The sequence below is a fragment of the Impatiens glandulifera genome, chromosome 2 (genome assembly GCF_907164915.1).
Source record: "Impatiens glandulifera chromosome 2, dImpGla2.1, whole genome shotgun sequence".
NCBI lineage: Eukaryota > Viridiplantae > Streptophyta > Magnoliopsida > Ericales > Balsaminaceae > Impatiens > Impatiens glandulifera.
Window position 1 is genome coordinate 46,931,940 of NC_061863.1, and position 72,089 is coordinate 47,004,028.

Genomic DNA, 72,089 nt, shown 5'->3' on the forward strand with positions numbered 1-72,089 from the left:
AAAGAAACTATCAATCTGAAAGATGTTTAGAACTACTGCATATGGACTTGTTCGGTCCGGTTAGAGTAACGAGCTTAGGAGGCATGCATTATACTATGGTAGTTATTGATGATTATTCTAAATTTACTTGGGTTACTTTTCTAGCTTCTAAAAATCAAGCTGCTTCAAACTTGATTAAACTGATTTTGAGAATACAAAATGAAAAGTCTATTCGAGTAAACAAAATTAGAAGTGATAGAGGAACTGAATTCATTAATAGCAATTTAACTACTTTTCTTGACGATTCCGGTATTAGGCACGAGTTGTCTAGTGCCAGAACTCCTCAACAAAACGGCCTGGCTGAGAGAAGAAACCGAACTCTCAAGGAAGCCGCAAGGTCAATGATAGCTGATTCGGGTATAGCTCAAAAGTTTTGGGCTGAAGCTATCAACACTGCTTGTTATACACAAAATCGATCTCTAGTAACTAAACGATTTTCGAAAACTCCTTTTGAAATTTATTTTGACAAAATTCCAAATGTACGGTATTTTCGAATTTTTGGTAGTAAATGCTTTGTTCATAATAACGGCAAGAAGTACTTGACCGCTTTTGATGCTAAATCCGATGAGGGAATAATGTTGGGATATTCAGCTGTGAGTAAAGCGTACCGAGTATATAATATTAGGACTTTAACAGTTGAAGAAACCGCACACGTTGTTTTCGATGAAACGGTTGAGCGAAACACTGCATTACCCTTCGACCTTCACAACAGAATGGAAAATTTCAATATCTATTCTGATGATGAAGACGAGGTTCCGGTTTTTAGACGCTTTGTCAAGGACCAAGCGGTTGATGTTGAAACTCAACCTGATCAAGCTGCTTTACCGCAGAAAGTTGACGCTTCAGCTTCTACTGAAGAAATCGGTCGGTCTGACTCTGTTCAACCTACCGATCAGTCTAACCTTGATCAGTCAGCCGAAAGCTTGGTAGACACGTCTCGGATTAACCTCAGAAGGAACAAAAATCATCCTCTTGAGCTAGTAATAGGTAACATATCCTCACCCGTCCGAACTAGGCAACAAAATTTGGATCACTATGGAAACTCTGCTTTCATATCACAAATTGAGCCGAAAAAGGTGGATGAAGCACTGTCAGATCCAGATTGGATCTTGGCAATGCAAGAGGAATTAAACGAGTTTGAGAGAAATAAAGTCTGGTACCTAGTTCCTAGACCGAAAAATAAACCGGTTATAGGCACACGATGGGTATTCAGAAATAAACTCGATGAAAACGGTTTAGTTACGAGGAACAAAGCCCGGCTAGTGGCTCAAGGCTATAAACAGGAAGAAGGAATTGATTTTGAAGAATCATTCGCACCTGTAGCTAGACTTGAGGCCATTAGAATATTTTTAGCATATGCAGCTTTCAAAAAGTTTAAAGTTTATCAAATGGATGTAAAAAGCGATTTTCTAAATGGTAAAGTAAATGAAGAGGTGTATGTTAATCAACCTCCAGGTTTCAAAAATTCAGAACATGAAAATCACGTTTACCGGCTGAATAAAGCTCTTTATGGTTTGAAACAAGCACCAAGAGCTTGGTACGATACTTTGACTCAATTTCTTTTTGATCACAAATTTACAATCGGTTCAGTAGACAAAACCTTATTTAAATTTGAAAGAAAGGAGCAAATTTTACTTGTTCAAATTTATGTTGATGACATCATATTCGGGTCAACCGATCCAAAGCTATGTGACAAATTTTCGAAAATGATGACTGATAGATTTCAAATGAGTATGATGGGGGAAATGAGTTTCTTTCTAGGACTTCAGGTTAAGCAGTTGGAAGCCGGAATTTTTATCAGCCAACCGAAGTATACATCCGAATTGCTGAAGAGATTTGGGATGGATACTTGTGCCGAAGCAGCTACACCAATGAGTCCTTCCGTGAAGCTGGACAAAGATGATGATGGTCAAGCCGTTGACATCACAGCATATCGAGGAATGATCGGTTCGCTGTTATATCTCACAGCTAGCCGACCTGATATTCTGTTTGCGGTTGGAGTATGCGGGAGGTTTCAAGCAAATCCAAAGCAATCTCATTATACGGCGGCTAAGAGAATCCTAAAATATCTGAAGGGAACTCAAGAAGTGGGACTCTGGTATCCAAAAGACTCGAGCTTCAATCTAATAAGCTATTCCGATGCCGATTACGCGGGATGCAAAATCGACAGAAAGAGTACAAGTGGAACCTGTCAGTTTCTGGGTGACCGGTTAGTTACCTGGAGCAGCAAGAAGCAAACGTCCGTTGCAACGTCAACCGCAGAGGCGGAGTACTTAGCGGCTGGAAGCTGCTGTGCACAACTCCTCTGGATTCAACAGCAACTCAGGGACTTCGGAATAGAAGCAAAGGAGTCTCCTATCTTCTGTGACAACACCAGCGCCATAGCGATCACATACAATCCAGTGTTGCACTCAAGAACGAAGCATATCGACATTCGACATCATTTCATCCGGGAGCATGTTCAGGAGAAACACATCCGGCTGGAATATGTGTCAACCGAGCAACAAGTAGCGGACATCTTCACGAAACCGCTACAGGAAGCTAAGTTTTCACATTTTCGAAATATTCTGGGTCTTACTAATTTAAATCAATTGATATAATCATGATGCATGTAAAACCGGGATATGTGTTCAGGGAGAAGCTAAAGCTTCTCAATTTAATAGGCCATTAATAAAATCAAACATGCTAACCGGGAGGAAAACTCTGGTTATGCCCGACTACTTCATTATTTCAAACCAAATGTATGTTTACTTAACGGTTGAAATAACCAGGTTGAAGTGGATAAGATAAATCCAAAGTTGAACAATTGTTGATATTAATCAACTATTTTTCATAAACGGAAATATCCTACTAAAACCGGTCATGGAAAACCGCTTAGTACGTATGCACTCTGATCTGATGAAATGAATTTTTCCGGTTAACCTGAGATGACTAACCGAGTTTTCGTGCATGCTTTGATAAATGAAGCCTGTGATTAATTAAAAACAAGTTTACCACAATCGAGATGACGACATGTGTCCATCATCAAGAGAGGGAAACTTACATCTTGTCAATAGATATTCTTCATCATTGCTATCTTAGTAATTATTAGATTTACCTTGGAAATAACCATTAGTTACTTCAACAAGTTAAGTCTATTTAATAGGCAATGACATCATCAGGCATGCTTAACTTCATTTAATACTAAGCCGAATCCACGGGCTATATAAACCATGCTTAATCCTTGTCAAAACATCACAAGTTTACTATTCACAAGAATCATTCTTGAGATAAAACCCTCTTGTCTCTCTCAAAACAAACATGAACTCCAACCCTCTAGCCAAGAAGATCCTACTGGCAGATTTTGAATCAATCTATCAGTATGAGGACCATGAAGTCAAGGAGATGTTCTTAGCCATTGAAAGGAGCGGGCTAAGAAGTTTCCTTGAGAACAGGTTCATCATCGACTACCTTGTAGTCGAAGAACTGTTCGAAACCGTGAAAGAAGTGCACCGAGAGATACTCGTCGCACAGATTTACGGGCAAAAATTCCTTTTCAGCGAGACGGATTTCGCTGTCTACTGCGGTTTACCCAATGAAGGGGTAACCGACCTAACCTATTCATCGGTGACAATGGAAGAAATGTGTCGCCGGTTCTCTGGATCTAACATCCCGGTTAAGCCCTGGGGTGCTAAAAGTAAACTTTCTCACAAGTACCAGATTCTCTGCGAGATTCTGGGAAAATCTGTGTTATGCAGAGAGAAAAGTTACTACTACACTCACAGGGTTTTCGAGATGATGATAGCTGTAACGGTTGGGACACCGGTCAACTGGTCCTGGATCATCTTCAGCAACCTGAAGAGGATGATTCTCTCCAACAAAACCGGATACGCTCCTCAGCTGAGCGGTTTCTGCGCAAGTCTGGAGATCCATTCTGGAGCGTTCGTCACTCTGCATCCAAGGCATGTGCTCACCAAAGAACGAGTACAGGAGATGATCGACCGGTGGGAAGCGGTTAAAGCGAGAAAGATTCAAGCGGCTGAGGCTTCAACCGCTCAAACAGCTGAATCATCGAACGTCTAAACCTGTCCTTTTTCTTGCTCTTTTTTTTCAAAACCGGTACTTTTGATGTACTACCGGTTTTAGACTTCAATTAATGAAATAGATTTCTTTCCCTCTCCAAGTCAAAAATCTACAACATTCAATGCGTCGTATCCAAAAATATATCATTACATTCTTGGAAATATAAACTTCAAAAGCATGCCTGCATTGATTTGACAAGACTTGCTTTTATTCTCTTGGAAAACTGCAAAATCATTAATACCTAAGCATAAACGGCTAGATTTTCAAATCCTAGCATTAAATGCTCTCATTCACTCCAGGCTATAAAAGGGGTTCAACCTCCATCTTTCAAATCACGCCTTCAAGCATTCCTCTCTCTAAGAATTCAAAACTTAAGAACTCTCCTAAGTCTTCTTCACTCCCTCTTCATCATGTCTACTGAAATCAGAAACACCTTGATCATCGACTTTGAAGACATCAAGCATAGCTACGACCATGAATGCATTTATCAACATGTCATAGCCTCTGGCCTGAAAGGCTTCCTCAAAGGTTCGGACCTTATTCTCGTGGATGAGGTGTACGATTTCTTCAACAACGGTCACGTTCTTGATGATGGCAGCATTCGCACTATCATCGATGGCCAATTCCTCCAGTTTTCTGAGGAGGAATTCGCCACATTCTTTCACCTTCCAACGGAAGGTTTCTCTGACTTTCCGACGCCGCATCTACCGGCTAAGGAAATCTTCTTCAAAATCTTCTCTTCTTCCTACGCTCCTGTTAAGGACTTCGGGAAGAAAGAAGACCTCGCTCCCCATTATCAAGTCTTTCACGACTTGGTTCAAAGGTCTATCATAGGCCGAATGCCAAACCAGAACTACAGCCGGGAGGCATTCGACATTATGATAGCAATCATTCGTGAAACCGACATCAACTGGTCATCATATCTGTTCAATAAGCTGAAGCTGCTTATGACCGGTAAGAGGGGAAAGATCAGCTACGCCCCTCAGATCACCCGGTTCCTCATGTCCAAACGTCGCAACCTTGGAAAAGGTGTTCCGGTTGGATCCTTCAACACCATTACTATAGAAATGGTTTATAAATGGGTGTCAAGGATTGAGGAACGGTTTCCTCAAAACACCATGGAAAAGTGGTATCAAAGGAGGCTGGAAGGAGGATGGTTCACGGAATAAATCTTTCATTTTTATTCTCTTTTCCGGTTTCTGGTCATTTTGTTGTACGACCAGAACCGCTCCTATGTCTTTCATCTCCGGCATTAATCAAATATTTTAGTTTTTCGGTTTTTCATCCTCATTATTTCATTCCGGTTTCTCAAACTCATACTCAAACTTAAAGTTAACTTAACAAATTCCGGTTAACAAGATGTAACAGAAACCGGAATTTCAAGCAAAAATGAAAATCTGAAAATCATAACCGCCCATGGTTTTACCTCTCAAAATTTACCGCCCATCAAATTCCGCCTTTACCGCCGAAAGTTACGGCAGTAACTTTTGGAGGGAAAATTGGCGCCAAAAACACCAAAATGACGGTTCATCTTCAAAACTGCCTGGAACCGCCATCTATATAAACTAAAATCAGCCCATTCAACACATGCGCTTTCTCTCTCTAAAGATTTCCAGAACTTCAAAGACTCTCTCTCTCCGATCATCATCAATCTTCAACTCTCTTTCTCAAAAATTATCAATGGATCTAGGCAAAGCCCCGTTTCAATGGATGTTGCAGGTTGATTTTGAAGACATCGATCAGCACGCTGAAGACAAGAACAAAGCTGTTCTTCAACTCCTTCGAGATTCTGGGTTGGAGAAGTTCCTCTCTGGTCCGTTCACTCTCTACCCGGCGGCGGTGACGGAATTCTTGGCGACGGCGACACTATTAAAAAGAAAAGTATCGGCTACCGTCAACGGGAAGACGGTTCTTATAACTGAAGAAATTTTTGCGGAGGCTCTCGGTCTGCCTAACACAGGTTCGGACCTAAAGTTCGACTTAACCGACGCAGAATCAAATGCTGCCCGGTTGGTTGTATCCCTTTCAGGTCAGGACCTGGTGCTCCACAATAGCCGGAAAATCAAGCTGAAACCGGAATACAAATGGCTAGTGACCATCATCTCCAAATCGCTCCAAGGAAAAGGAGGTAACTTTGATAATCTCACAAAGTTTAAGCTAAGAATGTTGTTAGCCATCGTCCGCAACGATAAGGTGGACTAGGGTTACGTATTATACGAAGAGTTCTGTCAAATGGTAATCAAGAAAGAAGGCCGGGTACAGGCCTATGCTATGCAAATCGTGAAGATTCTTGAGTTCCTGAATGTGGAACTAGGTGAAGGCGTACCGCTTCCGATATCCAACATCCTTGACTCTGAGTCAGTGGCAGAGAAACCGGAGAAGACGATCAAGCCAAAAATCTCAAAATCAAAGTCATCCAAGGGAGCCAGCTCATCGGTTCCGGTTGAAGAAGAAAAACGACAAAAGAAACCGTCCAGAAAAGCGGTTGAGGCAGAAGCTCAACCTGAACCGAAAAGGAGGAAGAAGGTATCAGCAAAGAAGAGCTCAAAGAAACCGGCGGACTCCGAGAGAACTCTTTCCTCAGACAATCCTCCTGAAAGAACCGCAGAGGTATTCCAGCCAATTCCCATTAACACCGTTGTTCCAACTCCTATTCCATCTGATTCTCCAAAGCAAACCGAATCTTCGGGGAGCGAGGAGAACAAGTCAAATTCAATGGAGGAAGCAGAGAGAAATGTTGACTCTGCAACCTCCAAGTCACCAAGCAAGCAAGCCGAAGAAGTATTAGCCGAAGTGGGCTTGAATACTTCAGAAGCCATCCAGAATGTGGTCCAAGAGATCACAAAAGAAACCGAAGAAGACGACGTTTCTAGTCGTCGGAAGCCAGAAAATCAGGTTGAAATGCCTGATCAACCAGAAGTCCAACCGGTCGATGTGACGACCAAGTCAACTGAAATTGTACCTCCGGCTCAGGAGGAAAACATTGAAGGACAGGAACCTTCCGGTCCCGCTCAAAACAGAACAGCTCCAGAAGGCTCCAATCCAAGAGACAAAGGCAAAGGCATTCTTATTGAAGAGTCAACTGAAACCGGAACGGGCACGCTGCAGATCGACCCTCAGACTGAAGCCACAACTGGAGACGAATATGAATACACCTTGGAGCAAGAGAATGAACTATATGATGAATTTATTCAAGATATGAATAAAGGTGCAAGTGAAGCGCTGGCTCCATATATCCGGTGGGTGAAGCTCCGAAGTGAGACCAAACTATCCGACATGCTTCCAGGTTTCATAGGAAACAAACAATGGGACGCACTCATCCAGCTAGAAGAACAGGCACTCGAGTTAGCCAACACCCAACTAATCCAACCGGCACTCAACAAAGCTCCGGTAATTCTTGAAAACGTGCGGCTACAGGCTGTTGAGAATGCCTTTCAAGAATGCCAAGGAAAAACTCTATAACCGATTGAAATGAAGATGGCGGAACGATTTATTGGAGTACGAGACCGGCTTGTGCAAAGCTTCGAACGCCTTGATAAGAAATGGTGGGAGTCCTGCCAACGCCAATTCAACAATCCCGAGCTATTTCAAAGTAAGCCTTTCTTTCTAAGTGGGGAAACATCCGGCACATCTGAAAATCCGGAACAAGAATCCGCTCAACCTATCAAAGCTCTAGACATCGATCAAATTAAGCAAGCAGTAGCGGAAACCGTTGATTCATGCCTAGGGAATTTCAAAGCGGTAACCGAAGAAAGAATCTCAGCCGCTGAAGATAAAATGGTAAACTCTCTACAAGCTATGATGGATAGATCAATGCAAACAACGGTCCAAGCCATGATCTCCGAGTCTGTCAAAGCCGCAACCGCTCCTCTTTTGGACATGTTGCAAGCAATGGCAATCCAGATCGGTGATATGTCCAAAGTTCAAGTCGGCTCAACCCAAACCCAAATCGAGAAGGACGCTGAAACCGCTCGGAAGCTGCAAGAAGAAGAGATTGAAAGAGAACGGGTTCAGAAGGAACTGGAGGATAAAGATCATGAACTGGCCCAAAAATGCAATGAAGAGGAGCAGGCAAACGCTCAGGAATCGGCACAGGGTCATTCATCTCATTCCATGAGTACACGGAACAAAAAGAAACGAAGCGCTGTTAAAGAAGTGATAAGAAGGGCAGAATTGAAGACAGCGGAACCGGTTGCGTTAAATGCGGAACCGCTTGATGAAGAAGAAGAAGAAGACTCGGAGGAACTCAACAGAAGAAAAAGAAGGTCAACCGGAGAATCCACCGCAACTCCAAGCTGCAGACCCTTAACTGTTCCACCTCGTCCACCGCCAAAACCAGCTTGTGCCAACTTCAACCTCAAGAAGAAGGTCCTCGGTCATTCAAGTGTATGGGCCGGTTTGGTAATCGATGCTGACAGACGTGCTAGAGAGCACAGAGCAAGAATAGAAGAAGCAAGGAAACGTCTGGACAAAGAACTGGAAAAGGAGCAAGACAAGGGGGGATCATCCAGGCCTTAAACTCTATTTCCATAATTACTTTAAACAATTATGTCTTTGATGTGTTTCAGAACTTGGTCACTCTTGCTATCTTTTGTGTTTTTCAAAACATATTGTCTACGTTTTTCAAAACATACAAGTTCACCTATCTCTCATATTTTTCAAAACATACACTTATCAAAAATCAAACACATGTTTTGTAAACACGTTTCTCTCAAACAAAATCTTTAAAACCGGCCACACATTACAATTTTTGAATATTTATTCTAAATAATCAAAAAGGGAGAAATTGATAGAAAAATTAAGTAAGTTAATTTTCTTAAAACCGGCCACACATTACAATTTTTGAATATTTATTCTAAATAATCAAAAAGGGAGAAATTGATAGAAAAAATTAAGTAGATTAATTTTGGAACCGGCCAGACAAACTAAACAGAAATTAAACTCCATGTGCAGGTACTGAACAAACCGGAACCGGAAATCGTGCATCAATAAACAGCTGCTATTACATCAAAGAAACCGGCTTCAAGTGATCCAGACAAATGATCACAGGAACCGGCTTCACTTTCTCAAGCAACCGGTTAGCAAAGAACAGAAGAATACACTTCAACCGGATCATAATGCACAAAGACACAGAAACCGGAAAGTACAGATCAAAAGTCAGAAGATTCAAATCTCAAGAGTGACGTACTATGACGGAAGAAACGTGTCTCGAAAGGATAAAAGAAGATCGGATCTGATCAGAAGCATGGGAGGAAAGCAATGATGCCTTGGTGATCCGATGCTGACGACCGGAAGCGGATGTTCAACACGTGTATCAATCTGAAAACCGGTTATGTCATCATCTGCTCAGAGTCACCTGCATGAATGCCAGGTGTTGAGGAAGTTGAAGCGTGCAAGAAATCCTCCTGCAGATAGGCGTGCTAATGATCAACCAATCCGCAAGAGAGAGAAGAAAGTAGCCGTTAGCTACTTTCAGCTATAAAAGGAAGATCAAACGTCTTCATTTAATGCAGTAGTGAATACGAGAAATTGAGTAGTTGAAATTGTGAAAGTCATAAAGCATTCAATTCTAGAGAGATAAAGTTCTATATTCTAAAGTCGGTTTGCCTAAAACCGGAAATCCTTGTGTGTGATTATTGTGTTGTGTTGTATTACATCAAAGTGTGAGTTTGGTGTAACCGGCGAGTAGCGAAGTTGGGCTCGACCGGAAGTGTAAATTGTAACTCTAAAGAGTTAGTGGAGATCCCTCTCATAACCTGAGAAGAAGGGGTGACGTAGGAGGGTTTGCTCCGAACATCCATAAACAAATTTCCTTGTCTTGTGTTCTTTCATTTCGGTTTTATTTCCCGCTGTCTTAACGTAAACCGCAAACCAACCATACTTCCAAAACCGGTCACTCACTCTAGTTAAATATCCTCCTTAAACATCATCTAAAGTCGCAAACGTTGCTTCAACCTGAAATAGACACTTCCGCCCTTGAACACCGGTTCAAGAGTCTGTGACAGGTTGTGCAGTGCTAAGAACGGTTTTAGTCTTTAACCGGACTATCACCAAGTAGTGTGTGTGTTGTAAGCGGTCACCCTTCCTAAACCGGAAAACAACCCCGGTCCTCCAAGGGCGTCCCCGATCCTAACACCTACTTTACTATTCAAACTCAGTTTTATTATTTATTTTTATTATTTTTAATTTATTTATATTTAAACTTATTATTATATATATTTAAATTATTATTTTTATTAAAATATTTAAATTAGTATTTTTATAAATTTTATTATTTATATTTAAATTATTATTTTTTATAAATTTGATTTTTTATATTTTAATATATATTTAATTTTAATTATTATTTTATATAACTTTTTATTTTTATTATAAAAATATATTATATAAACGAAAATGGTTTAAATATAATGACAAAAACATTATAAAAAAAACATTCGTTCAATGTGTCACCAAATAAATTGAAAAATAATAAAATTAAATATCTGAGAAATAATAATAAAAATATAAGTAAAAAATATTTATCAACGAACAAACATAACATAAAATATAGTGTTAACGATTTCAGATATGTTCAAGAAAATCAATATTGGACGTTCTCAATTGGGAGAAATATGATAATTTTATTCCCAGTGAAATTTTGAGAAAGAGGAAAACTAACGAAGTCAAAGGCAGTGTATTCGAATTGAGATGAATAACTTACGAAAGATTATAATTTGTGAGAGATGTGGTCAAGAAGGTTATACATGGATAATCACATTATGATTTGTGAGAGGTGTGGCCAAGAAGGTTATACGAAACGTAGTCAAAGATTATTTTGTGTAAAATTATCAATAATTTAGAGATGAATGATTGCAATTATTTTATAAATTATTAAATTATTATATATGATTCTGGTTAAAATATATTAGTATTTATTAATTATTTATTAGGATTGTACGTGAATATTTATTATAATATAATAAATAATAATTGAAATGTAAATGTATATATTAAAATTATAATTATAATATTTATAAAAAATAATAATTTAAAATATAAATAATAATGTAAATATATACATCAAAATATAAATAATATAATTTAAAAAAAAAACAATTTAAATATTTTAATAAAAAAAGATTAATTTATATATATATATATATATATATATATATATAATAATAATAATAATAATAAGTTTAAATATAAACAAATTAAAAAAAATAAAAATAAATAAGAAAACTGAGTTTGAATAGTAAAGTAAGTTAGTTTGGGAATGAATAAACAAAATAGGTTAGTTTGGAAAATTGAACGTAAAACAAGGTTAGTTTGGGAATTGATTCCGGGAAGACTATATTATTTGATACACAAATAATGAGATTATAATAAATCATTAGCCCAAAAATTTAGATAATGTAACATCTATTACATATATCAAAACCTATTAACCTAGGGGCTAGAAAATAATTATGTATATATGGCGCACAACCGTAGACCCTCAAGTTTCTGAATTCATATTTATTTATAAAAATGTTAGATCATTAATGGTTCTCAACAACATTTGAAAATTTATCACTTTCTAGAATGTTGAAAAGAAAATAATTCTCCTCTTCTGAATTTTTTTTCTTCTTAAAAAATGGAAACTATTTACCACACTATTGTGTTAATTAATCAAAGTACAATTGATCACACCCTGTGTCTGTAACAGAAGTAAAATAGAATGTGAAACATACATTAGATATAAAATATATTGGATATTTTGCCTGAATTCACTAGTCCATAAAGAATCTCCTCTTTAAAGTTGTGAGTTTTTTTTCTACCAATTGGGCCTATTCCAGTCTTCATAAACATTTAATAAATACAAAAAAAAATATTGTATCTTTCTACTTGGTTATGTTTATTTGTGGATATTGGCTGATATTTTGTAGCATCAATTTAATTTATTACATAATAAATTTTTAATACTTGGATACCATTTAGTGTCTGAGTTTATTATAACATATAGGTTATAAATTATAATAGGTTACAATAGTTCAATTATAAAAAAATAATTGTTAGTTTTAATGTCTGATTTTTATTAAAGACAAGAAAGACTTTGAATAAATAATAATTTCGTAAACCTGCCTAAAAAATCATTGAAAGGAGACTTTGCAAGAAAGACTCACAAGCAAAGCTGAAAGTCTATCGGGTGGGGTTGGGCGATACGTGTCTTAATGAATTTGATTTTAAGTTTTCAAGAAAAAAAATCTTTAAAACTACAAATATTGACAACCTCTTTTTCAAACAACTATGAATATTGACTTTGAATGCAAAAAATATGTGTATTAATGATCTAGTTGAACTACTTCTCTCAAATGAAATAAAAATGTCATGTGCACAATAATGTTCATTTATTTATGAGTACCACTTATAACTAAAAAAAAGTTCAAACTTTTCAAAAAATTGTAAAAAGACAAGAAGATAGAGAAATTGGGCAATGGATTAGCTATATATGAGAAGAATATTTGGTAGAATGGGACCAAAACAATAATAGAGTAGATAGAGATGACACACAACACAAGAGGCACCCACTTATTTGAAAAGGACCTCAAATTTATATTATATAAAATTAATCCCAAATTTGCACTCAAAGCATTATTACATGCTTTGTTCTTGACCCTAAATTTTGTTTTTGCAATGAATGCATGACACTGTTTGCCATTGTCCATTAACAAAGTCATTACATGCATATAGTATATTTATAGCTTAAAATCACTTATTGATTCTATTTAAATGAGAAATTGTGAATATTTATTTTAATTTTTATATAATTAAGTTATGAAGAATTAAATTGTGAAATTTGTTGAGCTCATAACTATGGTCAAGACTCAATACATAACTTAACTAAAATAAGTAATATGAAGCACATTTTGATAAATTTAATGTCAAATCCTCAAAAACAAAGTTTAAAACGAACAAAAATGCAAGTCACAACAATTTTTAAAAAAATAACACGATTACACCACCCCGACAAACACTTCTTAAAGATGGGATTAGTCCGAGGACCAAATGAAAGTGACACGGGAATGATGTCATCGTGACACTTGAGATTATATTATTGATAAGACATGGATTAATATAAGGAATTAAGAGTAGGAAATGAAGTGGGCACACTCTGACTCAATACACCATCATTCGAGTTGGTGAACGGTTGAGTAGTTATGGCTTGTTTTTGTCAATATAAATCATTTCCATCATCTATTTCAATATTATTACATATACCTACTACTCAATTATTGATTTCTTAGGATTCTGTATTAGTTTTCACCATTATGTTACATTTTTTTGTTTTGTAATTAAATGGATAATTGAAATTACTGACATGATCAATCAGACAAACAAAAATAGCAGAGTCCTGATTCCAATGATTTAAGGATAAACTCCTCAATTCTACACACTCAGATACTGATCTCAGAACAATTCTCATGACAAATGCATCTAAATAAAGACTGGAACTTTAATGATTTAAGGATCAAAATTCATAGTTTTCACCAAATAATTCTGATCATCGACCTCATTTATACACACCCAGAATTTGATCTGAGAACAATTCTCATACTATTGCATCTAAAGACTGAATATTTAATTTTGAAAACCAAAAAAATCCAGTCCATGTACACTTGCCCGGAAGTACAACAAATTAATGTTACATATACAATAATAAATATAATGGTCACCGACAGAAAACCTTAGAAACACAACACAAACATATAAGAGATAATTAAAATTACTTGAACTTACGTTTGGCTATTGCTGATGATCTGTTATGTTTCTGGTTGGGTTTTGTAAAGATAGAACAGAAACCGCAGGTAGAAACCTTAGGTGAAGGAGGATCAATTGTTGGGCTAACATCTTTAACGGTTCGATAGGTCTGTTGTTTTATATGTATGGGTTTAGGTTCTTCAGATTCTGGCCCCTGCTGCTGCAGCTTCTTGTCTTGATCAGGATTATCTGTTTCTTGTTTCAGTTCGCCTGACAAGAACCTGTCATCCCAGACCAAACCTGACGATCCTTGCCTCCTAAATGATATTTCAGATCTCTGTAATCCATCCATGTCTCTTTCTCTCTCTAGACTTAGCTAGGGTTTGTTGTGAAAAGAGATCCATTTGTAAACCCATGTATGTAAATATGAAGGGGGGAGTGGAAGACGACAAGATAAAAGAATGAGGATGAAATTATAGCACAAAATTAAGATTTGTGCGACTCTCCTTCTCTCTTATTTAAACCTCAGTAGAAAACAATCTTATCTTGAGGAAATTAAGGAAGTTATTTATTTTTTACTTATTAAAAATGGTCCCATTTAACCAATTGAATTTTTACTTTTTTTTTTTTTTTTTTTTTTTTTTTTTTTTTTTTTTTATTGACATCTATACTTCTAATTATGTTCTTTTTCTTAATTTCCTTCCTTTTATATATATACATTATATATATTTTCGTTTTTAATCATAGAGATAAATTTATCTTATAAAAAACATATATTATTAAGATAATTAGTATATATCTCGTGCAAATAATAATATAAAAAATCGTGAAAAAAATATTACGGTAAAATTTTTATGGGCGGGTCAACCCACAATCCGACCCAAGTATCCATTTACTCTCACATATATTCAAATTAACCACAGCTATCGACCCGACAATCCGGACACTTTAAAAATTAAGCATCATTATATATATATATATATATATATATATATATATATATATATATATATATATTAGTTAATTAAAAAGTTGAACTTATATTGTTAAAATGTCACGCGTTTATCAAATTTTGGGTTGAATTTAAAATATAAAGTGTTATTAGTCAATTTGGTTAAAATGTTGTATTTGTTTTTTTTAGGTTGCAAGTTCGAACCATACCTATAGCATTTTTAATTTTATTTTTAACCGTTTAAAATTTATGGGCAGGTCAACCCACAATCCGACCTAAGTATTCATTACTCTCACATATATCCAAATTAACCACAGCTCTCGACCCGGCAATCCGGACACTTTAAAAATTAAGTATCATAATTATATATATATATATATAGATAAGTATGTTGCGTTTTTTTGTTGGTATATTGTATAACTGTCTCAATTTTTATTAATTCAAATAATATTATCAACCGTTTATATGGATCGTTTGATACACATACCCTCTTAACAACAAATGAGGTAAAATAGTAGGATCTCAATTTTTAAGTTTTGGAACTTATTTGATGGAGTGGTTATTGAATTTTTTTTAAGTTTTTATTCTAAAACAAATTTATCACAAAGTAATCTTTTATCTATTAAAATTATTAAAAATAATTATTAAATACTATTTTCTTAGTTTGGATCAAACAAGAGTTTTTGAGAAAAAAATCCAAGTAAAATTCAAAAAGCCCATTTCTCAGAGGCCTTAGAAGAACTGATCTTTATTATTATTATTATTATTATTATTATTATTATTATTATGTAAAACAAAAACATATAATTTGAAATATTTTTTTAGTTACTTACCGGTGATAGAATAATTTTAACTACGATTTAAAATATTTTATAAAGATTTTTTCAATACCGTTATATATATATATATTTTTTAAGATGTAACTCTCAGTTTAATTATATATTAGATATGAATTCCTGGTATAAAAAAAGAAAGTCCAAACAAATGGGATTCAATTAGAAAAATGAAAAATTATGTTACAATACCTACTTTTGATTTTCTTTCTCATTGATTCTTCTTCCGTATGGGTCAAAAACATCTCCTCCTCCTTTGGTGCGTATTAATAGTTCTAAACAATAATCACCCTACAGAAGGTCTTCTTGATCGATTTATATATTTTATTCGATCGCCATGAGAGATCAGTAATGAATGACCTTAGATCTTCATAATAATTAACCCAAATTCTTCAGTTTGTTGGTCATGATGATTTTGCAATAACGAAATAAGACAAACAAATATACTAACTTTCGGTGGGTATTAACTGTATGTCACTAACACAAATAAAAAATAAAAAGAAAATGAGAGAGAAACAAGTTTGATAAGCCTTGACATAGTGGAATCATTTGGACTGATCAAGGATGCCATTCATAAGCAGCCAACTGAGATGATAATTGAAAAAACTTGGGAGAGTTTGTTACTATTTATTCTATTATAATATCTCCCCCAACTAAACCTAAAATAGAAAGAAAAGAGAGGTTAATTTAGCACCAAACTGATCAGGCATAAAGCAATAGTGCATTTTGAAAATTAGACCAAATCTAAGACTAATAATAATATATAATTGCCCATGTAATAATATGATAAGATTTTATCTTCTTATAAATTCTAGACATTTTCAATCAAATGTTTATTGTGTTGATGAGATCAAACATCATCAACAAGTTTGATGTTTTTAGGCATATTTACTTTTGGAGTTTTGGCCTTAATTAGTTCAATCTTGATGTCTCTATATATCTACTTATCAACCTATTTCTCTGGCTAAACAAAGCATTTTCTTCATGATTATCTTGCCCCTAGAAGCCTGTGTTTTATTCTGGTAAATCTCAATTTTTTTTATTCATACAAAATATGTAATTCTAATTAAAGAAAAAAAATTTGACAGGAATGGAACCTTCATCCTAACACTAACCTTTCAACTTAAAAAACGTACTAGACCAATTACAGAACTTTTATTAAACAAAAATAATTTTTTATATATATTTAAAATTTGATCTTAATTATTTAATAGGGAAATTTGATGTCATTCCCAAAATTAACCTCAAAAATTTCAATTTTTATATTTAACATTTTTTAAAAATTTTGGACACTTTTACCCTTACTAACCTTTTTTTTCTTTCTCTTCTTTTTCCTTTTCCCCCCATTTCACACTTTCATTTCTCTCTTCTCCTGCGACCCACTCCCTCGACGATCGTCGACTCCCCCGACTACCCGACGATCGCCAAGCCGGACGCTTCCCACTCGAGCCTGACTACCCGACGATCGCCAAGCCCCCGTGAGCCCGTCTCCCCGACGTTCGCCCATCGCATTTAGGTTAGTTCGACTGCTCCTCCCTCTCTTTGCATGTTGAGTATGAAAGGTTTTAGTGTTTAGGGTTTTAGGCTTTAGGCTTTAGTGAGTTCTATAATTTTGGTTTGAAATACTGTGAGATTTGAGAAATGTATAGTTTTTGCATATTCTGAATGATTTGTGAATATTTTCCGGTGATACGCAATTGAATTGCGTGGGTACACAATTGAGTGGGTCGTGGGAGTGGGGCGTGGGTCGTGGGCTTGGGCGTGGGTGGGGCGTGGGCTTAGGCATGGGTGGGGCGTGGAGCGTGGGCTTGGGCGTGGGTGGGGGCGTGGATTCAATTGCAATTCAATTGCGTACCACGCAATATGTAAAACTAATTTAACAAGTTTATTAATAAGCGGAGATAGCTCAGTTGGGAGAGCGTCAGACTGAAGATTTGAAGGTCATGTGTTTGATCTACCTTACGGCAAAAGTTTTTTTTCTATTGGAAATTTTAAATAGAGTGATGATATATATAAGCTTTGAAATGATTTTGATATGTATGAATTATTTTTTCAAAAGGGTTGTGTGTGCAATTTGATTTAAATTGGATTTTGTCATTTATTCGAGAATTGATATATTTGGAAGCTGTAACATATATGGGCATGTAAGACTGATGTTATGTTGTTTTCTATGCTCATTTCATATGTGTAGCTAATGCTACTTTATTTCCTCTGTATTATTAGTTATTTCGTATGCTTAAGGTACGACTTTTGTGGTATTAATTTTCCACTTATATTTTTTGTTGGTTAGGATCTTAGCAAACTATCGGCATATCGAGATAGGAAATTTTCAGGAACTCAAGAAGAATTTGATGAGGCACTACAAACGTCTACTACTCTTTATGTTGGGAACATGTCATTTTACACCACCGAAGAGCAAGTTTATGAGTTGTTCTCTCAAGCTGGAGAAATTAAGAGGCTAACTATGGGCCTTGATAAGAACACAAAAACTCTTTGCGGCTTTTGCTTTGTCCTGTAAGAATTGTTGACATTATATATGTTGGTATTAGATATAAACCCCTTAACCATCTGTTTTATTTATTCCCTATTTTCTTGACTAGATGTTTTACATATTTAAATAGCATGTTTGGTATGACCCAAAATTGAAAGCAATCACATACATCAACATTCATAAATATGTTATGCGTATGATGGCTGACAAGAACCCTTAATTACTCATATATTCTGTGATTTGTCAAATGGTATTGAAAGTTGGCATTTGTTGATCAATATGACCTACATTAGTCATAGATAAGTAAGAGAATAATATATGAGATGGTATCAAAACATAAATTGACAAAATCCAATTTAAATCAAATTGCACACACAACCCTTTTGAAAGAATAATTTATACATATCAAATCATTTCAATGCTTATATATATCATCACTCTGTTTAAATTTTCCAATAGAAAAAAAAACTTTTGCGGTGAAGGTGGATCAAACACCTGACCTTCAAATCTTCAATCTGACGATCTCCCAACCAAGCTATCTCCGCTTATTAATAATATTATTAAATTAGTTTTACATATTGCATGGTACTCAATTGAATTGCAATTGAATCTACGCCCCACCCACGCCCAAGCCCACGCTCCACGACCCACCCACGCCCCACACACGCCCAAGCCCACGCCCCACCCACGCCCCACCCACGCCCCACCCACGGCCCACTCTCACGCACCACCCCCATGCCCCACGCAATTGAATTGCGTACCACCGGAAAATATTCACAAATCATTCAGAATATGCAAAAACTATACATTTCTCAGATCTCACAGCATTTCAAACTAAAACTATAGAACTCACTAAAGCCTAAAGCCTAAAGCCTAAAACCCTAAAACCCTAAAACCTTTCATACTCAACATGCAAAGAGAGGGAGGAGCAGTCGAACTAACCTGAATGCGATGGGCGAACGTCGGGGAGACGGGTTCGCGGGGGCTTGGCGATCGTCGGATAGTTAGGCTCGAGTGGGAAGCATCCGGCTTGGCGATCGTCGGATAGTCGGGAGAGTCGGCGATCATCAAGGGTAGAGTGGGTCGCGGGGAAGAGAGAAAGGAAAGTGTGAAATAGGGGGAAAAGAAAAAGGAAGAGGAAGTAAAAAAAAAAAAAAAGGTTAGTAAAAGTGTCCAAATTTTAAAAAAAAGGTTAAATATAAAAATTGAAATTTTTGAAGTTATTTTTAAGAATGACCCTCTTTTGAGGGTCATTTGATCAAATTACCCAGTTAATATACTCTGCTTGATAAAACTTAAAGTTAAGATCTCAATATACTGAATTTTAAGTACTTGATGACTTAAATATTAAAAGATAAAAAATTAAATTAACAAACAGGAACATCTAAAATTTAAATATTCAATATTTCAATTGATTTGATAATATCTAAAACTAATATCTGAATAAATATATTTTTGGCTATTATATCCTTATATATTATTCATATTATATAATAAACTTAATATAATATATTGAAGTATATAATTTAATATATTAAATTAAGCATTATTATATATATAGATACCTTATATTTTAAATTATTATTTTCTATTTTATTTATATATATTAATACATTTTAAGTTTTTTATAAAAAATAAAAAATCTAATCTCCTAAAATCATTACATTTTTTTTCTATTCCGGAAGATTCCACATTTTCAAATAAATATAAAAAAAAAACAGTCCAAATTATAACTCACCTAAAAAAAACTCTTTCTCTTAACTCATCCGTTAAAGCAATTTCATTTCATTACAGATTTTATATATAATTTAAATAGTTGGAGAATTAAGACAAAGTAATTAATTTACAAGTTTATCGTGGAAGAACTTTTTAATTTTGGTTAAATTATATTGCAGATAATTAGTTATGTTTGTACTTAATTTTGGGAGACTAATTATTTTAATTAGAAGAGGATGTGACATAATACAATCTTTGACTACCAAATTGACTAAAGTGTCAAATATACTTTAGAGCATTAGGTGAATAGTAACTTTAAAATATAAAATCTTTTAAATAATATATTTAATATCATTAACTTAATTATTTTATTATATAATATAATATGATTCCCATTAATATATATATTATTATATATGGAGCTCAATAGCTAGAGACATAATTCATAACAAACAAGTCACCCATACCCCAAGAGCTCCCCCCCCCCCCCCCCTCCCCCCCTCCCCCCCTTTTTTTTTTCTAATACATTGAAACTAGACAAGAACAATAAACAACAGAGAAAATAGTTTCTTGAAGTGATAATAAATCCCATCCTATTATTTATTTATATATAGTATGGGATATTTCCGGTGCCGGCGCCGGCAAGCTAATTTTTCTTGAAGGAGTTCCTCCTAGCTGAAGCCAGAACCGTCTTATCAGCTACTATGAAATATGCAGCCCCAGCCACTGCATATATATATGTCAAATTAAAGACTTGATCATCAATATAATAATGTAATCAATCAATCAATGTTACCTGTGGAGATGATGAGAGCTTGAGCAGTTGGATTAAGATTAGCCCTTGCCCAAGGCAGCATCCTAACACTGGCCATCTGCATGCATATTTGTTATAATTAGTACAGATCGAGATGGATATCGATATGGATATGGAGATGGCTGACTCACAGTTGGAATGGCAGTAGCAACAGAGGCGACCATAGCTGCTTTAGCTCCAGCAAGAACACCCTCTGTAAGCATGCAAATGAATCATGACATGAATAATCAATATTGTGATGGGTTTCAAAATCCAATTATTGAAATGATTTATTAAAATAGATTATAATAATGACCATGAGAGCAACGTTTTGCCATTGCTAGCCTCTGGTCTAGAGAAGCCAAGTTGCTTCTTTCAAGTGGAGACTGAGCCTCATGATTCTCCTCCATCTCAAAGTCTCAAGTCTAGTTTTTGGATAATTTATAAGCTTAAACCAAGAAGAAAGAAAGAAAGAAAGAAAGTAAGAAAAGTGTGGGGAATTGTTTTTGATGAAGAAGTGGCTGGATTTACGTTGTATATATAAGGAAAGGGCTGTTGGTTTGGAGGACAATCAGACCATTTGATCTTAATTTAATTTATTTTTTAAAGGAAAAGAAAGAAGAGCTAGAAAATAATTAAACCATGGTACAAGATAATAAAAAAGTAATAAAAGAAAGTACTACATTTTGGCCAAAACCAGGTATCTAGCTCTTGGAAGGAAAAGTAAACCGGGAGCGGATTGTTTGGTTGATGATGATCACGTGGAGGACCGATCTAACGTTGGTTCTCGATCCGTCCTTGGTTTCTAATTTTCACCAATTAACCACAGGCTAAAGTTAAGAGTGAATATACAGTAGTATTATACTAATAGATATATATGAGAAAACAATGGGCCCTTCTTTTTATCCACTTCTTTTTTCTTTTAAAAAGAAATGCTGTAATTGAAAAAAGGTTTGTCGGTGTATGTGTGTCAGTAGTCAGTACTCAGTGGTCAGGCTGTGGGTGGTGGTGACTGGTGAGAGAGATGATGAAGCCAATGGTTTTTGGTTTAGGGTTTGGTTTGATAATAGAATGATATGTAAAACAAGGTGCATGGTGAAAAACCATGGGTAAATTAAATCATGTATCCCAAACCAGAGGAGGGAAAGGGAATTAATTAGGACTAACCACCCTCTTTTTAACTCAAAATCATATAATTAATTAATTAATATGCATGTAATTTTGGTTGCACACACCCTTAACATGTTCCATCTAACAACAAACGTAAGGGCTTTTTCATATTTTTCATATGGGTTATTCGAAGATTTTATTCAAAACTCAATTATAACGTTTTTTATATCAATCAAATTATTATATTTATTAAATAAAATATCAAATTTTCTTTTATTTAAATAGTTTTATAATTTTATTCTATTTGATCGGTTTTTTCAAAAAAAAAAAATTATCCTAATTGTTGGTGTTGATCTGTCAAAATCTTCATTAGTCGGTTGACGGGTAAACATCGGTTCAGTTTGATCGGTTTATCAGTTTAATCATTGAAAAAAAAAACAAATAAATTTAATATAATAAATTAAAAAATTAAAAATTAATTAAGTTTAATAAAACAAATAATTAATATATATAATATAATAAACTAAAAAATGAGAAAGTTAGTTGAGTTTTATAATAAATTTAAATAAAGTGGTAATAAAATAATGATTTAATTTAAAAGAAAATATATTATAATATTAATTAAATGAAAATAAGTTTAAGAAAGGAAAAAAACATAAAAATATATATAAAAAAATAATAATAAATATGTGTGCTAAGATTTTGAATCATAACCAAAAAGATATATAAATGCTCATTATTTACTCCTAGTATAGAAGGACATACATTTATAAATATATCAAAACACAAACACTTATATATTCGGTCAGTTGATTGTCGGTTTTTTATTATATAAATCGCTAATCGAATCGGCCATGATCGGTACAGGAAATTATAAATCGGTTAAAACTCGTTTCGATTTATAATTTTTTTTTGACGATTTTCATCGATTTGGTTGAGTATCTTCGGTTTTGCTTACACCACTGGGTAATGTATCCTTACCAAACTGATTTTTTCAAACTACATTTTTCTTTTCTTTCAGAAAACTAGTTCTTATCTCAAACAACCCACATGAAACAAACTCTATGTGTCATTAGTGCCACGTGACATGTCAACAACAACATACTTTTATTTTTTTTATTTGATCGGAAGATGCAGCAAAACTATGAAAATTGATTACAATTAAGTTCAAATACTAATCAAAGGTTAATTAAGTCATTAACTAATTAGTTCAAGGATTAATAGTTGGTGTTTAAGCTATTAAATGTCATTAATTTATGATGGTAAGTTGTGTTAACTTTTTAAATAAAAATATTTATTTAAATATTTATTATCTAAATACAAATTTAAATATCAATTAAAAAGATACAAAAATTTGTGGCAAAGAGAAACAACAAAAATAACTCACAACAAAAACAAAAATTAAAAAACCTTTAGTGGAAAATCAATAACTCATACAAGTTGAACCAAAATTAAATAAAAACTTGATAGACACTTTATTTTTGCCCTCTTAAGATTAAAATAAAATTGTTCATTATAATGTCCACACTTGATTGCTGGACTTGGGAGACCAAAAACAGAAACACCGTTTTAAAATTGGCCCATTTTACACTTTTGAACTTGTCCAAACACCAAATATTGAAAATACTTAAATTTGGATAAATTGATTCTTTTAGATTAATTGGTTCGGAAAATCATTAATTTTGAATATAATATTTTGTTTTGGCAAAATGTACCTAACAACTATTTTAACGCTTGTTTTTGTACCATAACACAACTTTTCATAAATAAACGGAATTCGGGAGACTCGATACATTCAAATTAATTGGTTCGAAAAATTATAAATTTTGAGTGTAATATTGATGTTGACAATTTTGTAGGGAAGGTGTTAAAAAAATCAAAAAGAAGAAAATTGAGTCAAACAGGACATTTTGAGACTTGATCAATGCAAGCCAACCGCGCCAAGACTAGTCAAATACATGGAGATGACATCACCATTACGTCAGTGCGGAAACCAAATTTGAAAAAAAATCCAAATGTATTCTTCAATTTGTTTAATTCGATTAAAGGAAGATAACAACACCATCAAACTTTTAAAAATCGCCTACATCTATTGAATTTGAATTTGCACACAATTTATTTATCATATTTTCTTTTATTTTTTATTTGTTAGTCAACATTAAGTTGTCTTCTGGTTGGATTAAATATTGTGGCACCTTTCGAACAAACCCTCAACTCTTGGCATGACCTGAGTCGCCTAGGGTGGCTCGATGAAGTTTTTGCTTTCGTAAAACGGCTAAAGACGAAACTCCAAAAATGGTTTTCCTCCTTGCACACAATTTACTCATCATATTTTCTTTTATTTTTTATTTGTTAATCAGCATTAGGATGTTTTCTGGCTAGATTAAATATTGTGGCCAATTGCTTCATAGGAATAACTACTTTAAGCTCTTTTTTATGTGTGCTTTTTTTCCTCCTTCCTAATCTAAGCTGTTTCACATGCATTCATTGTTGGTATTTCTTCCATTTCCTCGCAAAATATATTGAAAAACCTTAAAAAAAAATTGATTCACTAATTAGAAATATGTCGATACAAGAATAAATGTTACCCTAATTGTCATTACCTCTCCTAAAGGTGAATTGTCCGCCTTTCAAAGACAAATCGGTAGGTTCAAGATCTTCAATTGTCTTTGAGAACTCGCAAATAAGACTACGGGGCCTATTGACCCCTTTTCTTTTAGACTGAGATCTAACCTCATTCATGTTGTCCGCAAAAATAATTAGTAAGTCTCATAAACTAACAACGTTTTTCATCTCATTTAAGAACTTTGTTTTATGTTTTGTTTTTCATGTATTGTCTTAATACGTACATTATTTTCTCACCTTTAATTCACGATCAAATAAATATGCATTCTCTTAAATAATTTTGTATGTAATGTAATAAAAATATAGCTTTTATTTTATTATTATATATATATATTTATTGTTGACACTTTATGAAAAAAAAAACAAACATAAATTGTCATAAATTTGAATTTACATAGACTACTTACAAATTTATTTTTATTATATATACATATAATAATAAATAATGTTATTCATTTTTAACTAAAATTATGTTATAATATGAAAGAAAAAATTAATAAAATAACGATGTGCTGGTTAATAAATGGTTAATTAAAATTTTAAAACATAAGTCTTTGATTTGTAATGTAATAGTTTCTAACAGTTTTCTTTTCTCTCTCATTATCATTTACATCAAGAGCAACCTTTTCTCTCTATTGCGGGTCTCGGTTTGACGAAAGGAGAAAAGAAAGACAGGAAATTACGTAAGATCGGGTGAATCTGCATACTCCGACGTCTCCATCTGTGTCCGGGAGATTTGAAAGAGAAAAATCATCCTCGGAGAGGTGTTGGCTGAGAAATACAAGCAGAATCATTGAACATAAATGGGTGCAGAGGATACCTCGAATCCCAATCTCAAATCCGTTCATGATGGTGACGCGGGTACCAGTCAGGAATACCCAGTCATATTGAATGTCTATGATTTAACTCCGATGAATCATTACGCCGTTTGGTTCGGCTTTGGAATCTTCCATTCGGGCTTAGAAGGTATACCAATTTTTCCAAGCTTCTCAACCCTCATCGTTGCTTCATCAATGAAATTAATTTCATATTGTGTGATATGTTGTTGTTGGAAGGGGGTTATGTTCTGAGATTTCAACTTCATTTTGTTTTGCCGCTCAAGGGCATCTGAAATCTGGTCATATTATTCAAATTTCTTTGTTATTCTTTATTGGGTTTTGCGATTGTTCTTGTATCTTCATGGATCTGCTGTACTTTCTTTGATTTTCAGTTCATGGAAAGGAATATGGATTTGGAGCACATGATTTTCCAATCAGTGGGGTGTTCGAAGTGGAACCTAGGACATGCCCTGGCTTCATTTATAGGTGTTCCATCCCTCTTGGTCATATTAATATGCCTTCTTCAGAATTTCGAGATTACATTGAGAGAGTGGCTTCAGAGTATCATGGAGATACTTACCATCTTATCTACAAGAACTGCAATCATTTTACAGATGACATGGCAATGAGACTGACAGCAAAAGGGATCCCCGGATGGGTTAATCGACTTGCTAGGCTAGGTATTTGATTGATCCTTTTTTCATTATGTTTATTGATATCCAACAGGCTCTGGATGAGTAGTAACTCAAGAAAAAAAACAATAAACTTTACTTATATAACTGAAGAAGATCCAATTCAATCAACACCAAAGTTTTTCTTTCATAATTTTTTTAAAAAACACATTGGAGTTGAGATTATGTAGGACGATGAGTTACGAGTTAGTATCCATACCCTATTCTTTGGGCAGAAGCAAATTAGTTTTGATTATTCATGCATTTTCTCCAAGACTTCTATTTTGTGAATCGCAGTGTTACAATCTATTTTCATATTTGCTCTTCCATGTTTGCTGGCCTTCCAAACACCCTTGAATCGTTCTATAGATCTCATAGACAATTGTAACGAAAGAGCATTTTAGGATGCTTGAGTGCAAACTCGTACCTTTGGCTTCCACTTTGGTCCATTATTTGACTATCCTCCATACTCTAAGCCATCTTATGATCATGGTACATTTCATAACTCTCCACCATAAAGACAAAGATAATGGACAATCAAATAGGAAATGATCAATTTTGTCCTTTGTTCCTGTATTAGGGGCGCAAAATGTCTTATATAGGAAAATAAGCATATGATTTTGTCCTTAGTAATCAGTTAGTCATGAAAGACAATCTAAATGATAAACTAATGTATATGAATAACTTTAAAAGAATAAACAATCTTCCCCTTGTTTGCATTTGCTCCCATGAAGAGGTTGAGAATCTTACTGTATAATCTCCTTAATGTTCTGTTTATGTGTTTACAGTCTTCATGGACATAGGAAGGATGTTTTACTTGTAGAAATAAAACGCCCTTGGGAACATTCTAAAATGAAAAGAAGCTTTATTATTATTCATGATTGCAGATCTATGAAGCTGACGTACATTTTTCTCCACATATCAGGTTCTGTCTGCAGTTGCTTACTTCCTGAAAGCCTTCAAGTAACAACTGTGAAGCAGCTGCATGAATATCATGCATGTACAGGTTGTTGTCTAGTCTTTTCTTTTTATGACTCAAAATTAAAAGACATGATCTGATTTGTGTCATTGTTGGGAATGGTCAGAGGAAGATGGATTGGATTCGATGTCAAGTTTAAGCAACCTGTCAGAAAGCGACGATGGAAATCACGAGAAACAGCTGCTCTCCCCCACAATGGGAAGCTCGGATGTGAATTTTATCAAGGAGGTCCACAGTTGAAACAAACATCCAAAGATGAAATGAAAATCAATGGTGGTCGGTGGTTATTGTTTTTGTCCATATTCTTCTTCCATCCTATTTTGATTGGTTTGTCTCCATTTTTTGGTTCATTTTCCTCAGTCTCTTATGTTTAGTAGTGGGATGATGTAATAGCCAAAATTTCAAGGTAGGAAAATGTTGGGCTCGATTGACTTGACCTCCTATATGTTATGTATTCATTCGAATGCTTGCAATTTCCACATCTCTAATACTAATTTCGATTCTTTCTTCTGTTGTCTCCTCCTTAGTTAACTCGAGCTTGTATGAACTTAATGTTCTTTGGAGTATAATCTTTCCAGAACTGCTTTGGAAGTCTTAAGAACTAGTTTCCTTCGAAAATAATCTGGATGATTGTTCTCCAAAAACAATCTTGAAAAACAAAATTCAATTTTCAATTTTAGTTTAACTAATCATTACTAGAATATTGGTGGAATTGGCTGAGAAACTGATGGCTTTGCTGAAGGATCTTAGAGCTATTTTTAAGCTTTAAAGCTTAATTATCTGCAATCCAAAGCTTCCAATTTGACTCATATCTTTATCATCTATCTTATCTTCCTCTTTTTCAACCCTCACAAAGTCAATGATCCATTTTTCTAGCTAAAGACACATGCTCTCTGGCATGGGAAGCAAAGTGTTGCTTGTTAAGTTCTTCACATTGTTACCCTTTTTTTTTTTCTCTTACACTCAAATAAAAATCTCCACATATAAAAATCTTTTCATTGCCTTTTTATCTTCTTGGGTTGGGGGTCTCTATATAAATATATATATATATAGGAAGAAAGAAAGAAAGAAAGAAGAAGACAGAATGTATAGATCAGCTAGCACAAGTCAAGTCCAAGATGAGTTACAGATGAACATGTTACCGGCAACAAGGTCATCTTCATTGCTGCCGGTTTTCAGTAGAACAATCAGCTCTGATGACATGAAGAAGGAATCTGGAGGTTTTCTTCTTCAGCAACACAACTCATTGAGGGAGAATGCAGTTCATCTTATTCCGGTTATTATCATTCTCAGTGGACTCATTTTGTGGTTCTTTTCTTCTTGAATTCTTTATTATGTATGTGACTTCTTTTATCATTGTCCTTCTCTTTTCAGTGTAAGTACTGGGTTCTGTCTCTTGTAGCTAGGAGGATTATCAACAATAGTAAATATGTAATTCTGTTTTTAGATTATTGGATTCTTTGATGCTTAACCGAACTGTTCTTCTGAAATCTGAATAGAAGTTTTGATAATTTAATGCTCCTATTGGTAAGTCATTCTTGGACTTCTTTTAACTTCACTTTTTAAAATCATTTTATCCTTTTTAATATAATTTAGAATGTTCTTGGGCATGAAAGAATTGAATAGGAAATCAAGAAAACTTTGTGAAGCCTTGACCCACAAATAAAACCTAGAGATTGTTCTTGCAATGAAGAATGTTAATATTATGATTGTGATTTTGCCCTACACACTCCTTTTGGTTCAAAGACATCATAGAGGAAAAGGTGGGGCATTAATTAGCTGGGAAATGAATCAGATTCTTAGTCATCTTGATTGATCCTCTTCAACCAAATGTTCATACTTTTCCGTTTATTTCTCCAACTTTTTTTCTTACTTTGTTACTGGAAAAATTAAGTTCTAACTAGGCTCTTTAGGGTTTTTTATCCTACTATGTTTTCCCTTCAATAATGTACCAATACTTAAACACAGATATTTCATGTTTAGGAAAAAAAATGAATTATATACATATAGAAGAGATAGATGATATATATAAATGATTGTTTTTTTGGCCCAATTGATTTTTTTTTTTATGTTTGAACTTGGGTCGTTTTCATCAAATAAGGCTCGAATTTTTAATTGATATGTGGTTCAAACTATCAAACTTTTAGTCATTCGAGGATTTTTCTAAATAAACAAAACGTGTTATCTTATTTTAATATATAATTTTTTTTTTAATTAATTTATCATGTTTTTAAATAAAATAATATTTTGAGACGTTTTTGAATTTTTTTTTAAAATAAAGTATTGTTTTTTAGATTTACATATTCTAATTTATTAAAATTGGTTTGGATAATTACAAAAATGTGTAATCTAATAAAGAAATTTTGAATAGAGATAGAATTTATATTTATTTTTTAAATAACATTATAACCATATAACATTGTGTATAGTCTACCAATTTGGACGTATTTATATTTTAAATTGAGTATTTTTTTTTTGAGATATACACGTTTAAAACTGTGAATACGGTTTTAATGTCTTACAAAATGTGTAATGTGTAAAAGTATATTAAAAAATCGAAAAAATAAAGAATTGTTATTTTGTTTGTACAAATATGATAAATTAATTAAGAAAATAAAACAAAAAGGCTAAAATAAGAAAACATTAGTTTATTCATATGCCTTAAATAGCTAAAATTATGATAGTTAGATCTTATATATCAAAATTCAAAATTCAAACTCAATTTAATAAAAAATGACCAAGTTCGAACCTCAAATATAAATTCGGCCTTATTTTTATTATTATTATATTAAAATGCAGTTAAGTAAATAGTGAAATTAATTAGAAAAATATTTCATTCCAAGTTTTGAACATAAATTGTTACAAATTACACATTCAATAATGAATATCCATTGTTCAGACCTCAAAAGAATCCGGTATAATTTGGGGAACCAGAAGACATGAAGATAGTGATTCTACATCTTGTTGATAAAATCTTTAGCGAAGAAAATACAAATCGATACATAACTCATTATTAGAAATATAACTCATTATTAGAAATTCATTTTTAATAAAGGGTTGAGTTAAAAATGGACAGATGCCATTGATTTAGGAGAGTTGGACATTTCAAGACTTGGACCATATTCTATTCACTATTTATTTATATAAAAAAGGGACTTGCAATGCGTGAATTTGATAATTGTGTCTTTTTTCTGTTTTGGATATGCATGGTCAATCTATTATTTCAACCTTGAATTTACCAGGATAGCTAGTAGTTGAATTTGTTGTTTGATTGGATAAAACCAACTTGACTAAAAAGAAATTGTAGGAGAAAATTCAGTTAATTTTAGACTGTCCCGGAACTTAATTGATTTATTTTACTAAGAGACCGCGACCCATTAGGAGCATTTTTTTACTAATTTATTTATCAAAGTTTTCAATTTTCCTCTAAAAGACTCCTTCTGTTATTTTTTCGGTTCATAGAAGTTTAGAGAGATTGTAGATGTGATTATGTCACTCATAGAACAAGTTTTCCGATTTTAGATATATAACTAGAAATAAGTTCAGAAATTTGAGTTAAGTTGGGTTTGAAAAAAAAATTAAGTTAGACTAAAAAAAATAACTGAAAAATTATAAATTAAATAAGTTTTAACACGTTTTTTTGTGAATTAGAAAACAAATAATAAATTAAATTAAAAAAAATAGGAGTGGAGTAACTATTTTCTGTCTTTGTTCTTCAAAGATATAGATGAAGATGTATTTGTTACACTAACATTTGGAAATTTAAGTTAATTTGCTAAATTTCTATACCAATAAATAAGATGAAACTATTCAATCATTTTTATAGTAACATAAAATATCTAAATAGAAAATTTGCTCCTTTTGCCCCCCCCCCCCCCCCTTCAAGTTTGGGGATAATATATGGGTTATCTAAAAAAATAAAAATAAAATGAGGGGAATATTCTCAGGATCTCAGATCCTATACTACTTTGCGGTAAGTAGATTTCCATTTTGATATATATTTGTTAATTTTATTAATACTATTATCAAAAGTATATATATATATATATATAGATACATTAATTTCCATTAATGTTAAACAATTGTTCTTTTATTTTCACATCTACTTCATTCACGTCATTCTAAATCAAACATCTCAATTTTTGGGAATTAATCGAGAATTCCATATCTTCTCAAGTTTTCGATTACCATTCATTCCTACTTGAAATTGAAATCGAAATTTTCTGCATCAAGATTGATCATACAATAAATCAAGATTAGAGAAGAGATCTATATATATAAAATATTATCAACATATATTAGTAACCATTACAACCACGATCAACATCATATATACATACATACATCTCATGCGTCTTTTTCACTAGATCATCATCATCATCAAACAATCAGACCCAACTGAATACAAATATAAATAGATCAAGAGATGTTTCGTAACTTCAAACACTCACATATTCGATCGATTCGGAAAGTCAGAAGCGAGACGGGAGGCGATGGCGGAGTGATACATAGCATCGTGAAACGACGATGTACTGGTCGTTAAGAGCCGCAGATGACGAGCCTTCTCATCCGTAAATCGAGACTTAGACGGATTCGGCGCGGTAACGGATCCTGATTTTGCTTGATCTTCTTTGTGAGAGTCGTTGATAGTGGAATCGATGTAATATGTATCGGTTGAATAGTTGAAGATCGGTGACCACCATTTAGGGGAAGAGATTTGTCGGCGAGGATAGGGATCACGGTGGGAAGGAGTAGCGCAAGATCGAATTGTCGGCGATCCGATCGGAATGAGAGTGGAGGCCATTCTTGATCGGAAGCGAGTTCAGACGGAGAGATTGAAAAGCGTTTTGGAAAGGGTGGAAGGGGAAATTGGTCGGTCTTGAGTAATGGAGGCAGTTAATGCGTTTTCACGGGGAAATTATGAGTATCATATACACGTGTCGGTTATAATAGAATCAATTATTTTTTGAAAGGTTGAATTATGAGGAAGGAACAAGGATTGGACAAGCTCATAAATGAAAAAACTTATTAGATGTGAAATTATTTGTTTGATTTTAAAAAATTGATAAAAAAATAAATATTTTAAAATAAAATTAGCCTATATCCTTTGCATTTGTACTCAATATTATTGATATAATCCGAAAAAATTTATGTTAAAATTAACTTTTTTAGATAAATATTAGGTAGTTAAAAAGTTGAACTTATATTGTTAAAATATCTCACGTTTATCAAATTTGATGTTGAATTTAAAATATAATGTCTTATTTGGTTAAAGAGTTGTATTTGTTTTTGTTAGATGGTAAGTTCGAAAAATACATATAGCGATTTTTAATTTTATTTTTAACCGTTTTAAGTTTATGAGCGGTCAACCCACAATCCGACTCAAATATCCATTTACTCTCACATATATATAAAAATTAACCACATCTCTCCACCGGCAATCCGGACACTTTAAAAATTAAACATATATATATATATATATTAGTTAGTTAAAAAGTTCAACTTATATTGTTAAAACGTTCTGCATTTATCAAATTTGGTGTGTTGAATTTAAAATATAAAGTTGTATTAACCTAGTTGGTTAAAGGGTTGTACTTGTTTTTGTTAAGTTGTAAGTTCGAAACATACTTATAATATTTTTAATTTTATTTTACTGTTTTAAGTTTATGGCCGGGTCAACCAAAATATCAATTTACTCTCACATATATATCTAAATTAATCACAATTCTCGACCGGATCCAGAAACTTTAAAAACTAAGCATCATTTTATATATATATATATATATATATATATATATATATATATATATATATATATATATATATATATATATATATATATATATATATATTTAACTGCACCATTATGCTATAACATCTTTTTGTTTAAATATAGGCTACAACATCTTTTGTTTAAAATATGGGATGTCGAAGGACTGGTTAAGCTTACTTCAAGATTGGCCGTGAAACCAACTATATACAATTTAAATTAATAAAATTTATATAGGCTAGGTTTGATATATGCAATTATAAGTATTATTATTTTTTTATAACCAAATTATTATTTGGTTTTAACCACTCCTGTTGAGATTTGGATGAGCAGCATTTGACATAATTCAGGTTTATTGTGAGTCTTCAAGATGAAATTAGGAAGAGATGTCACCGATAGGAGAAGTTCAAAATATGTACAACCATCAAATGAAGATGAGTGCGTTGACTGATCGATTAAACTAAACGACACAATGCAAAGCATAGTGAACCATTATATTCTCAAGAACATCTGGAATATAAAAACATGACATTCAAGTAAAAATTAAGAAAACAAAATTATAAGCATCAAAATTAATTAACAAATATTGAAACTATAAATGACAAGATTATCTAACATGAAGCTTCTCATTGTAATCCAAATTTCATAAGCTGATTAGTCAAAACTCCACTTAAGTTTAACTTGACACATAAAATTTAAAATAAATATTTTTTATTCATTCATTCTCTTTAAATTCTACATGGCCGTCCATATTCCTTAATGTATTATCATTAGGAAATATAAAAAATCAGAACTCTAATAGTCTAAATTCTTAATTTTCACCATTTTTCTCATTTATTCAGAAACAGTTTGTCACGAGATGAAATTCGACCTGTGTGGCACTTGGTTAGATCGACGCAGATTTTAGTTAGTCAGCCATGTTATACAATGCAAGAAGAACTTGAGAATAAGAATTATATATTGAATACTTGATAATTAAAATGTAATACCTCTAAAATATTTATCGAACTTACAACGTATTAAATTAGGAATTGTCTTCCAATTATACTTTAATTACACTAATTTATGATATTTCTTCCTTAATTAGAATATCCCTACCTAATTTAGAATAACTTTTAATCTCTTTCTTAATTAGAAAATTCATTGGGCCTACTTAGGCAATTGGACCTCCCCTTGGGCTAAAAAGATTAGCGCACTGTGAGACTAAGACTTTAATGATACTCGACATCCCTTAGATTGGGTCGTGACACTAATGGGCCGTGACAGGTTGCTTCATTTATTCATACTATTTATTTCTATTTCGAGAATCAATAAACTGAAGTTACTCAATCATCTCTTTTATCCCGGAATTAAAGTATTCTTTTTGAGTGGTTTTATATAGCATGAAAGTAAAATTTTATAGGTTGTGGTTTCGTTTCACTAAGGGAATATCAGATGTTTAGAATCAATGTCTCCACATCATGGTTCATGATCTATTTGACTACGTTTATTATTTGATAACTATTATATATGAAATTCAGCAACAAACGATGAAATGAACTCTTTTGATTTTTTTTTAAAACGCTCATGAGTTCCGCTTCTCATTTGAAGTGTACTTAATCCTCACGGTTAAATAAATAGTCCACATACACATTTAATGATTTACTTAGGCGCATAATTTTTTGCATAACAAACTCGATCCTAAGATCTCAAATAGGCTGAAAATATAAATGAACTCTTTGTTAGTTAAGTCTAATCTTGTAAATTTCAGAAAAATTATTAATATTCTCAAGTCTCAACCCTCAATAAATAATTAAATATTTATATTTGTACATTAACTTAAATTAATATAAGTGATAGCTAGGAAAACATGGATTCTCCTTAAAGTTGATCAATCAAACTAAGAGCATCAGCAGTGAACAAGACTACCTCTGCCCTCTTATTTTGTCAAATCTATATTCCACCTCAGCAGAAAGCGGGCACACATTGTACTTGGGCAAAACACTTCAATGCTTCCGTCCGCCCTCTTATCTAAATAATTTAAAAATAAATTTTATTTATACTATTTTAAATAAATAACTAATTTATACTATTATAACTAATATTCCTATATATTATAGAAAAATTTGAGAATTTAAACCTTTAAAATGTTAATATAATTAATAAAAAAATATATTAATTTATTTAAAATATATATTTATTAATTAAATATATAAATAATATTCCTATATTATATATATTATAGGAAAATTTGAAAATTTCACCCTTAAAACATAAACATGTTAATATAATTAATAAAAAAAATATATTAATTTATTTGAAATATATATTTATTAATTAAATATATATATAACTAATATTAAATAAATTGAAATATAAAATATTTTTATAATTTAAAATATATTATAATATTAGAAACATTACAGAATAAATTTGAAAATATATAACTAATATTACTATATTATAGAAAAATTTATAACTAATATTTCTATATTATAATAAAATATAAAATATTTTTATAATTTAAAATATGTTATAATATTATTATAATTTAATATATAATTAATAATCCTATATATTATAGTAAAATTTTAGAATATATATTTATTTAATGTTATTATAATGTTACTTAAAATAAGAAAAAATATTATAATTAAATATATAACTAATATTCCTATATTATAGAGGATATTATATTATATAATTATGAAAATGTCAGTGGAGGGCATGACCGGCATAGAGAGCACTGCCCTCTTTTTGCTTTTATCTCTAATGCAAAAAATGAAAAAAAGCAATGACATGCCTTTTTCCACATTATCCGATGCGGGCACAAGTCATACGTTGGAGATGCTCTAAGTCCTTGTTCGGTTTATAATTTTTCAACAAATTTAGTTATTTACAAAGTAATGATTGATGATATCAATTTAATATTTAATGTCTGCTTTACATTCAGAAATATAAGACATACCAAAAGTTTTTTTTGGTTGGTCGGTATCTATCTATTACAGAAAGTTAAATTTTAATGAATTGTGTTTAACATGTATTTTTGATATAATTATTTTTAAACTTAAGCACTTCATAGTGTTGAATGCAGATAGTTGTAACTTATTCTATTGAAAAATGAATTAAAAGAGACAAATATATTGAATGTTCAAACACTTTATGTAGTTTGAAACTTCGGTTTTGGAATGTAATTAGTTTTAGAATTTTAATTAGTAACCATGAAATGTAATTAGTTTTAGAATTTTAATTAGTAACCATGATTTGATGTTTTGATTTTTGAACTATAACACGATAATAGTTACGATGGTTTTATATTTTCATTTTAAAATATCATGTTTTATTTTTGAATAAACTGAAAGTTTGATATTTTAATTAATTTTAAAAATAAATTTTGATTTAATTTAAATATTAATTTCAAAATTTAAAATTTTATTTTATTTTAAAATTTTCGAGTCGAACCAAACTTATAGGTAAATAACCATTTATAAACTCGATTCGAGATTCGAGCTTGAACTGAGTTAATAAATATTGAATTGAGCTAACTTGACCTACTTATTTGAATGAGCAGTAATAATCATTAACTTGACCTACTTATTTGAATGAGCAGTAATAATCATAATCATGTTACTAATAAAAATAATTAAACCTATGATATTCTTAAATATTTATTATATATTATTTTGTGTGAGCATCATGATACATACAACTTTAATTTATAAGTTATAAAAAATAACCCAAAACACTCTATTATTAAAAATAAATTTATAATTTATATTTACTATTTTAATTTAATGATTTATTTTAAAATAATAAAAATAATTTAATTTTTACTTTTTTAATAAAATTAATTAATATATATATATATATATATATATATATATAATCTGTTAATATATTTTTGTAATTTAAATAAGAGTTTTATTTTAATTTTTTAATAAGTTTTAATTTATGTAATTTTTTTATACTATATTTAATCTAAAATGACTATTTAAATATTTATCCTTTATTTTTTATATTTTAAGTTATTTTTTATATTTTAAGGTCTAAAAAAAGTGAGATATCATATATGTTTTATTGATTGTATTATTTATCTACACACTGAACATTTTTCAATTATTAACAAAAATAAAATATTGATTTTTTGGAAATATATATTCTACATTAATCTTTTTTTTTTACATCCCACAATCGACCGGACTTTAACTAATACTGTAAGTGAATTGAATTATTGACCTTTGCTCTTCTTGTAAGTCTTTCCACCTATTTATTTAAATAACTAATTTATCTGAAAAATAATAATTAGTTATGATTTTAATATTATGTAATATTTTTATTTAGTAAAACGATTTAAAAAATATTAATATATAAAGATAAAATATAAAATATAAAATATTTTAATAATTTTATTAATAAATTAAATGATTTAATAAAAATAAATAATATTTTTTGATTATATTATTAAAATAATTCAAACCAGCATTTTACTGTTTTCTAAATAAAATATTCCAGAATGAATCTCTCTTGTTTTTTTTATTATAAAATAATATTATTTTATTTTTTAATTATTTAATTATTTAATTAATCAACTAAAAAAGTAATAAAATATTTTTATTTTTATAAAATTAAATTTTAAATATAAAAAACATTATAAAAATTCAACAAATTAAAATTTTAAATAATCTATTTTTTTCATTAAATAGTTTTTTTCTTCTTACAAAAATCCTTGATAACTCAACATTCAAACAAACTTTTAGGCTGAACAAACCTCTTCATATATCTCTTATCAATCTCTATTCTCTAATTAAGAGCTGAAAACTAACCAAGCAAAACCCACATTTAAGAAATAATTAACATTTATAAAGCGCATTAAACTTTTTAAGGTTGAAATTCAAGCATCTTCCGCGTACATACAATTATTTTCTTCACAATTGACCACTTTAGCATATAAAAGTCATACAAAATTTTCAGTTAAATAATAATAAATAAAAAAAGAAGAATTTGCTGAGATGTCATATAATAATCCTCGGTGGCATCGCCACGTATTACTAACCCGGGTTAATTCAAGGCTTAAAGCATCGGTCCACACTTGTAACGTGTCTGGCTTGTGTTGACATCAGCCTGCCACCTTCCTCTGCTTCATATGTCCTCTTTATAATGAACCATCATCGCCTTCTCCTCTCTCTCTATACTATCTCTCTTCAGTCGCCTCGCCGTCCTTCTCTTTACCGGAAAATGACGTCACTACTGCCGTCGTTCTGCAACCAGCTACTACAGCCATGGGCGGACCGCGACCACTGTTATGCCCACGGCGATGGCGACGACGACGACGGTGATTACGATTGTGCTCCTGCTGCGTCCATGGAAGAAGACGACGATGATGATGATGGTAGCTACGATTATGCACCGGCGGCCTAGCTAGTTTAGTTAGTTCATGGTTAATTATTAATGTGGTTACTTAGTAATTTACGGCTGTTGCGTCCTTTTAGATTTGTAGCCACGTTGATATTAATAATTTATTACAGACCCTATGACGTGGCATATATATATTGATTTTAGTTAAATTTATAATTATATTAAAATTATAGTGACACGTGAGTTTTTTCAATTTAATTAGTGTTAAACCTTAACCGATATCTTAAACATGTAAATTGTCTATAAAATAAATAGAAAACATAACACTATAGGTAAGATATAATTAAGAACCACAAAAATTTATGAAAAACATAAAAGATTTTTGAACAATTTTTTTTATAAATAAAGCAAAATTATATCTGACGCTTCTAATAATAACATTGCACTATAAAAGAAATAAAAATATCACAAAGAACAAAACCTTGCAAGTTTGAATATCATGTAAATAGTTATTTACATGAGAATTTTCTGTATTTGTCATGGCTTTATAAATCACTATTAAAAGGAAAAAAATTGTTAGTTTATAAAATAAAAGATTCACAATTATAATATATATCATTAAAATTATAATTATAAAAAAATATTATAACTTTAAACATTATTTTTTTTTGTGGTTGTTGAGGAGATAATATTTGTAACTTTAAAGTTATGTGAATTGTGTTTTAAATTTTAGTTAGTAAATTTTATTTGAAAAATATATTTTATGTGACCATTGATGATAGTTGAACAGGGTTAAAACAACAAATATGACTGATATGTCTAGAAGTTGTTCCATGCTTCGATCGAATAAGACAAATATAACAATTTTAGTTCAGTCATCCACTTTAAAGTTGTTAGAATTTGTATCTCCCAAATTCAACCTGCTTGAAATAATCTGTAAAAACGCAAAAAAGAAGAACACAGGAAGACACAAATTTATAGTGGTTCATTCAAATTAAGCTACGACCACTTCAGCCATCACAAGAGTTTACTATGAAGAAGAAGAAATACAGAGTTTTTGTCTCACACTTTATCACTCTAGAATTATGTTTAATTTTTGTAAACCCTTAATAATTACATATTTATAGGGTAAACATTCATGTAATAAACCTAAATAACTCTTGGTCAGGTCCAAGCCCAAAATCAAATACAAACTCAATAAACTATAATTAACAATGTAGAGTTTATTATAAGTGTATGCTTCATAACTCAACAATCTCCCACTTGGAGACTAACTTCATCATCTCTCGATCTCTAGCGATTTTTCATCCGTTGTCTCACAATAACATACTCTGTCTCACAACTAGAAAGAGCAACAATCTTTTGCAATTTTGAAACACAACTGATTGCAGTACCTCCTAGAGTACAAATGTACCATGTTGTGCTCTTCCTACTATCAACATCACCACCATTGTCAGCATCAACATATTTTTCTAAACCCATATTAGACTTTCGAGAACACAAAGCGAGACATGTACTTCCTCTTAAATATCGTTGTATCCACTTTACTACTTCCCAATATTGTCTACCCGGGTTGCTCATGAACCTACTAACAACTCTCACTACATGTGCTATGTCTAGTCTTGTGCAAACCATCACATACATAATACAACCAATGGCAGAGGCATACAGAACAGTGACCATGTAATTTTTCTCCTCCTCTATTGAAGGCGACGGATATTTAAATAGTCTGAAGTGACTAGCTAAGGGAGTAGTAACTGGTTTTGCATCATACAAGTTAAACCTGTTAAGAACTTTCTTCACATATTCTTCTTGTGAAAGCTTGAGAACTTCTTCATCCCTGAAAATTCTCATCCCAATGATTTGTTTTGCAGCACACAAATCCTTCATTGCAAACTTTTCAGACAACTCTTTCTTGAGTTTTTTAATCTCATACAAGCTTGTTCTAGCAATCAACATGTCATCAACGTAGATGAGTAAAATAATGTACGATTTATCAAACCTCTTGATATAGCAGCAATGATCAACTTCACACCTTAGAAAATTGTTACTTTTCATGAAGCTATCGAATTTCTTGTACCATTGTCTTGGAACTTGTTTCAAACCATACAGACTCTTCTGAAGCTTACACACAAGCTCATCTTTTCCTTTGATTTTAAATCCTTCTAGTTGTTGCATATAAATCTCTTCATATAAATCACCATGAAGAAAAACAGTTTTGACATCCATTTGTTGAAGATGAATGTCTTTTTTCACAACCAAACAAAAAATAGTTCTGATTGTCAATCAATTTAACTATTGGAGAGAAGATCTCGTTGTAGTCAATACATTCTTTCTGTTGAAATCCTTTCACAACCAACCTTGCCTTGTACCTCATGGTTTTATCATGTTCTTCTTTAATCCTGAAGATCCATTTATTGTTAAGTGCTTTCTTTCCCTTTTGTAGCTTAGTGAGCTCCCAAGTCTAATTCAATGTCAAAGAGTCCATCTCATCTTTCATCGCAGACTTCCACTTAACCGATTCATCAGATTGTATTGCTTCCTCATAGAATTTATGTTCACCTCTATTTGTCAACAAGATATAGTTTAGAGATGGAGACCACCTCTCAAATGGTTTTCGATTCTTTGATAATCTTCTCAACTATATAACCGGTGTTTGCTGATTTACCTATAGGGCCACGTTCTTAATGATTTCATCTTCAACAACACATTGTTCTTCTTCGATAGTCGGTATATATTTAACTGAAAATTCTCTCAAATCGACTGTACTAGTTTCTTCCAACTTGGAATCACCAACTGATGCTTTCCCAACACAATCTTTGTAGAGAACCAGTTCATTGAAGATAACATTTCTGCTATGAATGATCTTCCGATTTTGATTATCCCAAAAACGATAAACCAAACTCGATATCACCATAACCAATTAAAAAACATTTATTATACTTTTGATCAAGCTTGCTCCTATCACATTCATTAATATGAACATATGATAAACAACTAAACACTTTTAAATAAGAAAGATTTACCTTTTTATTGCTCCAAACTTCTTCAGGAATTATGAATTTAAGAGGAACATAGGGTCCCCTGTTTATCAAGTAGACAATAGTATTGATAGCTTCTGCCCAGAAGGTTTTAGGTATCCATGTATGTAATCTCATGCTTCTAGCACATTCGTTCAATGTTCGATTCATCCATTCAGCTACTCCATTCTCTTGAGACGTTCGGGGAACGGTCTTCACCATATTGATCCCATTTACTTCACAATATTCTTTAAAATCTGAATTGATGTACTCGCCTTCGTTGTCGGATCTCAAGCATTTAGCCTTCTGATTTTCTGTTTGAAAACATCATTCGTCTTTCTTAAAATCTTGTCCTCTTCGACTTCACTATCGCCTAAATCGATCTAGACCTTTCATCGCGAGGCTCTCTGTATGATTTGTTGTGCGAGGAGTGATCGATGGCCAATAGGTAAAAGAAGAAATTATATTTGCAGATCCATAAATATCGCTTCCAAGTTTTAAATCAATTTATCTATCTCGCTTCATTCTCCTTCTCATCCAGTCGGAATATGCAAATCACATCCTCCAAATCGAACACTATCACGGACATGGAGAACAACAATCAGATCAAACTCTTGGAAATCTCTCCGACCGAAATGCATTGTTCATTGTGGTATTAAATGGCAGGTTATTAAAGAGTATATAATGTAGAGAAATAAAAAAATTTATATTTTTTGGTTGCCATGTCAGCAAGTTTTTAAAAGGCTCGCGTGGAGTACTTTAAGAAAATTTTGTTATTATATATATATTTTATTTAAATGTTAGGATCAATTAACTATAAAATCTATACAAACAAATGATAATTTAGATATTAATTGGAAGAACAATATATAAAATTAAAAATTTCAATAAAAAAATCAACAAATGAATTTAATTTTGTTAAGATTCTAATAATTATTTATTGAAAAATATATATTTTTTAATTCCGATGCCGGGAATCGAACCCGGGTCCCCTGGGTGAAAGCCAGATATCCTAACCGCTGGACGACATCGGATATATATGTATAAGAAAAACATAATGAATTCTTACACAAAGTAAAACAGAAACTTGGTTATTTAAAAAATGTGGTCACAAGAGTTAAACACAAAACTCATAAACACACTTAACCAGACACATAATTTTTTGTCTAACGAGCTTGAACCCAAGACCTCTCAAGAAGGCTAAGGTTATCTACCTCCTCTTGTAGCCGCTAGGCTAGAAGAGGGGATGCAACTTGGTTATTTACAATAAAAAAAATAATGTCTTGCTCATTTAATTGTGAGCTTATGGGCAGAATTGCCTTGCTTTAATTAATTTGTGCACCCTCTATTAGATGTCTTATTCTTTAGTGAAATAGAGGATTCTTCCTAAGTTGTATTTTGATTCTAAACCAAAGTTAAGATATTCGATATTTACCTTGTCGTGTATTTATTTATTTTTGAAAAGATCAATGTAATAAATTGTTAGCAATCAAAATCATTCTATTGATTGAATATTCAATAAGGATGTTATGATTGAAATGAATCAGGCTATTAGTGATATCTATTGGGAAGAATATGAATTTTATATACAAAATTGGACGGAAGTGTCAAATTTGTTATCTAAGTTGTAAAATTTTATTTATGTATACAAACTTAAAAAAAATGTGTCAAATTTATTAACTTAACAACACTTAGAATTGATGACTAGGATTTTTATATTACCAAATCAGCATTCACTTTATATAAAATTAAAAGAAAAGAAAATTAGGTGATTTTCAAAAATTGATCTCTTATCCTTCGGCCTGGAGTAGTGATTACTATCAAGATCTTGTGGCAAATTCTACTAGCAGTAGTTGTAGTCGGAATATGAATCAGGCAAAACATTTGTTCAATATTAACACCGATCCGAGCGCTCTATTTGGGCATCCCAAAGCCAAATGTATTAGTTTTGAAGATGATAGAGAAGATATCTCTGTGATCGTTTCTACATAGCCACAATTCTCTCTCTCTCACACAATATTAAGTTAAGCAGCGATGAAGTCGTCTAGGCAATGAAGCACGAACCTTCATTCTGCCTAAACCTTCAGGGATGGGGCTGGAGATCTGTTTGAAAGAGAGAGACCCAAATCTTTCAGACCTTTCAGACGATAGATGTAAGATAGGGTTAATAGAATCAGACCAGTTAATCAATTCCGACTGATTAAAGCTTGACTCAGCATCCTTAGTTTGCCGAAATTCTGTGGAATCGTTCAATTAATGTGATTGTTACGGATATTAAGATGCATTAAGGACATGAGATTAGTGAGAGAACGAGGAATGTGTTACAATCCCTGAATAGAGCCAACACCCTCTAATGCTCAATTGAGCACTTGGGCTAAATATTGTTGTGGAGTTTCTATTTTTGTTCTATAATTTTTGTTTTGATTGTGTTTTCTATTATTCAAAAAACTGAGTTTTGTTAGTTCTCTAGAAGATGTTGTAACAATTGTAAATGAATATTCTATGGGAATTCAACTCTTATATATGCTGAATTCACTTCCCTAACGGGGCATATATGAAAAACTTTGTAAAAATTCTTAATCTCGATTGTATTTTTTGATTTGGCTTTTTGTCTTGGACTATTAGGTATATACTACTAGTACTCTTTTCTCATTTCTGTTTCTTCTTCTCCTATAATCGTGAAATCTCCTTCTCATAATTTTTCCGCTGCACTTTGATCACAAATTTCTCACTCGGTCCTTGAGATCAAGAACTCTTAACCCCGATTATAGATTTAAGTCGTAAAAACTTGGTATCAGAGCTAGGAGGTTCAGAGATGATAGAAATCCTACATCAAGTTGAGATGGATGCTCTTAAATCCCTAATTGAAGGCATGGCCCAACAATCAACTTCTATGCAAACTTTTCTGCAATAAAACATGGCTAAATTGAATAAAAATATGGACAAAAGGTTCAATGACACAGAAGAAAGATTGACATGCATTGGTGGGTCTTTTCTTGGCCAAGATCCCCACACCAGAGTTTATGATGATGTTTCTTACCATGGCCCTCCCCCGAATAAGCCCTTCCATCATGTCAACAATATGTTTCTCTAACCCGGCTCACCAAGGTTGATTTCCCTCGAATCGATGGGACCTATGTAGAGGACTGACTTATATCTGTCGAGCAGTTCTTTAGGGTGGACATGACTAATGATGCAACTAAACTTGATATTGCTCACATTCACTTTACTAGTAAAGCATAAATGTGGTATGAGCCATATCTTCATCAATGCAACCATAGAGAAGCCATAACATTGGAGGTGTTCAAGAGAAACCTCTTGTTGCAGTTCGGGCCTTCCATACATGAGAACCCCATGAGACAATAGATGAACCTGAAATATGTTAGTTATGTTCAAGAATACAATATTTGATACATGTCAATTTCCCAAAAACTGTATAATATGTTTAGGGAGTATGTTATAGACTGATACATATCTGGGTTGAGGGAGGAAATCACAAATTGTATCAGGTTTCTGTTTACTAGATCCTTGAATGAAGCCATGTCGATGGCCAATGTCCAAGAAGCAACATACATGTCCCTGATGAGCATAGGGCACTTGTATAGCACTGAACCACCACTACTACCCAAGTCAACCAAGGTTAAACTAGGCTGGCAAAGCCCAAACAGAATCCCATACTTCAAGACAAGTTCATCATATGTGTCTTCTTCCAGCGTGAATTAGGGTCACATTAAGTAATTAGACCCAATTTCAATGGATGAAAAGAGAAAGAAGGGTCTATATTACACTTGCGACTAGAAGTTGGAGCCTAACCACATGTGTAAATCAAAGTTATTCATGGTCTCGGCTAATGATCAAGAAGACTTACCATATTTCCAAAACCCACTCTAAAGCCGATTTTTTATGACCCACCTTTACAGCCTAAGGCAGTGAAAGAGTCTTCCATTTCTTTGCACGCATTGACTGGTTCTGAAAAAATTTCAAACACTCCAGATTCTCAACAATATCGGAAACCTGTCAGTGGTGATTCTACTTGATACAGGCATTAGTCATAACTTTATAAATAGCAGAATAATTAAGAACATAAGGCATGATACCCTGCCCACCCAAGTACTGTCAGTTCGAGTGGTAGACGACTCCAACATATTCTGCTCCAGCTTCTACCAAGATCTGAAATGGTCTATGGAGGGTAAAGATTACCAAATATACATGAAGGTTCTTACCATAACAGGGTACGGTATTGTGTTGGGCATCGAGTGGTTGATTACTTTGGGTCCTTCGTCATAAGATTTTGAAAAACTGACGGTCTTGCAAGGCATACCCTATGCATAGATCAACCTAATTAAAGATGGCAATGGGTACCCATGTACCCGATACCCGTGGATACGATAGTCAGGTTTAGGTATTTTAAATTGGGTTCGGGGTTGGAGTCGGGATCGGGCATAGGAAGGGAAAAAAGTACCCGATCGGGTTTGAGAATGGGGAGCGTGCGAAACCAAAATCCGACACCCGTTTATATTAAATAAATGGGACAAGACCCGTTTATATTAATAATAAAAATAAAATGTTTTTTTTATTAAGAATTAATGTGACATTTCAAATACCTCATCATAATAAACATTATCTTAAATACATAATTTATTTTGTTCTTATCCATACTTTATTTCAACTTTATTTTTTAATATCCCCAAAACAAAGTTATTACTGTCTTCATTACTCTTCATTTCTTACTCTTCAAGTTTTCTTTAAATAACAAAATGTTATTTCTCTCATTCTTTTTCCTCTTTAATTTTTTAACTTTTTTTCAAACTTCATTCTAATATGTTTCTTCAACTCTTCAATAAAGTTATTATATTCATCAATATCTACAACATAAATATGTAGGTAAGGTAAATAGTGTTTAAATTTATTGTTTTAACATTTCAATTTACTAATGGGAAGAATGTCAATTTTATTTATAAAGTTGGATGAAAGTGTCAAATTTGTTTATTAAGTTGTAAAGTTCTATCTATGTATACAAACTTGTCAAAAAGTGTCAAATTTATTGAACTTGATAGATTTCTCTAACGACGTTAACATTTAGTCTTGTTGTCATTGACATGTCATATCCACGTATTATTTATATATATATAATTTTTGTAATCAAAATTTTCAATTCAAACTAATCTTATCATTAAAAAATAAAATTAAAAATAACTTCAATCTCTCTTCAACCTGTTATGTTACAATTTGCATCTAACATTGCTAATACAACTCCGACAACAACTCCGACAACCTACATCTTTAAAATAATGTATCTGCACATCATCAAGAATGACGATAAAAATTGCAGGAAGGAAGATTATTATTGAAGTTGTCTCCTTTCTATAAATAAATGCATAAACCCTAATTAATCTCTTTCGTTCTATGCTATGGCGGATTATTCATCATTATGAGACTGTGATGAGAAGAGATCAGTAGAAGAGATCCTCGGCCAAGAAATGGACAACTGTGTCCTTGAACATGTGGCTGCCGTCAACTGTGTCGGCTTCGATCCCGACTCTGTTCTCCCAACTCACACGAGACTCGCTTCCGCAAACTCAAATCGTTTCCGGCCACTTCTTCTGGTTCAAATCTAGGGGAAGATCCACTCATCAGTCAAATGATGATGAAGAAGAAAACAAGAAGCCAGAGCTGGAAAATTGGTATGTTTCTTCGCCATCTAATTCATTGAATTCGTTGGCTGTAAAATGAAAATATCTCGCTAATGAAGGAAATCTGAGCGGCGCAAAATATAGATCAATAATTTTACTTCGGATTCGTTAAATCTGTATTAGTCTTCCCCGTCTCCTTCACCGCCTAAGAAAATGAGTTTCTTATGGTTCTCCCCTAAGAAGGATTCGTCGTCGAAGAAGAGCAAGCATAGGAGAAAGATAATTCCGGTGGCATTTGTGTCGGAATGGGGGAAGTGACAGCAAAAAGGAGTTGTTCTCAGACTTGAATATGTTTTCGAAGAATGAGCGAAATAAAGTGTTGAAGAATGCTACGAAGTAGAAAGATAAAATTAATCAATCTATTGCAAATGGGGTTGCTCGTGTTGATTGTCGGAGTTGTTGCCGGAATTGTATTAACGGTGATAGATGAAATGTAGTGAGAGAGATAAAGTTATTTTTAATTTTATTTAGTTTTATTTTTTTAGTGATAAGATTCGTTTGAATGAGAAGATTTGACTATAAAAATAATATATAAAAATAAAATACGTGGATATGACATGTCATTGACAGCAGGACCATATTTTAACGTCGTTAGAGAAATCAGTTAAGTTAAATAAATTTGACACTTTTTGACAAGTTTATATACATAAATAAAATTTTACAACTTAATAAACAAATTTGACACTTCCATCCAACTTTATAAATAAAATTGATATTATTCCCATTTACTAATTTTAAAATTATTATTTAATAAAGTTTATGTTTCTTATTTTTCAACTTGTATAATCTTATAGAAATTGAATCGGGTAATGGGGTACCTATTAGGGATCGATTACCTAGTGAATCGGGGATGGAGATATAAACAGAGATACCCATCGGGGTCAGGTTCGAGGTCAGGTAATAAAATGATAATCGGGTGCGGGGATGTGTACTTCACCACTAGACGGCTACGGGTGGGGGAACTGGTAACATCCCCTAAAACTAATATAAGAGACCATTTAGAGAAGCTACTAAAGAAAGTCAATGTTGTGCCATGGTTCAAATAAGAAGTGAACATGAAGGTCAATTTTTTTCACTTACCACAATGGCACCAGAAGAGATTCCTAAAGACCTTCAACGGATGCTAGAAAACTTCAACCCACTATTCAGCAACTAGAAGAGTTACCACCATCCAGGAAACAATATCATTGAATCCCACTAAAGGAAGGCACAAAAGTTGTGTGTCTATGTTCATATCGGTATTATGCCCTACAAAAGAAAAAAATTGAACATTTAGTTAATGATATACTGGACAAGGGATTCATTAGAAGAAGTCACAACTCTTTTTCTACCCCTGTGGTGCTAGTTCAAAAGAAAGACTTATCTTAAAGATTGTGTATCGATTACATACGATTGAACTAAGCAACCATCATGGACAAGTTTCATGTCCCTATCATTGAAGAGTTTATGGAAGAATTGCATGGGTGCAAGGTCTTCTCCAAGTTGGATTTTTGTTTTGGGTTCTATCAGATAAGGATGCACCCAAAGTGACTGCCACAAAACATCATTCCAAACTCACAAAGGCCTATACAAGTTTATGGTGATTCCCTTTAGCCTAACCAATGTCTCATCTTCTTTCCAAATCTTAATGAATGCAGCCTTGAAGCCATTCTTGAGAAGGTTCGTGCTGATATTTTTTGATGACATCCTGGTGTAAAGTCTGAGCTGGAGTGAGCATATCTTCCATCTACATCAAGTTCTTTCAATACTGCAACAAAACAAGTTATTCCTTAACAAAGGAAATTGTAGTTTTAAATGCAAGAAAATTTCCTACATATTCTATATATTGGATAAAAATGGAGTGACTATTGATCCTGATAAATTGGAAGCAATGAGTACATGTCCGATTCCAAAATCAACTAAGCAATTAAAAGGTTTTTGGGACTAACCGGATACTATCGAAGATTTATCAAAGACTATGGTTTCATAGCCCGACTCCTTATTTCCCTTCTGAAAAAAAGACAATTTGCATGGAATGAAGAAGTTAAGGCGACATTTTTATTGTTGAAGCAACGTATGTTGTCCCCTCCAGTTTTAGCGCTGCCCAACTTCACAATTCCCTTTGTGGTGGAAACTGATGCAACTGGAGCTGGAATTGGTGCGGTATTGATGCAAAAAGGACGACCCATCTCATTTATCAACAATGTAATTGAACTAGGGAAGCTACCATCATCCACATACGAGAAGGAGTTAATGTCCTTGACTTTTATTGTAGAGAAATGGAATTCTTATCTCAGGTACAAGCAATTCATTATAAAGACAGACCATGAAGCCCTCAAATACCTGTTAAAATAGAGAGTACAGACCCCGACCCAAGAGAATGACTTTATAAATTAGTGGGATACAATTTTGTGGTGCAATATAAAAAGGAGAAAGAGAACCTAGTAGCAGATGCATTGTTTAGACGGGTAACAAGAGTCCAATTTGTAGGGGTCTCCATATATCACACTACTATTCCAAAACAGATTCATGAAGCCTATGAAGGTGATTCCAATTTAGCCAAAATCATTTGAGAAATTCGTGTTAATGTTGACACTCACCCGTAATATTTGTATATGATGATGAGATGATGAGATGATGAGAAAAAAGGATCGGCTAGTAGTGAAATAAACAATAAACTCAGAACCACTCTAATTGCAGCAATGCATTTGGGAGAAGAGGGGGGCCATTCGGGAACATTGGTAACCTAAAAGAAGATGCATATGGTCTACTCCTAACCTAGGATGTTGAAGGATATTAAAGAATTCATTTGGACCTGCGAAGTGTGCTAGAAAAATAAAATAAGACAATTCAGCATATAAATGTATGATATAACACTTAGCAATCCCCAATTGGTTTTGAGAACCGGTCTCAATGGATTTCATATAAAGGTATGATATAGCACTTAGCTGACCAAAGTCAATAGGAAAAAGTGTTATATTTGTGATAATACATAAACTATAAAAATGTCCCATTTTATGAGTGTACAACATCCTTCACCGCCCGGACAGTTGCTAAAACCTTCATGGCAAACATTTCAAAGCTCCATGAAATGCCAACAAACATCATCAGCGATTAAGACAAGGTGTTCTTGAGCACCTTCTAGCGGAAATTCTTGAGGATGCAAGAAGTTCAGCAAGCCCTGTCCACATCTTATCACCCCCATACGGATGACCAGACCAAGATTGTCAGCAAGTGCCTGGTGAGTTATCTATGATGCATGGCCGACCAAACTCCAAAAGATTTGGTGCACTGGTTGCCTTTGGCTAAATGGTGGTACAACACCGATTTCCATAAAACCATACAAACAACCCCTTTTGAAGTAATATACAGATACTCTCCCTTGTCCACACACCATATGTTACATGAGACTTTAGAGTGGAAGAGGTGGATATGTCATTGGCAGCAAGGGAAGCCTCACTTCAACTCCTAAAATTCCATTTGCAAAAAGTCTACCATATGAAGCAGTTGTAGGACAAAAAGGGAAAAAAGTTCACTTTGGAAGTAGGAAGCTGGACATTGGTGAAACTACAACCATATAGACAACGCTCAGTCCAAAAGCTATTCCACAAGCTCTCACCCCAAGTATTTTGAGCCCTTCCAAGTACTGGAAAGAATTGGGGAAGTAGCCTACAAGCTGGAACTCGTAGCCAACACCAAGATACACAATGTCTTCCATGTTTCGCAATTGAAGACTTCCAAGGGATCCCTTCTTCCATGGAAGAGATTCCCAACTTAGTGCACAACCTAATAGGACATACAATATTGTGGGTGAACAAGACATCATGGTGCATGGAAAAAAGAAAAGTCAACTACTAATCAATTGAGATGGGGCACAAATAGAAGACCAGACATGGGAGGATGCTCAAGTAACAATCATTTAATGCCCGGAGAAGCTGGCAACAAGGAGGCAAACCAGGCCAAAGTCTCTTTGTCGAGGACGACAAACTTTTGATGGGGTAGATAATCTTACAATCCCCGAATAGAGCCAACACCTTCTAATGTCTAATTGAGTACTTGGACTAGATATTGTTATGGTGTTTCTATTTTCTCTTTTATAACTTTGTTTTGATTCTATTTTATGTTATTCACAAAATTAATTTTTATTAATTCTCTAGAAGCTGTTGTAAAAATTGTAACTGGATATTCTAGGGGAATTCATGTGTTATATATGCCGAACTCACTTCTCCAATTGGGCATATATGAAAAGTTTTATTAAAGTTCATAATCTCAATTGTATTTTCTGATTCGTCTCTTTGTCTTGGACTATTAGGTATATATTAAAAGTATTTTTTTCTCATTTTTGTTTATTCTTCTCATATAATCTCGAAATCTTCTTCTCATAACTCTTCCGCTACACTTTGATCATAGATTTCTCACTCAGTCCTTGAGATCAAGAACTCTTAACCCTACTTATAAATTTAAGTCGTAACAGAATGATGCCGATTAAATTGTTATCAACCACGTTAAATATAGTGAGGCGGCTGAGACACCCAATATCAGAGGAAATTTGACCGGTGAGGCGGTTACCAATTAGGTCGAGTATACGATTGGACTAGAGTTGCTTCTCCAGTCCATCATTCTCTGAGTTTAATAAAGTATGGAGGATGAGGGATTCGTATGGATATGTTCCTCTCATCGAAGCTAATACAATTTCAGTTGATAATAATAAAATATTTTATATTAACATAATTTCAGTTGAGTTAGTCTATCGTTTTTAATATCAATAGACATCTAGTTTTTGAATGCCAACTAGATAATAATAATATAAAATCCTAGTAATCAATTCCACGTGTCAAAAATTAAGTCTATTAATTAATTTATTTTCGTTGACATGATAAATTTAATACATTTTTTCAAGTTTTTATATATAAAAATAAAATTTACACCTTAAATAACAAATTTGACATCTATTCAACTTTGTGTATAAAATTGACATTAATTTCAATATTTATTTTTCACATTTTATCCGTACTTAAAGTGTAATATAATCGTTATTCGCCATTAAATGCATTACTCTTCTTATTGTTATTTGTTATTTATTTTCGAAAACTAACTTCATATGGACAAAAATGTTACTGACATTCTTATAATCAGTTCCACCCTTGGCTATTTGATTTTTTATTTTGTATAGAACTAAACTCTAGTGATCCCAATAAAAATATGCTTTAATTTTTCTATTTTAAGAGTATGAAAAACAAAATCATATATATTTGTGCAAAATATTAACAAGTTATAAGACTTATATAGAGTTTTCTTTGTCTCATTATAATCAACAATTTAATTATAATCCAATTAAGAGAGTCTAGAGTTACTTTATAGTATAACGTCTATGGCTCTAAATGCTTACGTAAGTTATAAGTTTTTTTTTTTTAAATGTGAAACCTGATAAATAAAGCTGCAAGTGCAATAGACAAAAATATTATCCAAATATGTTAGATGAGAAATCGATGAGGCCAAATGTCCAAATATCCAATAAATGCCCAACAAATGGGAAGAATCAAATAAACCAATGTTGCAAATATCATTTTATACATCCTAATACTTTAAAGAAGATCTATCAATTTGCTCAATTTTGAGATCATTTACTAATCCGACTCAAGTAAAAGAGATACACTTAAAATGAGATATAACATTTGTTGTCTAACTAAATGATGTGCCTAAATAGCACAATAATGTGAAAACAACATTTTTTTAAAGCAATACATTTATTCAATATTATATAAGATTATCTCAAACCCAAAAACTCGTTCTTAAACCCAAAATGCCGTCACATATGTGACAAACAGTAATTCATCTTCAACCCAAAAACTCATTTCCAAACTCAAAATATATTATTTAATATTCATTTCTTACACTAATTTTTTATCTTATTAATATTATCTATATATTTATTAACTTTACATATTTAATCTCAATATTTTCTCATTCATTTAATAAAACTAAGATAAAATCAATTATATATCAATAATTCATAAACAACAAAATAATTGAATAATAGATTTAAATAAATAAACATTATTAATAAAATGAAATACTTAATCCGTTTTAAAAAACATTATTAAAACAAATATTATTAATAAATTATAGAATATAAAATAAATTAGATAAAAAATTTAATATAATATTATAATTTTTTTATCTTAAAAGTAAAAAAAAAACAAGTTGAAGTCTAAGGTCCATTTTTGATAAATGGTCAAAATGTTATTTGAAAATTTAGAAAAAAATTTAGCTCTAAGTCTTGTAATTTATAGGCTAAAGCGAATGGCAATATTATTTTAATTTACCGGTTTAGATTGAAGTTTATTCTATCGAGGAGGTATGTTTAATTTCAATTTTATAGTTATTTGGTTTTGTAAGAATCTATTTTATTCAACCATTTCTTTAATTTCAAATTCGGAGAGGAATACAAAAAATAAAATTTCATTTTTTTTTTTTAACAAAGAATTTATAATTCTTATCCGATTGAAATAAATGTTATATTAATTTTTATTGAAAGATTAGTCAGCTAGATTTTAAATCTAGCTCCGATGATTCTACCTACCAGACCAGGCATAAAAAAAGGAATCAATTACATAATTTATCATAAAGGAATCAATTACATAATTTATCATAAAAAAAACTTCAAATATATAATCTTATTGTTCAAATATACACGAGTCAAAATAGGTTTATTAATTCAAATAACCCAAAATGAAACAAAAACATAACTTGATGGTACCAACATTTACAAATTACATTACTTTTGGAAACAGAAGATTTGGAGAGAAGGAAACTGCACACACTGAGACCTCAGAGACAGTAGACATGAAACAAAGAGAGAGACATGAATCAATTCATGAGACAACTAATTATGGTGTAAAATCAGGAGGAGGAGGTGTGCCCGGATGAAGCAAACTATCCTCACAAACCTCATGACTCATCTCTTCAACCGGTCCAGCTAGCCCATTTCCAATCTCATCCTCCCTGTTCATGTTGTTCATATCATGAATATTCTCAATCATGCGAGCCACCTTCTCCATCTTCGGCCTCTCATCTGCTACTTCGTGCGTACACTGCTTTGCTATCTGCAGCAGACAAACCATGCTCATCTTCTTCTTCTCATCATATTGAATCATCACTCTTGAATCCAAAATCTCATCATCATTCGCCCCTCCTTCTGCAGTGACAGATGATTGCATTTCCTGCACAAGATTCCTATCATCCGCGGACTTTCCAGTCAAGAGTTCCAGTAGGAGAACGCCGAATGCATAAACATCGCTTTTAATATTGGTGGCCACAGTTGTTGTTGTTTCAGGGCCATAATAGCTTGTTGGCGGAGTGGCGGTTAGGCCGAAGTCCGCCACATAGGCGTCAAGGGCAACAGGGTATTCCCCATGGAGAAGAATGTTTGAGGATTTGATGTTCCCGTGAACCAGTTTCTTCTCCTTGTGCAGGTGGGCTAATCCTCTCGCTGCGCCCAATGCTATTCTCTTACGGCTCTCCCAATCCAAATCAAACCCATTACCGTGAAGACAATCATACAAACTACCGCCAGGAATGAAATCGTAGATCATCAAATATTCTTCTTTGTAAATACAATATCCTCTCAGAGGCATCACGTTGTCATGCCTAATCTTTCCCAGGAATTCCATTTTATCGGCAAAATCTAGCTCGCCGGAGACTACCGCCTCCGGATCCATGAGGTTCTTGACCACCAACACTCTGTCTGTCACTAACAACTCCACCTTGTACGACGTCCCAATCTTACCCTTTGCCAACCGCGGATCCATCACCGACGCCGACATAACGTCTGCCGCTGTAAGTCCCTTAGCCCATGACGAACCACTCCGGTGATTATTCTCTACAAAACAAAATTACGAAAATATGTAATCCGGCCAGCCTCTAGTTGCGCAGAGAGTGCCATATATATGTTATGTAGGCCATCCTACCTGGAAAGATAACCAGTTTGTTCTTTCCTTCAAAGCCCATTGATCCCTGCAGGTCCCTGGTCGACGGAGGAGGAAGCTGTTTCCTTCGAACTGGGCATAAGAGGATTATAATAAAAAGTAAAAGGTATAGAGCACCTCCTCCGGGCATTGCAATTTTGGCGAGTGTCGGAATCGGTTGAGGGGTTAAAGGAGAGCAGTATTCACTGATAGAGAAATAAGACTGATTTATCTTGTAAATGCACGGCGAAGATAGAGGCTCGCCACACAGAAGAGGGTTTCCGGCGAACGCCTCCAAGGGTAACTTGGAAAGGGTTGTGGGAACGGACCCAGTGATGTTGTTGTTTGCCACGCTGAAATTAACCGATCTAAGGAAGTGAAGTCCTGGAAGATTACCTGTAAACCTATTGTTTTCAAGACGTAATCGTTTGAGAAGGGGCATATCTTGGATGGCGCAAGGAATATTGCCGGAAAATCTGTTTGCTGAGATATCTAACGTTTGTAAGTTCGTTAACTTAGTGATGACAAGAGGGAAATGACCAGAAAAGGTGTTGTTATGAAGGTTTAGGGACCGGAGCAGGGTTAGGTTTGAAAAGTCCGATGGAAGTTGGCCTGAGAACTTATTAAACCGGAGACTGAGTTCTCGAAGTTTAGTCAATAAACCTGTTGGAATAATTATATATGAAGTAGTGTTTTTCTATTAGCAGCTAACACCCATAAACAAAAACAAAATATACCTACCGATTGTATTTTCTGGGATCTGACCAATGAAAGCTTTTCCGGGGAGGCGGAGATATTTGACGCGATTATTGTTGTCGCAGGTGACTCCAGGCCAAGAACATGCGGTAGATGTGTTAGGATTCCAATTAAGTTCTTCCATTTTCATCGACTTTTGGAAGAGAATGTTAAGGGCGATCTTTTCCTTGTCCGGCGACGTATCGGCGGAGTGAACTACGTGGTGATTTTGTAGCAGAGACATCCATGTTATTGTGAATAACACAGCTCGATGATAATAAACAACTCTCCGCTTTGCTGCCATTGAATTCGATCAGCTAGACGTGGACGTCGAGGATGACTCTCTCTCTCTTACTCATATATATATATATATATATATATATATATATATATATATATATATATATATATATATGAAAATAGCTAAATTTATTTAGGAGAAAGTAATAATTATGATTAAAGAAGATGATCATCATGAGCAGCTGGAAGTGAGTGAACGAAAAAGCTATAAATACTTAAATGTCCTATGATACAAGATTATAATCCTTATTTAACAAATAATGATGAGTTATAATTTTGAATAGATAAATATTTTTTTATAAAATATTTTAAAATATAATAATAAAATATTTTAGTATTTTAGTTAAGAAATTAAGAAATTTAATGAATATAATAAGATTCAGGTAATATTTTTTTTAAGTTATAATTAGAAATAATTAAAAGAAAATTAGGTCTAACTATGATTAAGTATGGATATCATTTTGATGATGATGACAAATACAAAGTCAAGTTTGAATTTTATTTTATTTTTTTATTTTTTTTAAGAATAATGTCAATTTTATCATGATAAAGGAATATTAATGTATACTAGCATTTAGCCCGTGCATTTGCACGAGTAATAATATAAAAAATCGTGAAAAAAAATTACGAATAACATTTTTAATTTTATTTTTAGCCGTTTTAAGTTTATAGGTGGTTCAATTCAGTATCCATTTACTCAACATCATTATATATTAGTTAGTTTTAAAAAATGAATTTATATTAATGTTAAAACGTCCCGGGTTTTTCAAATTTGGTGTTGAATTTAAAATATAAAGTCTTAGTAGCTTAGTTGGTAAAGGTTGTACAGTGATATGAGCGGACAGAAATTAGTTTAGTGATATATGTGAATATTCCGTTATAATTCGATAATAAAATTGACATTCTTCTTTTCTTTTTGTTAGGAGAAAGAATGATCCTCGATTATTTTAATAAGATAAATATAATTTTAATAAATATATTTAAAATGTATTAATTATAATAATAATTAAAAATAATAAAGTTTTTTATTTTATTTTTGTTAATGAATTAATATTAAATTAGTGAGGAATGAATGAGAGTTATTTAAGTTCTTCTTAATCAGTCTGTAAATCCATATATAAATCCATATAATTATGACTAAATTATATAGTCTCTTTTTACATAACTCATTTATAACTGAATTTAGAGTAAGGTATTTGTGGTCTTTATAACACTATATGCTAATAAAAAATTGTGACTCTATTATTATTATTTTGAGTTGCATTTTCACATCACATGAAGAGCACTCTAAAAAGTTTGTATAAAAAATAATCTATAATCATTAAAGTTCTTCACTAATGCTTTTGCTTATGCCTTAATTTCTCTTTAACATATTTTATATAATAAGTATTTTACTATAAAATTCATTAAAGTTCTTCACTATGCTTTTGCTTATGCCTTAATTTTTCTTTAACATATTTTATATAACAAGAATAAAGCTTATTTATTTTACTATAAAATTCCAATCAATTTTATAAAAGTTTGGAACACTTCCAGTAGACATATATCCAGTAGACATGTTTATGTATTTTAAATCAGGTTCAAAATTATAGATGGAGTGCAGGACAGAAAATATCTATTCGAGTTCGTAATAAAAAAAATTAACCTATAATCTAATTCTATCAATCAATTAACCTGAAATTAGTAATAAAAAAATATAATATTAGATGATTAAATCTTTCTTATATAATAATCAATAATTAAACTTAAAAATGTCAAATTTTTATATTTTTATAAATGAATAATGAATTAATTATAAATACATTAAAACTAATTAGAGTGATTTAAATAGTAAAAATAAATGTGTACATCAAAGAACACGAGTTCAATTCTGATTAGAATATAGGACACATTCAATTGAAGAATGAGACGTTAAACATGGATTTCGACCTATTTTGGAGTGAGGAATGGGTATTATAAATCTTGTTTAGATTTTATTTCTCCATAAATTATTTGTTAAGTGAATATTTTTTTAGTTTGGAACTAATGAAAAGAATACTGTTTATAAAGAGAAGTTTATTTTTTTTGTGTTAATAAAAATTTTGAGCTTAATTGTTTACTTTATAATACAAAACAAAATGATTCACTATTCCATGACACTAACTTATTTTATATTTGTTAAAAAACTAATAATTTTAATTGGGACTAAGTTAAAATTATATTAAGTAAATGGATCACTTCAATTATATTATAGTTTTTTTTCTTTTTGAATTTTATAAAGTAGGACAAGACTCTTTTTTGACTTAGGTTCTAGTTAATTAATAGTAAAAATGAAGTTCTTCGTTACAAACTTAACTAATTAATAATAAGTATTAAATAAATTTAATAGAACATTAATATATATTTCTCGTATAGAGGAGTGATAGCTCATATATGGTAGACCACTAGAAGCAGGGTTGGCCCTGAGAAGTCTAGAGAATTTGGGGCCTTATGCAAATTTAAATTTTGGGCCCCTAAAATAGTAAAAAAAAAAATTAATTTTAATTAATAAAATAAAATATAAATAATTAATATATTATAATACGAGACTAAAAAGGAGATAAAAAAGTTTAATATTAAAGGAAAAAAAAGAGAAAAATATAATATTAATAATATAATATTATTAAATATAAAAAAATGGGGACCCTATAAAAGTGGGGACCTATGAAACTGCATTAATTGCCTTACCCAGGGCCGGACCCTGACTAAAAAACAAGGTGTAAGAATATCAGCCGAGAAAGCCGGCAACCACTCACCTATGTGTATATGGCTAGGGCATCCAAGGCCAAATTTGAGCCAAATTGAACCAGTGTAGACCGACACAACTAACCTATAAGCCAACTTTAATGGCAAATCTAATCATCAATTATAAAAAAAAAATGTTAATATTGTATATTTTATTTCTCTTTAAATATTTGTTAAATAATTTTCTTATTATCTCTATTACTTTTTAATATATAATATTCCATTTGTTCACATTGAATTTATCGTTTTTTATTTTTACAATTTGAATTATACTCTGTTTTTAGGTTGTTTGTTATTATTGGTGATTATTTTTGGAATGTGTGGTAATTCCCTTTATATATATATATATATATATATATATATATATATATAAAAGTTGTTAAATTTAGGATTCTTTATTTCTTTTTTAATAAAAAAAATTATTTAAATTAATATTTTATTTTGAGACACTTTTACCTGTAATTTTTTATTTTATTTTTTTCAATTGTAAGAGTTTTTTTTATTAATTTAATTATATGTAGAGGGTGAGTTATCACTTGACAAAAAAAACTACGTTATACTTATCAACTAACGGGCAAGGACGATTATCACTACCGATCAAAAAATTTATTAGAGATTTTTCAATCATCATTTAATTGATTTGTTAGACTTGTTTTACTCATTCACTCATCGTTATTGAAATCACACTTATGAACTTTATAGAATATTAGATATTCTTTATTGAAATTTTAATTTATCATATTATTTAATATCTAAATTTTTAATTAATTATTTTTATTTGTAAATATTATTTTATAGATATAATTCCTTATTTGAATTAATAAAAATTAATTCTAAAAATTAGATAAATTAAAAAAAAAATTTTAATCCAACTAGTGGGGCAATAATTTAAAATATTATTTTATATTATTTATGAAACAATTGAAAAAACTAACCCATAAGAAAAAGGTTGAATATAACTATTCAAAATAAAGATTTACTGCATTATCTTGTAAAATTATTAATTATTTAGTTCTTATTATTTATTAACAATAGATAAAAAAAAATATATATATATATTAATTTTATAATATTAATAAAAGTATAATATTTAAAATTAAGAATAATAAAACTTATTAAGATGTTTTTGGTAACTATAAAATTATAATTTCAATTATTTGGTTGGATGGACAGTTGAAGATTAAGAATTGAAATTAATTTTTTTATTAAATTTAAACTAATATAATATTAAGATTAAGAATTAAAATTAAATTTTTTATTAAATTCTGATTTTATAATTTTTAATTCTACCCTTTAGTTTAGAATTTTAATTTTTATATTCACTTTATCTATATTTTAAAATTAAATATTTTATTATTTTATTCTTTACAACCCTTTATTCGATATTTTTTTTATATAAAAAGTTTAAATGTATAATAAAATATATATATATATATATATATATATATATATATATATATATATATATATATATATATAAATTTAGAAAATAAAGTGTCAAATTAATATTTTGTTTGTTTAAATTTATGAAGATAATTACCTGATATTTTTTTTTTTGAATTTAGCAAATTAAATATTAAATTGATAATTTTTTTCTTAATAAAAATTTATCCTATACACACAAATATATATATATATATATATTAAATCGAACAATTGAACTCTCTAACATCCGTCAATTCAATCTCTTAATAATGTAAATAATATATTTTAAAATTATTTTTCTTATGCTATTTTTGAAATATAAAATAATAAATTACAATTATATAATTTTTTCATAAAATAAAATTATTATTTAAATTTAAATTCCAAAATCCAATTCCACCCATTCAATTTTATCCTCATATTTGTAACTCATCTGATATTTTCTCATTTTCAAAATTACAATCCAACTAAATTTTTTAAAAACTATTTTGACATTGCAACTTGTATAATCTTCTTATATTTGTCACTCATGGGCGGAAGTGTTTATCTGTGGTAATGTTTTGCCACCCAATCGAATATGAACTACATTTGCCACCCAATCGAATATGAACTACATTTGGACATTTGGGCATAAGCCCAGTCCTCAATATATATACCTAATTTTTTATAGGGAGTATTGGGTCATTAGGCTTAACTATGTGACTTATAAATATATAATTTTAATTAAAATTTTATTAACGAACACAAAATATGAGATAAATGACAATTTAAAACTTTTGTTGAAATTTTTTATCGAATTTAAGTCTATCCTAGTTTGTTGTAAGAAGTATAGTTACATCATTTTGTTATATTTAATATTTTAACTTGGTTAATCTAAGAAGAATGATTTAACATGTAATTTTATTTATTTAATATAACTCATCACCAACCTATCCTCTTGAATACCGCATCTCCGATTCTATCTCCACCTTATTTATATATATATATATATATATATATATATATATATATTTTATCAATGTCACTTTCTTTTTTCCTTATCTCTTTCTCTTCAAACTCCACTACAACAATCACATCATTAAGAGCTTTGTAAAAGTCAGTAATAAGCATATTGTCAATCGAAACTAATTAATTAAATACATTATTGGAAACAGGGTTCAAAAGCTTTTCAATCTTCTTCTTAATTCTTATTGTCAGGATTTTAAAATCTCTACAGCAACTTTCCACTTAAAATATTCAACGAATGCACCACCTAATTGTTGTTTGATAAAACTAAGCATAAACTCTACGTTGTTCTTGTTTCCTTTGTCTTAGGATGGTAAACAACTTACAACATGACACTCTCCTCTAAACGCCTCTTTTTGATCTTCCTACGGGCATGCGCGAGAATCACGCTTCTTCTTATTATTAGACTTGGTGAGTTTTCCATCAAGTTCCTGTGGCCTTCCTCTGTAAGAACGATCGCAGAAGAACTTCCTTTCTTTGTGAACACGATTGGCGAGGTTCTTCATATCAATCTCCCCGTAGACGGCGACGATGAAGAGATTATCTCCCCATTCTGATCATCATCATGTAACGCAGGCATAACTCAAACATAACGCAGACATGCTGAAAAATGATTTGTTCAAATTCTCATATATGGCAGCTTCTACCAGTTAATCTCCTACAAAGTTATATCTTTAGTCCGTTCCATAGTTTTCAATGAGGGGGTTGCTTCGTAGTGAATAGTTACCTCCTTTACTAGTGGTTTCCCGTCATAGGTTTCCACGTAAATATTGTGTTATTGATGTGTTTTCTTAATTGACACTTCGTTTTTCTTTATTTTGATTAGTCTTAGATCCATATCTTGTTTTTCAACAATTGGTATAAGAGCTTTGAGCTTATTTATTTATTTATTTTGAGACTATATTTATTCTTGAAGATGTCGAGTATAAAGTATGATATTACGTTTTTAGATCGCAACACTAAGTTTTTTTCATGGCATGTAAAAATGCGAGCTATTCTCGCTCAGATTAATTTGGAAGAAACTTTATTAGGGTTTGATAAGATGCTCAGTTCATGGACAATAGACGAGAAAAAGAGAAAGGATCGTAAGACTTTGTCTCAAATACATTTACATATGTCAAACAATATTCTATAGGATGTTCTGAAAGAGACTAGTGTTGTTGGGTTATGACTGAAGCTAAAACATATATGTATGAAAAAAATTCTTACTAGTAAGCTACATCTGAATCAACAACTATATTTTCATCGTATGCCTGAAAGCACATCTTTACAAGAGCATTTATCGACATTTAAAGAAACTATTGTTGATTTGGAGGCCTTGGAAGTCAAGTATGATGATGAAGATTTATCTTTGATTATGTTGTGTTCATTGCCCCCATCATATATCGCGTTTCGTGATATTATGTTATTTAGTCGTGATATTATCACAACTAATGATGTTTATAATGTATTATTCTCTAAGGAGAAAATAAAACATCTTGTTGATTATTCTGATGGTCTGCAAAGAGCTTTATTGTTCGGGGGAGAACTCACGAAAATGGTTCAATAGACAAATGGATAAAATTGAAGAAAACTTTGAAAGACTTAAAACTATTGCAAGAAAAGAGGTCACATAAAATATGAGTGTTGGAAGTAACAAAATAAAGTTAAGAAACTGATAATATTCCAACTGAAAAATAGACAGAAAATTTTGGCAAAACCAGTATTGCTAAAGTCGAAGACAGTAAACTCCTCATGGTTTATGTTTGTGATGCAATATCGCAAGATAATTGGATACTCGATTATGACTGTAAATATCATATTTGTCCCAATCAGGACTAGTTGTCAACATATGATACAGTTTCCAAAGGTGTTGTGTTAATGGGAAACAATTCATCATGTAAGGTTATGGGTATAGTAACAATAAAAACCAAGTTGTTTGACTGAGCTGTTTAAACACTTAATAATGTGAGACATGTTCCTAATTAGAAGAGAAATCTTAATTCTCTTAATATCCTCGATTTAAAAGGGTACAAGTACACTGTTGAAGGTGAAGTTATGAAGGTTTGTAGAGGTGTACTTGTCGTGATGAAAGGTAAAAGAAAACCTGACATGTTATATGTTCTTATAGACTCCATAGTTGTATAAGTTATGTTGTCCTAAAACCAGAAATGTTATAATTAGTCAAAATTGTATTTTTTTATGAGACGCCTATGTTAAATGCTACACATCTTAATTATATCTTTTTGTGATCAGATTGAGCAAAAGTCTAACCCTTTTCGAGATAAAATTCAGTATGAATTTAACAAGAATGTGAAGTTTGAGAGTATATCAAAATTTGAACATGCAACACTACCATCAACTACACTAGAGTTGTTTGATACTTCATCATCGTCTGCACCACCATAATATTCTATTGCTACTAACAAGACTAAACGTGATATTAAACCTCCTCAAAGACTCGGTGAAGCTGATTTGATTATTTATGCATTGAGTGATGTATAAGATATTGGTTCATATGAAGAAATTCTTCATATTCCTATGCAATCACTTGTGATGACTCTAACAAATAAATGATTTTCATGCAAGAAGAGATGAAATATCTTCATAAAAATGGTATGTGGGATCTCTTAAAATTACCTATGAAAAAGAAGACTATTCGTTGTAAGATGAATAAAAGAAAGGAATGTACACTTATAATTGAAGATGTAATGTTTAAAGCGAGTTTGCTTGTGAAATGTTATAGTCAAATTCTGGAGATTGATTTTACTGACGTTTTTTCTCCGGTTGTTAAACATTTTTTTATTTCGAGCATTACATGACATTGTGGCGATGCATATTTTGGAGTTTGAGCATTAAGATGTGAAGACCATGTTTCTACACGGAGGTTTAAATGAAGACATCTATATGTATCAACCTAAATGATTTACATTCTTAAGAGAAGATGATGTATTTGTTATTTGAAGAAATACCTTTATGGTTTAAATCAATCTCCAAGGTAGTGGTATAAAAGTTTCGACACTTTTATGACCACTAATGACTTTATAAGAGAAGTGATTTTGATAGTTGCGTCTACATTAAAATCCCTTGTTTGTTCAATATTTTTCATGCTAGTCGTGTGAATTCTCCATTAACAACTCATTTTAAACTCTCTTCAACTATGTCACCTCAATTTAATGAACATATCAAATATTTGTTACGAGCTTCATATTTAAATGCAATTGGTTCACTTATGTATGCAATGGTTTGCACTTGATTAGATTTGACATATTCAGCAATGTAGTTAGCACTAACAAATACCTGATAAATTTAGGTAAATAGTATTAAAGAGTAGTTTGGTGGATCTTACGTTATTTAAAAAATTCAACGGACGTTTACCTACAGTTTGGGAGGACTATAGATGAAGTTGACTGTTATGTCGACTCTGATTATGCTGGCGATGTTTACAGAAGAAGAATGCTCACATGTTTTGTTTTATGTATTTGCGATTTTGCGATTAGTTGGAAAACTACTCTATAAAGTCTAGTCACATTGTCTACTACTGAGGTATTCTACCTTACCATTATATAAGCTTGTAAAACTGATATTTGTCTGAAAGACATATTCAGGGAATTCAAGAAAGATTTACAAATGACGACAGTCTTTTGTGACAGTCAAAATGATATTTTTCTGACGAAGCACATTGATTGGCGATATCATTTTATAAGTGATGTTATTGTTCGTGGTGATATTGATGTGAGAAAAATTAATAGCAGATATGATGATAAATGCACTCTCCATTGCTAAGTTTGGGCATTACTCGAACTTAGTTGATCTTAGACGTTGTTGAGTAAGCTCATTGAGGTTTTTGGAAGAAGCGAAAACTATTATGGTTGTCTATATTTTGTAGATAAAATTTTCTTTTGACATACTAAATTCGTGTCAAGGTGGAGATTGTTAAATTATGGTGGCCCAGATGAGTTTTGTTTTGAAAGGGGTCTAGGCCTAGGCTCTCCGTGCAATAAAATAAAATAAAATCTTAATTGTTTGATATTAGGTTCTCTAGGCTCAATTATATGACCTATAAATATATGATATTAGTTAAAGTTTTATTAACACATACACATAATATTTGTCATTATTTTTCTCTCTCTCTAAGTTGTAATATTTTATTATAACTATAATGAATAATTTTTTTCTGTCATTTGTGTTTTTTGTCTTGGGTTTTCACATAAATTTTGTATTATGTACATATTTTTTTATTGATATTCTGTCTCTTTTTTATCTTGATTAATTTCAGATTCATATCTTGTTTTTCAAAAAAAAAATTAAAATATATATATATATATATATTTAATGGTGAAATTAAATTTGTAAGACTAAAAAGTATGAAATAAATTTAAAATTATGATTATGTGAGTGGTTTAGAATTCGATTATCGTTTAAAATGTATTAAGTAGAGGTGAAACTATAGAGTCGTCATAGTTTTTTACATTTAAAAAGATTAAATGAGAAAAACAAGAGTTTGCAAATATATTTTTTAATTTAAAAAAGAAACTATTTTGTTGGGGGTAAACCCATCCCAATCCAGCAATTCAATCCAACACAAAATACATTCAAATTATTAAAATTTGGGTTAGGATTTGAATTATGATCTGAGTTTAATAAATATTGTTGATTTGTTGTTGATCTGAGTTTAATAAAGATGTGATTGAATTAGTGTAGTGTTACTGGAGTTATAAAAATTAATAAAAAAAAACATATTAATAATGCATTTTTATTTATCGGAATTGTCAAATTTAGGCTTTTTATGAAGTGCAATTTAAATTCCGGAATTCTTCGTTCAATTTTCACAATTTGAACTTTTTATTAAATTGTTAAAATTATATAAAACGTAAGCTTTTATCTAATTATTTATGTAAAATTTATAAATAAATAAAATATTAATGTTACCAATTTAACCAATTAATATAAAATATTATTTTGTATAACTTTAACACTAACTAATCTCAAATTATAAATTAAAAAATAAATGTCCAAAATTCAATTGACCATAATATAAAATCCAAAATTTGTCTATTTATATTTTAAAATACATTTAGATTTACATCCGGATATGAGTTAGGATAAAAGAAATGACAAATTTAAGTTATGTTTCAATTATTTAAAACATAAAAACAAATTTTCTTTAAAACTAGATGTCTTATATAGAACATTAAAACTTAGGAAGAAAAAAACAACCATATTAGTTGTTTTGTTTGACTTTTTAATTCTTAATATATAATTAATTTTAATATTAAACTAAAATAATATTTTAACTTTTAAAATGTAGACATCATATTTTGATTAAAAATATATAATTAATTTAAGAATAATTATAATTGAAAAAACAGAATATTCTAAATTATATATATTAACCAAGTTAATAATATATGGTAAACAAATAAATCATATCAAGCGAATAAGGTTATTTAAAAAAAAATCAAGTATTTTAATTAATACTGTATAAATTAAAACATGTGATATATGATATTTAAATATATATATATATATATATATTTATAATTAAAAATAAACAAATTATTTAAAATTAAAATAATAATAATTAATAGGATTACATTTTTATATTATTTATGTATACACGAATATTAATTTAAAATATTTATATAATAATATTATAATGAAAATGTTGGTACGTACATTTATAATTTTTTTATATAATTATATAATAAACATATATTTTTATATAGATTAATTGAATATTTTAATATAAAATAAGTCTAATCGGTTTAGTATATATAATTATTTTATTTAAATTAACAAAAAAAATATATTATCTGAGTAATTAAATTGAAAAAATTAATATTTAAATAAACACTATTATTATTATTATTGAATTGTAAGTTGTAACCTAATAGGATAATAAAAGATAAAAACAATAAACCTTGATATAGTCTCTCCTCTCTCCTCCCTCCTCCCTCCTCCCTCCTCCCTCCTCCCTCCTCTCTCCTCTCTCCTCTCTCCTCTCTCCTCTCTCCTCTCTCCTCTCTCCTCTCTCCTCTCTCCTCTCTCCTCTCTCCTCTCTCCTCTCTCCTCTCTCCTCTCTCCTCTCCTCTCTCCTCTCTCCTCTCTCCTCTCTCCTCTCTCCTCAATGAAAAGATAAAAACAAACCGGATATGTCATGTTGCATTTGCTTTTGGTTGGTCTTCTTAGTCGGTCTCCTCTCTCCTCTCTTACAATAAAAAGATAAAAACAAACAGGATATGTCATGTTATGTTGCATTTGCTTTCTCTTATTTCCTGATATTATTATAGTTCTTAAGTCTGGTTTGTTTGGGATTATGATCGATATATATTTATTATTCTTTCATAAATAATAATAATAATAATAATAATATTTGCAGGCATTAGTTAATTACCAAGTTATAATGAATTCCAGGAAATTTATCTTACCGCCGGTCTTACCGCCACAAGGAACCTTCTCGGAAAGAGTTGTCTCGAACTAATTGTGTATAAAATCAGAGAAAATACATCATATATGACATTCATCGATCAAATGGCTAACACTAGAAATATTATTGAAGACGAGTACAACTGCCTGAAAGGGCACCCACTAGAACTGATCAAGTCTATAAATAATAGTTCCTACTTCAAGTGCGACGGATGCAAGGAACGTGGCTTTGGCGTTCGCTACTCTTGCCATATCTGCGATTACGACCTCCATAAGGAATGCCACCGCCCTCTATTAACCATCCAAAACCCTCATTTCCCCGGAAACAACTTCGATTTCCTCTCTTCTTCCAGTTCCAAGTCCCAACCCCGATTTTGCGATGCCTGCGGAAAACAGATCCTAGGCTTCGTTTACCACTGCAAGGACAGTGGATCGGACCTCCACCCCTGCTGCAACAATCTGCATCGCAACATCCGCTTTACCGACACAGAACTAATCCTGCAGGCGGACGAAATGCATGTTGTCGTTGGAGTTGGAGGAAAAAGCAAGAGCAAAGCTTGTTTTCGTTGCAATAAAACTATTTTATCTGGGCCTGGGACAAACAAAAGGGTGCCCGGGTGGTCTTACGTGTCTACTTGCAGGGCTTATCGGTCCTCCTCCGGGAGACGGAGGCACTCGTATTGCTACCTGGGCTGTAACCGGTGGACTTATCAATTAATACTATATAATATATTATTTTTAATTAAATAAGATCCTAATTTATTAATTTTAATAAAACAGTTCGTGTGACTACATGTCTGCGGGGTGGTCACTGCCCCCACCAATTAATAAATACTATCTAATTAAACAAGATCTTAATTTATTAATTCTTAATTAAACAGTCCGGGTGGCATGGCTGCTGGTGGCCCACTTCCCCCACCAATTAATCCAATTAAACAATATCTTAATTTAATAGTACGGACCCATCACTAAATATTATATAAACTATTATTTCATAATTAGAAAGTTACTAATTTATCCATCCCCTAATTGAACAGTGTTATATATTACAAAGTTTTACGTGTTATTTGTTAAATATATATATATATATAGGTTTCAAATACATAAATGATAATAAATAAATAAATAAAAATTAACATTATAGTAAAATTATATCTACTTACTTGCAACAAAGAATGTTTTGATATTTAGAAACATAAATTTTAAAGATTAAAATCAATCAAAATCTTCAAATCTCATGTTTTATCCATCAAATTAGTTTTTCTTTATAAAACAATTGTTATTATATAGACGAAATCATATAGTCGATACTCTCTTGAGAGAATTCTGATTCAATGGTTATGATAACGAGGTCATACAATTTATGCACGTCTCCCGATGATAAAAAAAAATTATTGTTAACCACATAAATTTTTATCGCCACATATTTATATAATTTGAATTTTAACATTTTATTTTGTTTTATTCTCTATTTTGTTTAGCCAGATTAATTAACTTGATATATTAAAATCAATCTATGTCTCAATTATCTCAAATTACACCCTATTGAGTTTATTGTAGTTTGTCATTAAATTTCCAGAATATGTTCACTGTCTCCAAATTTTGACAAAATATATTTAAAACAAAATGTTGTAATCGTATCATTTGATTGTCAAGTTTCGAACTAACATTTTTCGTTATGAAACGTTAAAAAGTTTTTCGTAATAAAATGGGTGATAACATTTTGACAAATTTAATGATTATTGAGAAATAATTTATTTCAAGTATAAACTTAGTTTATTATTAATGAATATTATACTTCTAAAAAAACATAGATCTTAACTTTAATAGTAAAATTATGAAAACTCAGCTTTTATTATTAGTTATTGATTTTGTGAAAATAATTTAATCCAATTAGATTTTAAATCTTGATTTCGCCATTGCATCCATCACAGACCATAGAACGAAAACACTAGGTTTTGTTTATGAATCCAAACAAGACACTACTTTCCTTGCAATCAAGTTGAAGTCTTTATTTTTTTTTTTTTAATTTAGTAATGAAAATAATACTGTATATTTTACCTCTTAATTTAAATCAAAAATATTGTGTTAATAAAATTTTCATGTTTTTAATGTATATTTATTATTATTATAACTTGATTATTTTTTTATAAAATAAAAACTGTTAAAATATCTGAAATTATGATTTTTAATAAGTTCAATCATTTTAAGTTATATATATATATATATTCTATTTGAAGTCAAATAATTGTAAATAATTATATTATTTTTTAATATAATAATATTTTTTAATAAGATTAACCATTTATATATATATATATAATTAAATATATAATATATTATTATTATTTTCTTATTTATGTAATAAGATACTAATATATATATATATATATATTTAATTAGTTAGAATTGTGGACATTTTAAGAAAAAATTAATTGCTAGAACTCTCACAATATTTGATTCTAAATTATTTCTCTAGATTCAAAGGTTAGTAATTAATTATTAAATAGAGGAATAGAATCTTAGGATGATATAGAAAGAAAATGAAATAGAATAAAGAAAAGAGAAACTGATGGATATATATATATATATATATATATATATATATATATATATATATATATATATATATATATATATATATATATATATATATAAATAAAAAGTAGAGTAAGGATATAAAATTAAAGAGTTGATTTATTAATGAAAAAGATGGATAGGGAAGAAAAAATTAATATTTAATTAAAAAAAATTAACTTTGTTTATTAAATATTTTAATAGTGGTATAAAATAAAATATATTATATATAGAATTTTATATAAAAAAATTATCTTATTAAAAACTTTAAAATATTAAATATCATTAATTTTAATAATTATAAATATATATATATATATTAAAATTAATAATCTTATTAAAAAGATAGAAAACAAAATCATAATTTCAAAACATTTTATAACTTTTTATTTTATAAAAAAATAATTAAGTTATAATGTTAAATATAAAATATAAATAAAGTGATATGATAGTACAACTAACTACGGTCAGTAAAAAGTTAAAAACAACAAATTCGATGCCAAAAAATAAATAAGCCCTTCATCCATCAGAGACCAAAGAACCAAAACACAAGGTTTTGTTTTAAGAATCCAAACAAGGCATAAACTTTCCTTGCAATCAAGTTGAAGTCTTTTTTATTTATTTATTTTTAATTTAGTAATAAAAATAATACTGTATTTACCTCTTAATTAAAATCATAAATACTTTTTTTTATTCCTAATAAAAATTTCATATATATTTTTATTCCTGTTTAATATATATTTATTATTATAACTTGATTAATCTTTTATAAAATAAAAACTATTAAAATATCTAAAATTATGATTTTTAACAAGTTCAATAATTTTAAGTTATATATATATATATTATATTTAAAGTCAAATAATTTTATTATTTTTTAATATAATAATTATTTTTTTAATAAGATTAACCATTTATTTATATATATATATAATTAAATATATATAATATATTATTATTATTTTCTTATTTATGTATATATATATTAGCTAGAATTTTAGACATTTTTTAAAAAATATTTCTAAAATTCTCACAATATTATATTCTAAATTATTTATTGGATTCAAAGGTTAGTTTTCAATTATTAATTATTAAATAGAGGAGTAGAATCTTGGATGGGGAGAAATAAAAACGGATGAAATAGAAGAAAGAAAAGAGAAACTGATATATGAAGAATAAGAAATAAAGTAAAGAAATAAAATTAAAGATTTGATTAATTAATAAAAAAAATGGAGAACAAAGAAAATATTAATTTTTAATGATTAAATATATAAATTTTAAAAAAATTAACTTTGTTTATTAAATATTTTAATAGTTTTATAAAATAAAATATATTATATATAAAATTTTATAAAATTTTTTAATCTTATTGTAACACTAAAAAATCCATTAGTTTCGAAAAAAATTTAGGTTCGAAAATTTTAATATTGATTTGCCTGTCATACATCTTTAAACTAAAACATTATTATAAAAGATTTTAAATAAATTCTTACAAAATTTTGAAATTAATTAATTTGGTTTTAAATTTAATTTAAGTTTATATTTAATTTGAGTTTAAATTTAATTTGGGATTTGTAGTAATCAAATTACAATTTAATTTTTTAGGAATTCGTTGTTTAAATTAATTAAAAATAATTAATTTGAAAGATTATTTTTTGAAAAGAGAGTAGACAATTAATTTTTAAAAATCAATAAACTAGCATATATGCACACACATATTTTAACTAGAGTTTCTTTAAATTCGTAGTTTGGTGATACTCGAAAAAAGATTTTCGCACTTCATTCTCCGTACCCGTTTTAAAAGTGGTCTCTACTTATAAATTTGACTTTTGAAAATCAGTTGTATAACGTTTTATTTTAACTGATTATTCTTCCGATTCTAGACATGCGAAATTTTGTGCATATTTAAAGAATTATAATAACAATTATTTAAATGCTTGTACTGTTTGCTGATTATGACTAGAGAGAAAAATACCTGAAGAACATCAGTTGAAAATGCATTAATGTTTAAAAATAAATCTCAAACAATCCTTTGTCAAATTTTTTTTTTGGAAAGATCCCAAAAATATTATGAAATCATTTTCTAATTTTTCAGGATTTTTAGAAAATGGTTTGAGGTTCCAAAATTACAAAAATAATTTTGGATTTTGAAAGAGGAACCAAACATGCAGAACTTAGGACATGTGTCTTAGATCTTGGGTTCATTTTATTGGTCAAAGATAAAAAGTCCTCGGTCCTGGTCGGGATCCTCGGTCGAGGTGCTAAGGCCTCTCGGTTAGGGTGCTAAGGCCTCTCGGTCAT

General features: G+C 31.0%; 5 protein-coding genes and 1 non-coding gene across 6 annotated transcripts; 1 reads left to right on the forward strand and 5 right to left on the reverse strand.

The window, feature by feature from the left end:
* Window positions 1–13,681: 13,681 nt before the first annotated feature.
* LOC124927494 (uncharacterized protein At1g15400-like) lies at window positions 13,682–14,246 on the reverse strand. Its single transcript, XM_047467911.1, has one exon. The coding sequence runs from the start codon at window positions 14,174–14,176 to the stop codon at window positions 13,850–13,852; it is 327 nt and encodes a 108-aa protein (XP_047323867.1). The 5' UTR covers window positions 14,177–14,246; the 3' UTR covers window positions 13,682–13,849.
* A 5,966-nt stretch (window positions 14,247–20,212) lies between these two features.
* Window positions 20,213–21,129, reverse strand: LOC124927927 (early nodulin-93-like). The gene is made up of 4 exons (XM_047468435.1): window positions 20,926–21,129; window positions 20,762–20,823; window positions 20,613–20,688; window positions 20,213–20,542 (listed from the first exon to the last, which is right to left on the reverse strand). Exons 1-4 carry the CDS (start codon window positions 21,017–21,019, stop codon window positions 20,463–20,465), a joined length of 312 nt encoding a protein of 103 aa, XP_047324391.1. The 5' UTR covers window positions 21,020–21,129; the 3' UTR covers window positions 20,213–20,462.
* A 3,808-nt stretch (window positions 21,130–24,937) lies between these two features.
* LOC124927926 (deSI-like protein At4g17486) lies at window positions 24,938–27,320 on the forward strand. Its single transcript, XM_047468434.1, has 4 exons — window positions 24,938–25,310; window positions 25,555–25,842; window positions 26,759–26,839; window positions 26,919–27,320. Exons 1-4 carry the CDS (start codon window positions 25,148–25,150, stop codon window positions 27,050–27,052), a joined length of 666 nt encoding a protein of 221 aa, XP_047324390.1. The 5' UTR covers window positions 24,938–25,147; the 3' UTR covers window positions 27,053–27,320.
* A 3,939-nt stretch (window positions 27,321–31,259) lies between these two features.
* LOC124924749 lies at window positions 31,260–31,616 on the reverse strand. Its single transcript, XM_047464744.1, has one exon. The coding sequence runs from the start codon at window positions 31,614–31,616 to the stop codon at window positions 31,260–31,262; it is 357 nt and encodes a 118-aa protein (XP_047320700.1).
* Window positions 31,617–41,898: 10,282 nt separating this feature from the next.
* Window positions 41,899–41,970, reverse strand: TRNAE-UUC. The gene has a single exon. It is a non-coding gene; the product is annotated as a tRNA-Glu (tRNA).
* Window positions 41,971–53,498: 11,528 nt separating this feature from the next.
* On the reverse strand, window positions 53,499–55,614 carry LOC124924751 (probable inactive receptor kinase At2g26730). The gene is made up of 3 exons (XM_047464745.1): window positions 55,317–55,614; window positions 54,579–55,238; window positions 53,499–54,490 (listed from the first exon to the last, which is right to left on the reverse strand). The coding sequence occupies exons 1-3, from the start codon at window positions 55,612–55,614 to the stop codon at window positions 53,499–53,501; spliced, it is 1,950 nt and encodes a 649-aa protein (XP_047320701.1).
* Window positions 55,615–72,089: the final 16,475 nt, after the last annotated feature.

Excerpts from the sequence above, each read along its gene's own strand:
- LOC124927927 (XM_047468435.1), bottom strand. The coding sequence starts at position 21,019 with ATGGAGGAGAATCATGAGGCTCAGTCTCCACTTGAAAGAAGCAACTTG. Across the intron at positions 20,824-20,925 it reads GGCAAAACGTTGCTCTCATG|AGGGTGTTCTTGCTGGAGCT; the intron begins GTCATTATTATA and ends GCATGCTTACAG. Across the intron at positions 20,543-20,612 it reads AGCTCTCATCATCTCCACAG|TGGCTGGGGCTGCATATTTC; the intron begins GTAACATTGATT and ends ATATATATGCAG.
- LOC124927926 (XM_047468434.1), top strand. The coding sequence starts at position 25,148 with ATGGGTGCAGAGGATACCTCGAATCCCAATCTCAAATCCGTTCATGAT. Across the intron at positions 25,311-25,554 it reads CTTCCATTCGGGCTTAGAAG|TTCATGGAAAGGAATATGGA; the intron begins GTATACCAATTT and ends TTTGATTTTCAG. Across the intron at positions 25,843-26,758 it reads TAATCGACTTGCTAGGCTAG|GTTCTGTCTGCAGTTGCTTA; the intron begins GTATTTGATTGA and ends TCCACATATCAG.
- LOC124924749 (XM_047464744.1), bottom strand. The coding sequence starts at position 31,616 with ATGGCCTCCACTCTCATTCCGATCGGATCGCCGACAATTCGATCTTGC.
- LOC124924751 (XM_047464745.1), bottom strand. The coding sequence starts at position 55,614 with ATGGCAGCAAAGCGGAGAGTTGTTTATTATCATCGAGCTGTGTTATTC. Across the intron at positions 55,239-55,316 it reads GATCCCAGAAAATACAATCG|GTTTATTGACTAAACTTCGA; the intron begins GTAGGTATATTT and ends TTATTCCAACAG. Across the intron at positions 54,491-54,578 it reads CAAACTGGTTATCTTTCCAG|AGAATAATCACCGGAGTGGT; the intron begins GTAGGATGGCCT and ends TTTGTTTTGTAG.
- LOC124927494 (XM_047467911.1), bottom strand. The coding sequence starts at position 14,176 with ATGGATGGATTACAGAGATCTGAAATATCATTTAGGAGGCAAGGATCG.